Source organism: Mycena indigotica, assembly GCF_014461135.1.
Source record: "Mycena indigotica strain 171206Taipei chromosome Unknown Mind.scaff0019, whole genome shotgun sequence".
NCBI lineage: Eukaryota > Fungi > Basidiomycota > Agaricomycetes > Agaricales > Mycenaceae > Mycena > Mycena indigotica.
Window position 1 is genome coordinate 225,367 of NW_023503018.1, and position 70,693 is coordinate 296,059.

Sequence of the window (70,693 nt, forward strand, 5' to 3'; positions counted from 1 at the left end):
CTGAAGACAGCCTGAGACTCAGCAACGGGGTGGTTTCTTCCCAGTGCGCCGCATCGTATGTAAGCACGATGTGGAGGCTGGTTATATATGGCGCAAAGCTTTGCTTCGAGGAGGCCGGCAGCGTGGTCGTAGGAGCCGGTCTCAATGCGGAGAGCCGAGAAGAGTTGCTTCTGCGCAGGGCATCGGAATGAAGTCGAGGTCAAAGAGCATGAGGAGAGTGTCTGCCTGTCCTCGTTGGAGATGTTGGCAAGAATAGGCTCATAAAGCTCTGGCGGAAGTCGGGTGGGCATGTCGCAGGCAAGAGCGGAAGCAGTCGAAATCGCGGATACAATAAAAATGGGGGTCAACGGGATTCAGGCGTCGGGCAACTAGTTACTTGAGAGTAGAAAAGGATGTTGCAATGCACGATTATGTAGTCCTGGTGGCGAGAAACAACGAGCAAAATGGCGACTGTCACAGCGACGATGCATCAGACTTTCCTTCTCTCTTACCGTCACCCCTATGTCCATCCATCTATTTCGGCCGTTGCAGTGCACAGCCCGCAGCATACCCATCTCGTTCCAACTCAAAATCGAAGCCAAAGGGACAACGGCTGACCGGGCGAAGACCGTGTTTGGCTGAGGAGGCAAAAGTGGGGCTGTTCGGCACGCCCTTCTCCGTTTTGCTGACCTGGCATCCAGAGAAACGATTACATGCGCCGCTGGGAGTTGAGTAGACGAGAGGCTGGATGAGTTAATTGGCAACGGAGCAATGTGCGTTTTCGCTCGCCTTCCTTTGTAGATGTGGCTAATTCAGAGAATAGCAATAAGTACCTAGAGCTTTACGCTCGGGCGGCCTTGCAGCAATGCCTTCTGCGTACAGCAACAACGAACTATCAGCAAATGGGGGACATTCGGTTCGCAGCAACGGGGCGGCGATGGAGTTTTGGGCGGTTCTCGAGAGGGCAGCGGGAGACAAACGGATGTGGATACAGGTGCGCGAAAGTCACTTTCGTTACGCAAGGTTGGTACTGACATTCTCCCTCGCAGGTTCTTTGTCGACTTGATTTCAGGGTCGCAATACCGCGACATTCTCATTCTCCAGCAACACTTTCTGTCAGACGGTCTCTGGACCCGTCATTCTTCCCGTATCTGGGAGACTGCCATCGTATCTGGAAGACCGCCATGCATACTAGTGTTCTCGAGTGCGTGCTTGACCACCCGCCTACTTCATCCATTGACAAAGTGCTAAAGTGTCCTCCCTGCCATAAATGGCACATCCACCCATGATTTATCTCCGCAACCGCACAAAGAAGATGCGTTGCTCGTTGTGAAGCAGCCCGCCGGCCTTCGACCGCGAAATTCCGCGCTTCGGCTAAGCGTCGTCGCTGGTCAGTCGACACAGACGTCCCCTTGCCCTCTATCTGGTCAAGGGAATCGCGATGACCGACCGGAATACGACTACCCATCTCATCTCTGCGCGACAAGCACGGTGGAAGGTACGGTCCACTTTTCTCTACATCTTCCATGTCTGAAGCGCCGTTTAGCCACATGAACAACAATATCCCCTCCCAAGCAACATATACATACTTCCCTGCTTCGTTCTCAGCTTCTGCGCTCTTCTGTCGACGTCTGCACCATCCGCCCAAGCGAATCAAAATTTTTGTCCGCATATGGAAAGTCACGTGCACATCCACTCGCCCGAAAAACGTCCACATATCTTACTCAACGCGGCAGCTAGCGCTCTGCGGAGTGTATCTCGTTGTGCCTCATACCTGTCCCCTCGTATCTATTTCTTCATTCGCCACCATTCGACGGGGAAGGCCGCCATAGAACGTGTTTTCTCCGACCGCCATATGGGAGGCATGGGCGACTTTTCTTTGTTGAAGGGCTACATACGCGTCAGCGGAGGCGATTTGGGGCGGTGCTTAAGGGATGGGGGAGCTTGGGAGACCGTTTGAAGCGGCCGTTGCGAGGCGTTTGGTGAAGGACACCTTAGGCATATGCCGACTGCCGAGTTGCCCATGCGAGTTGGATGACTCGGAGCTCCCAAGCAAGATAACGATATCTCTCAGGTCTTCACAAATGAAGGTTCGGCTTCTCCACTTCCGTCGTTCCTTTTCCAACGACTCTCCTTGACAGTTGCCCCCTTGTTTGCGCGGAGAAATTGTCTCTTGGATCGTCATTCCACTTCTGGATGAACACATAAACTACGATATATATCTACCTACTGCAGAATTCGAATGTAGTGCTCTTTCGTGGTTTCCAGTAGTTTGCAAAGAATCTATTATGTTACAATTGTGGAATGTATGTACGCCCCAGTTGACGTCTGCAAGCGCGGTTGGAGGTAGAGAACATAACATGGCAAAGGGCAAGACAAGAACAATAACGCGCGCCGCCGAGTACAGTGAAATTGTCGCTGTCTGTCAGCGAGGAACCACGAGAATATGCTGGAGGACTTGAGAACGCGGTAGTCGGTGAAGCGCGCACACCAGAATGTGGGGATCATGCTAGCGTGGCGACCTCAAACGCGGTTAGCAGAAGATGTTGCGCCCGTCGTGCTATAAAATTGGCGATGAACCACAGTCCTGGGCATCGTGCAATGCTCTTGGAGAATGTATTGCCGTTGCTGCGAATCGCGATCTTTGATACATACTAGTATCATCCATCCGAATCCTACTAGTATGCTCCCCATGCCGGTGAGTCCGCGATGCCAATGGCATCGTTGGCAAGTCACTGCAGCACCTTCGAATCGTCGATTTGCACCGTATGGCGAGTGATCATGAGCAAGAGGCGGGCATGCTCGCCGATTGCGCTGTGGAGACCACAATCAAGGTGGATATACTGAGCCGAGAGCCGAAGAATGGGCGGAACGGCGCAAGTCGTCACAGGTAGGTAGAGGTACGGTAAGCCGGTTATGTGCGAAGTGTGGACCGAGTGCGTGCGGAGGCGCGGTCGTAGGGTGTGTTTCGGTTGATGGGAGGAATAGAACGGCGGATCAGTTGTCTGGCGCAACACCTTGCATGCAGGAGGGCGTAGGTGCTAGTATGAAGCAAGTACGGCGAAGTTTGGGAGCAGGAAGCGTACTAATAGGCCGTGTGATTTGCAAAGGACACACGCATTGCCAGTCGTATCTACAGCCACATGTGCTTGTGGTAGCGCATGGCACTGAGAGGCCCGCATGTTTGTACGACTTCGATACACAAGTACCTCAATCCTGACAGAACATGTTAATGCAGATTTACAACAGCAGCTGGGTTGAGTCAACGCGCCAAGTTTTTGTATCTCTCGGCTTCGCGGAAGGACTCGCGCGAGGGTCGGAGGCAAGGCGGAAGAGAGGAACGCTTGTTGGGTTGTCGTGGAGGGCAGAGTGCTGGCAAATCTTGGGCAAATCCTACCCATTCTGTACTTTTTCAGCCATAGTACCGCCGGCGCATGAGCATTACTGCAAGACCAGGATCTTCCACCAGCCCGGGCTGCCGTTGGGGCAGCTGAGGACGTTGCACTGCTGCGCTGACTGACAGTGGCGCGAGAGAGGCTCAAGGGCAGAAACGGAGGTGCTGGGCGGATGGTTGGTGTGACGAACGAAGAGAGCAGCAGGATACCTTCTCAAGGTATCATGATCAGGGCAAGCTCCCTCCGCCGCGTTTTGGTGCCCGCAGGATTCTGTCGGAGTCGGTGAGCTTCGATGAGCCAAGCAGGGTACTTATGCCGACAGTGATGCGGGCGTGTGCATACCACAGCCGAAGAGTAGTAGTCTACCATGTTCCCGCTTGAGTAACATTGGCTGGCGAAAGGCGGGAGAGGAGTCGCAGCCGTCGTCGTCGCAGAAGACAGAGATCGGCCCGAGCATGTGATCTCACCGATCTTCTTCTCCACTTCCACCACGATGGCTATGGCCGACTCCATCGCTTGCGACGCCTGAAACATCGCCTAGGGATCTGCGCGCGACATGCAGCGCCAAACGTAGTGTGCTATTAGGGGAGGCAGGGGAATGGGAGGTTGGGATCGCTGGTGGGAGTAGGATGGGAGCGCTGGTGGGAGTAGGAGGTGCGTCTGCTGTCTCCATCTTCTCGTCAACTAGGTCTTTAAGCTGACATACATGCCCAGTACCTCCGCACTACATTCCGGAAGCGTATTCGCCCGCGCCTAGCTCCCCGCTACATTTCCAAGTAGCACCATGATTGTCGTCGGCGTGGCCACTGTGCGGAGTTACATTAGGCGTGGAGACGACGGCGTTGCGAGCCCGCTGCTGCCAGAGCGGCCATTTTCGACAGGCTACGGGCTCGCGCTCATATGTGCTCGGGAACTTGTGTGAGTCGTTGCTCTACCTTCCTGTCGACAACGTGGTCTTTACATGCTCCAAAGTCCCACTGGCCCTTTTCTTGCTCCTTCGTCATCTCTGTCGCCACTTCCAGGCTCCTTGCGAATTCCTAACGCAATTGGATGAGCCAAACCCACCCATCCTGGCCCGCGCAGCAACTCTACAAAGAAGCACGACCCGACAGCCACTACTACATTGGCTTTCGCGCTGTCATATCTGCATACAGCAGGACCTCCTCGGCATGCAAGTAATGCTCACCTTCAAAGTTGGCGACCTTCCCAACTCATCTGCTAGTTTGTGGACGCTTCCTGCTTTCCATCGACTACTTCCGCCCTCGAATGTGTCGTGCTTTCCTCTGCTTGTGGCGGCACGTCAACCTTCCAAGACCACATATCCCGCACAATAGCGCTCCGCCCAGCGTATCGAGCGTGGTACATCTCCACCCTCTTACACCACTATCTCCTTGTGTCGATTCGAGAGGAGGAAGGCCGCCGCTTTCATTGTCAGGAGCAAATAGCATGTCTTACTGCACAACTCTTCATCTGTCGCTCCGACATCATCTTCGCAGACTGCCCTTGCAGTCTTGGGGCTCGTATCCGACCGATGTCGACTGACTTCGACAGTGGGCAATTTGGGTCCAGCTTGTGGACCATTGTAGCTTTTTTAACTGCGCCCACACACCTTCACTATAACTCCCTGCTCCCCTCTTATCCCTCCCCCGTCCTCCCCGCCCACGCCTGCACCCTCCCCATGCAATCGGCGTCGACTTCCCAAAATGGCAAGTCACGTGCTCGCCCGCGATAGAAAGACGGCGACATATCTCGCACGACGCGGCAGCTGGCGCTCTATCGAGTATATCTCGTTGTGCACCATACTCTTCCCCTTCTACCTAATTCTTTTTTCCCCACCATTCCAGGGGGAAGGTTGCTGTCAAGCACCTTTTGTCTTGCGGCGGCATAGGCGGCGATTCTTCGTCGAAGGGCGACATACGCGTTGGCGGAGGTGATTCGGAGTGATGGTCAAGGGATGGGTGGAATTGAGAGGAAAATTTGAGCGGATTGGGGAGTGAGAAGCTCTTGCGGACTTTCAAGCGACTCGGATTTGGCCCAAGTTGTCCGCGATGATGCGCGCGTTCTGCCACGGTCAGCCAGGTGCAAAGCAACAACGAGAATGTGAAGCAATTGGGGCACGACATCGTCCGTCATGGAGGGGGGGAGGGAAGGAGGAGGACGCGACCATCATGCGAAAAATTGGAGAGGAAGGCGATTATGCCATCAGCACTGAAAAATCTCACTTTAGACCCGGAGGTCGACTCTGAAGATGGTTTCGGCATTCGAGGCCAAAATACGCGGCTCGGCAGCAAGTATTTCTTGTTGAACGGTTGTATTGGGACAGGATTCATCGGTACCGGACCATCAGGACCCCGACGTATTATTAAGTAAATGAAGCAGTGGGTCGTCTTTGGTTTGAAGACTCCTGTGCTTACCGCTTGTCAGACATATATGCAACCTCCAAGCTCGACACGCGCTCCTTGTCCAAGGTCAGCTTCACAATATTACCATTGTGTCGAACGCTTACCTTGTTACAGCCTTGTTCCCGTGTTGTTCCTTCCTCATACGGCCGTCATCGGCATCGTTCCTGGCCCCTTCGCCAAACTCAAGCTGGGCTGCTGGAGGAGGAGTTGAGTCCATGCGATGCATCCGCGAACGCGTCAACTTACTTTGCATAGGCCTTGATCCAACCGATTTCATTCGCAAACCTTCAAGGTAAGTTAGTACTCGTTTTGGCCCTTGATATGTACTTACCGGCCGACAGAGCTCATTTGTCCGCGCCTTCTTGCAGATTTGAATCGTCAAATCCACAGATTCATGTGCGTTCCTTCCCCGTTCAAGTTTCCCTCCTCACGGTCATTTGCAGCATGGTCGTTGAGCATGGTCGTTGAGTCGTTGTCCTGGGCGGCTATTGGAAAACTGGATCACTATTCAGCAAACGGTGCTGGTGACAGACATATAGAATCTCACTATTCTCGCCTGCTGACCGTCCCTACACAGTCGCGCTCGACAACGTCCATAACAACAGTTAGCAGGAGAAGTGCTATGGCGGATGACAAACGTACACTCTCCTCCCCTCCATCCGCATGCTAACCTCCATTTTCAGCATTTTGACGCTGGCAATTCCAAAATGGTGCGTTTTCTCCTCCTCGTTCTCTCGGCATCCGCGCTGACACACTTGTTATTTCCAGTGTCGATCTGGCCACTTTCGAGGGCTGCTGGGGTGGGAGAGGTCGTTCGGGACCCATAGTCGCAGGTCGGCAAGCAGCTGGACACGGTAGTCAGCAGTCGAGCATCCGTAGACAAATTTCAGCGCCTTGCCGTTGAGCGATGGCCCAGCAAGCAAGCGCGGTCCATCGCAGTGTCGTTGGCGGCCGCGCATTCGGCGCGTCTTGAGCCGGCCGCGCTCGTGCGTCCCGGGGCAGCGGGCAGGTCCGAGTGGGGGAAGCGACCGGGAGACGGGGAAGGCGGGAGACGGGTTGGTAAGCGACACGTGCCTCGGGTCACGCACCCGGCCAGCCGGTCGTCACTTACCGACACCCGCGAGCCGCTGCACGCCGTCGTTGGCGCTGCCGCGGGTCTTGTCTGTGGCCACGTGCCCTATGGGCCAACGCTGTTGCTGTCGGCGTGACCGCTGACGCATGGCATGCCCATCGTACTTGTTTCAAGTTTACTGTTTCAAGTTTACTGATTCAAGTTTACAGCTAGCCGTTCCTGCTAGCGCGTGTAAGGCAAGTGCTCAGCTGTAGTACTCATGTCCCGCGCTAACCTTCTGCTCTATCAGCTCCTTGTTGTGGCCAGCAGCTCGAAACCACAGGAAAGCATCAGGCTCATGGGCACAAGTAACGTGTCACGGGCACGTGTTTATGACTCGACATGAAAAGGGGGCAGCCCTTCTTGACCTCGACCACGACAATGGCGGAAGCGCACCTCTCGGCGCTGCGCGACGCGATGAAGCAGTCTACGCCGTGGACATGCGGTGTGCTTGACGTCCGACGCGAGGACTTGGCGCTATTCTACAAGCACGCTGGCACTGAACGGTGGGCGTTGTGCGTTGCAGCTGCTCCAACGTTGACCGTTTTTTGAAGCCTGGCGATGCTCAACTTTGGAGAGGCAACGGAGGCGCAGCTGCAGGACCTCGCTGCCGCGTGTCAGCCCGCGACATTTGGGCGGGGGACGGAAGACGTGCTTGACGAGGGCTACCGCAAGGCAGGGAAACTCGACTGCGGCGACTTTGCGGCATCGCTTGACATTGGAACGCTTAATATTCTCGAGGAAATTACTCCCGACTTGTTGGATGGACGCGGGGACGCGGTTATCACGGCGGAGCTGTATAAGCTAAATGTGTATAGTGAGTTCAATCCTCGAAAAGTTCTGCCTTTTATTGAATGTCCTCCGGGCCCTGGATCTTTCTTCAAGTCTCATAAAGACACGCCCCGCAGAAAAAGCATGGTCGGCTCGCTCGTCATTGTTCTCCCCACAGAGCATCGGGGCGGACAACTGAACTTGTCACACGGCAAAAACTCGTTCACTTTTGACTCTGCGGTCCGACTCTCCGGTCAAGGCGGCTCAATCGCATACGTCGCCTTCTTTAGCGATGTCACGCATGCTGTTGAGCCCGTTGTCTCCGGCCACCGGGTCACACTCACCTACAATCTGCTCATTTCGCCAAAATCGTCCTCGCTGCATCTGAACACAAAACAGCCGCTGTCTGAGGTCGAAGTCGCCTGCCAGAGTGCATTGGCTGCGCTGCTTGCCGACCCCGCTTTCCTGCCCGACGGCGGTCTTCTGGGCTTTGGGCTCGAGCACGAGTACCCTGTCCCGCGCACGATTTCCGACCCCACCACCCTCGGCCATGTGCTCTATATGCTCAAGGGGGCGGATGCGCGGATGCAGCGTGCGGCAGCCCGGGCCGGGCTCAAGACGACGCTCAAGCTCGTGTATATCACGCCAGGCGACATGGACTACGATAGTGGCAAGGGCGTGCGCATGGCGCTCGACAGCGTGCTCGATTTGCGGAGGGTCTGGTTGGCGGAGGACAGCGAGGTCGATGACGAGCTGAGACGCGTGGGGCAGCCGATCGTGCGCACAACCGCGGCGGGGCGCCAGGCGTGGACTAAGCTGTACGATGACGAGCAGCTGGTGTCGGTGTGTTGGGTGACGGAACCGCAGGGAGAGAGGAATAGGGCCGAGTCGGCGTATATTGCAATGGGGAATGAGCCCGTGTTGGACCATGTGTATGGGCGGGCGGTACTTTTGGTGGAGATACCGCGTGCAGAGCATCCGCAGCGGGCATAGACTCGGTCGGACCAGATATTAGTTGCTATGTTAGCGCAATTGCGTTTATAATGATCCATTTTGTACGGTGTTAGTGAATCAGATCAGGATGCAGGATTAAAATACCTAGACATTTACATCCTGTTTTTAATACCTGGGGCATTTAAAAACCAATTTCAAAACAGGGATGTATTAAATTGCCTAAAAAGGCAATTTTGGGCTCTCAAACTACATCACCAATTACTGATATTGTATAACCCTCATTGGTACCTCTGAATATTTAAATTTGTATGTTTAGTTAGTTTTCATGTCATCCTCTCATAGATAACATACTGTAGTATTTTACTCAATTCGAATGCCAAAAATGGTGTGACATCTGATACGAAAATCGGAAATGTCATAAATTACCTTTTTGGGACAGGAATTTGAGCAAAATGGTGTGACATGCGGAAAAATTTCGAATTTTATAGCCTGTGTGACGCGTGACATACGAACTGAGTAAAATACTACAGTATTTTCCCCTTTTGAAAGTCTGCACACTGACTTTTCCCACACCCTTGTCAACAGGTATTTTTCTCAGCATCCTTTTATGCTAGTGGTTAATAAGTCGTCCAATATGTCAATCTTCTTCAGCCATTATCATTACCAGGTAACAATTAGCCTTATCACTATATGCAAGAATACTATGAGGATAAGAATAGAAGGAATACTAGTTACTTAATATACAAGCTGGTTTTCTATAAGGTTCATAAGTTTGGGGCTGACATATAAGTTGCTATGATAATATATTATGCTAGAGCCATAATAATATAATAATACTATTAAATAATATGATAATATCGTAATGTAATATAGTCTGGAATAATAATAGTAATATGGTATGATAATAGATAATATAATAATGGCCAGCACTACTTACTACTAGGAATAGTATATGGTGGTTACTTTGAGTAAAATAAAGAAATCTGGCCACTTTGCTCCACCCCTTCCAGCCACTCCAATCTCCGGGCCTTCAACTTATTAAACACTAGGGCTTGTTTTATCATCCAGGTTATCTTGAGCAGAGTGGACAATCATCTCCAAAGTAGACCTAGACCTGACTATTGTTTTGTTTGTGCAACTACACTTCTCCAAAAAAGGCAATCCCTACTGGTAATAAATGCGACACCAATCTTACAATGCATTTTTTTTTGAATGGAAATATTTTATAAAGGTAGTGCATATAATTATGTACTATTCTTGTCAGTTACAGCCAAATCCGTCGAGAAATGCTTACGCAACGCCCTATGGTACTGTTCAAACAGTTAATCAAGTTGTCTGCAATATAGGAGGCTTGCGCTCGATTAAAAAAAAAGGCTCGCAAAATTGAATGTCAAAGGCAACAGTCGCAAGGGGCAAAAGGCTGGCTGCTGGCAAATTTCAAGATTTGGTCCAAAATGCTTGCGAGACAGTAAATGTCTTGCGATTTATTTTTTTTGCTTAAAGTAACCGCCATAGGAATAGTGCCTGCTCTCTCTAACCTGAAATTCTAGAATCTAGACTCTAAAGGATTATGCATCAAAGACATCATCCCAGACTTGCACCTGTACATAATCTCTCCATGTCCTTACCCTACGCCCTAGACAATTTCCAAGCTGAACGGCGTCTTCAGTGTAGTCTAAAAAGACACATCAGCATATTCGGCGTTTGCACAAGAAGAAAAGCCTACACCCAAACTCTCCAATGGCAGCGAATAGCTCGTCGAAGGCCACGGCCAGATGAACTGGCATACCAGCGGCGGTCATCCCAGCTACAAAGGCCGCGGATGTGATTTGATTGAAGACAACCTTCTTGCCTGTCGCTGAGAAACACCAAAGGTGAGGAAACCAAACGGAAAGGAAGCTAGTTATCTCCACTCACCCTCAGAAAGCTGTCGGACCTGGTCCTCGCTGCTCAGCATCTCTGCAAACACCGCCCACGTCTGCCTATCAGGGAAGACGGTCGCTTCGATTGCCCTGCGCACAAAGAGCCCATAGTCATGGTGGACATCGATGAGCGGTATTGGCGCCGACGGTGCGATGGGGAGGCTCACTGCCCAGACATCTGCCGCGACCTTCCTCGGGCGCATTATGGTGCGCATATTGCTCGCATAGCCTCCTGCTTGCAGGACAACGAAGGGGACGCCTGATGCCCTGCCGTATTCCGACACGCGGACCTTGCTTTCGAAATGGCAGACTTGTGTGTACTTGCCGCGCGACAGAGACTCGGATGCCATGCTGGGAAGCCCTGACCAGACGATGCCCTTAACTCCGGCAGCGTTCGCCACGTCAATCATGAGTTTACCTTCTGCTGTTTCTGTCAACAGTTGTCCACCTGTACACGGGGTTTTTTTTAAAAAAGCCTTCTCATTACCAGTGTTAATGTTTTTAAAAAATGCCTCTAATTTATGCCCCTGCTAAAAGGCGGGTTTTACATAGGGAAATGAGAGATCAAAAAAAGGTTTAAAAGGTTGAAAAGCCTTGTCAGGGGGGGCAGTGTGGTAGCTATAAGGCCCCAGACCTGATGTGTGGAAAATTCCTTAAGTATGGGGAAAATACTGAGTAGGGGAAAGGCTAAAAAAGACGAAAAAAATTGTTGATGCCAAGGTGCCAAGAAAGATACGGAGTTTGACAGCGTGGATTTTCTTAAAATGAGGGGAAGACTTGTAAATCACTGATGTTTTTTAAAAATGTTAATATTCTAATTACAAGAGATGTTTTTAAAAAAAACCCCGTATACGCCTGAGTTGTCTGCAGCATTGAAGGGATTATGACTCACCCGACCTGGATCGAAATGCTCCGCCCAATTGGTGAGCAACTAGTAGGACATGTGAGTACACTTTACCAGAGGAAAAAAAAACATAAGTACTTACAAAGGCATAGTCGGCGCCTTCGAAGGCCGCGAAGACCGCCTCCTTGTCGTCAGCTGTCAAAGACAGGCCGATAACTTCGACACCATGCCTGGACAGCGCCATCGAAGAGGGTTTGGCAGTGTCGCGAGTAAATGTGCGAATGCGGTATGACTTGTCGGATTCCGAAAGGGCAAGCACAACGCTGCCGCCTTGAGCCCCGGTCCCACCCACGACCACAACAAGTGGCGAGTTGGTGTCTTTCACGATGGTCATTGGCGGAAAGGTAAGCTGAGCGATAACACATACCCGTCTTCTTATATTTCGGCGTTCATCGCCCCGTAACAGCGCATGTAAGGGCAACCCTGGAGACTCCGACGAAAGCCTAGCAGGGGAGGATCCAAAGCGTGAATAAAAGCTACGGGAAATACACGGAGGGACCGACCTAGCAGGGGAGGATCCAAAGAGAAGAAACTCTAAGGGTCCGCCTGCTAGGGCGCCAACTATATACTGGTCGTCCGTAACTGCCGACGTAGAGCGCAGAAGGCCTGAGCGGCGTCGCAGGCTCTGTCCCAAGGTGATCGTTGGGAGGGTCTTGACGGATCGGTGATTGTGCGGGCGAAGGAGGCCGTGGACGATGGTCGGGGTGGGTCGGAGCGTCCGAGGGGGCGCCGGTCGGATGCGCCTCGGATGCGTTCGGAGGGTCCGAAGGAGGCCGAGCGGGGTTCCCCTGACATCACCCCCCCTTTGAATGCGGCGTCCCGACGCATAATACGAGAAGGGCAGCGAGTCGAAGGTTGCTGAGGCGATGTGCCGTGGTTTACCCGGGTATCTCCGATAGAAGTCCGCAATCTTGTCTGGCGCAAAGACACGGTCGAACCGAACCCACGAGTCGTGTGAAGCATCGTAGCCTTTCCACCTGACGAAATAGTTAAGACGCTTATACCTTATCCTGGCATCCAAGATTTCCTCGACTTCCCATTCGGGAACTCCGTCCTCTAGTTCGGGGCGGTTCGTCGTAGCCGGGTCGTCCGTCGAAGGGGTCGTCCTGAGCGGGCTCGAGCTTAACAACGGGGAAGACGGGGTGGAGCTTGGAGTAACGCGGGGGGAGGTCTAGCTTGTAGGCACCTTTGCTAACCTCTGCGAGCACCTTGAACGGTCCGAGGCGCTTGTGGGAGAACTTCTCGGAGGGCCGAGTTGTTCTGATGTCAGAGGCATCTAACCAAACCTTATCACCAACTTGAATCTTCGGAGCGTCCGAACGTTTCCGATCGTAGTACCGTTTATACTCGTCTTTGGCTTTAACGAGTGCGGCCTTTGCCTCGGAGACGCCGTTAGCTACCCGATCGAAACTCGTTTACCGACTCCAACTCTGAGCGGGCGCCTGGCTCGAAACCCATTCGGGAAGCCGGCCAGTGTCCGTCATAAAGGGTACCTGTTGAGTGGAGGAGTGAACGTGGTTGTTATAGGCGAACTCAGCGGCAGGGATAAGCTCGTCCCAGTCGTCTTGTTGGTAGTTGGTGAAGATCCGGATGTACTGCTCGAGCTCTTGGTTAACGCGCTCGGTTTGTCCGTCGGTTTGCGGGTGGTAAGCCGTGGAGGTAGCCGGTTTGACGCCAATTAAGCGCCAGAGTTCGCGTGAAGTCAGCGATGAACTGCGAGCCACGGTCCGAAATGTACTTCTCGGGGTTCCGTGGTGCCTCCAGACGTTCCGATAGTACAAGCGGGCAGCTCCGACCGCGTCTATTGTCGTATGGCACTCAGTGAAGTGGGGCGCTTTCCGAGGGCGTCGACCACTACCATAACCCGTCATACCCATGGGCCTCGGGCAGCTCGACAATGAAGTCTACAGTGACAGTGTGCCAACGTTCGGGCGGGACTTCGGTCGGATGGAGCCTCTCCGTGCGGAAGCCTTCGGAGGGCTCGTGCGGCAGCATAAGTCGCAGGTCGCGACGTAGCGTCCGATATGGCGAGACATCTGCGGCCACCAGTAGTTGCGCGAAACCAACTCTAAGGTCTTGAACCGCCCGGCGTGTCCGGCGACTCGCGTATCGTGGCAGAGCTCGATGATGCGCCTCCTTAGGTCCTTGTCTTTAGGGACTACAACCTTGCCGCGGAAGTACAGGAGGTCGCCGGAGACGGCCCACTCGTCCGAACGTGATGAGCGGGGGCCCCGAACTTGACCTCGGACCTTCAAGAGTTGCCGGGCCGCAAGCGCGACGGGCTCCTCTAGGTCAGGCTCACCGGATAGCGCTTCCTTGATGTCGCGGACAAGTTCGGAGCCAGGCCCAGAGACGGTGACGGCCTCAAGCGCGAACGTGGAACAGTTCGGGGCGTAAGAGGGTGACATCCGAGTTGTCGTCGGAGATACCGTGGTCGGGCCGGCGAGAGAGAGCATCGGGACGGCCCATCTGGCGACCTGGGGACGTGGTGCAGCGTAAAGTCAAACCTGGAAAGGTACAACGACCATCGGGCTTGCCGACGGTTAAGGTGCTGTGCCTTTCGGAAATACTCCAAATTCTTATGGTCAGTCCAGATCTCGACCGGATGCGCGGCGCCCTCGAGGAAATGCCGATACTCCTCGAGTGCGCGGATGATCGCGAGCATCTCCTTGTCGTGAATCTCGTAGTTGCGCTGGACATCATTTAAGCTTTTTGGAATAGAACGCTACAGGGTGCCACTTCCCGTCCGGGGCGGATTGTTGTGAAAGAACCGCCCCGTCGCATAATCTGAGCTGTCTGCTTCAAGTCGGAAAGGCCGGGAGTCGTCCGGGATCGCTAAGACGGGCTCTGAGACGACCGCGTCTTTGATAGCTTGAAAGGCGGCGGCTTCGGCGTCTCCCCAGGTCCATTTCTGGTCTTTCTTGGTGAGCGAAGAGGGGTTGCGCTAGGGCCGAGAAATCCCGAATGAACCTGCGGTAGAAATTAGCAAACCCCAGGAACTGCTGGACGTCCTTCTTGTTCTCGGGCGGAGGCCATGCGGAGACTCCGGCAACCTTAACGGGATCCATTTCGACGTGGTTGTGAGAGATGATAACCCCCAGGTACTCGATTGACGATTTCTCAAGTCGCACTTCTCCTTGCGAAGGTACAGCTTGTGCATTCGAGTCGCCGAAGGACTTCGCGGACGATCTCGCGGTGCTTACGGAGGTCCGAATGCGCGATAAGGATATCGTCGAGGTAGATCATGACGTCTCCTGAGAGAATGAGATCCTGGAAAATGTCATTCATCATCGTTTGGAAAGTCGGGGGAGTTCGTCAGGCCAAAATACATCACCAAAGGTTCGAACAACCCTCGGTTGGTCCGAAAGGCCGCCTTCCACTCGTCTCCTTCTTTAATCCGGACGTTATTAAAGCCCCAGCGAACGTCGAGTTTGGTGAAGTAACGGGCGCCCTTAAGCCTGTTGATAAGGTCATTAATCAACGGGGAGGGGTACCGGTTCTTAATCGTCATTGCGTTGAGGGCGCGGTAGTCCTGGACAAACCGAAGTCCTCCGTCCTTTTTCTTAACGAAGAAGACGGGGGAAGCCATCGGAGATTTCGAAGGGCGGATACGGCCTGTGGCAAGTCCCTCCTCGATGAACTCGTCAAGTTCGCGCTGTTCAAGGGGGAGATCGGATACACCTTGCAATTAGCGGGCTTCGCGTCGGGGACGAGTTCGATAGCGTGGTCCCAAGCCCTCCGCTCTGGTAACGTGTCGAAGGACTCCTTGTCAAAGACGTCTTGGAACTCCTTGGCCCAGTCCGGAATCTCCAGGGGGGGGGCCGAGTTACGGGCAAAGGCCTCTGCAAGGCGTTGGGACACGGTGCTCCCAGGCGAATCTCCTCGATTGGGCGAAAGGAGGTGTAGAAGATGCGGTCGCCGTCTTCAAGATGCTCGTCGTCGTCAAGGTCTGGTGAGCGCTCCGGAGGGTCGAAGGAGCTCCGAGTTCGTCGTCGGCATCGTCTGGGCCAGCGATATCGATAGCGCAAACGGTGGGGAAGGCGCCCGCAAGTAAGCGCGATTTAAGGAGTCGGAGGCGGCGAACCTCAGCGCTCGGTCCGTTCCTCGTCGCGGCAGGTGGAGCAGCTTCGGGGCAGCGGCTCATTTTCACCTCCTTTGTTTCCCAGTTGATCTCGGGGTTATGCTTTTTGAGCCAGGAGTACCCGAGTATCAAGTCCTGTTTCCGAGGTGGGTTACAGCCAGCTGAACGCGTTGGAGTGTCCGTTGTATCGTAGGACCAGGTCCGCGATTTGGCGAATAGACCCAGCATCATTGGGGGTGCCGTCGACATTGTAGACCGGTATGGGTACTGAGAGATTTCGGACTGGCACGTTGTTTCGGTTGACGTATTCTGTGTCGATAAAGTCCGAAGTGGCTCCGCAGTCGACCAGACCCGAGAGGGAGAGCTTGAGCGCGTTCGCAGTGGACTCAAGTTCAAGGGGGAGGTGCAGCGAGTTAACGCCAGGAGCGGCAGAGATGGTATAACTGCCAGGTAGCTTTTTCTCCCAGGCAAGTCGGCGTATCCGGACGGGGGGCTTCGGAGGGGGCAGGGGGTGCGTCTTTCGTTTCAGGCTCGTTGTAAGGCAAGGGAGTTGATTCATCATACAAACAAGTGAAACGATTTATGGACGCGAACGAGGGCACACCAGTCACTCGTCGCGGGGGACAAAATCCTCTGCCGGAGCCTCCGAATGCGCTTCTGCTAAGGCTGCGGTGTCGGACAACCGCGCAAGTAGCTCTCCTAGCATCTCATCGCCAAGTTGCTGGATCACCTCGTCGAGGATGTCCATATGGCGAACATCGGCGGGGAGCGGACAGTCCCGAGCCAAGTGATTGGGGTCGCCGCATCTGAAGCAGGCTCGACGAGGGGCGCCCGAGCCCTAGTACGATCCAACTCCATAGGGACGGGAGCCGGAGGTACCGGGACGGGGCGCGGGCCGCGGGTGGCGCAGGTGCGGCCACCGGGCGGATGGGGAACGGAGTTGCCGAACGAGTGATGGGGAAGGCGCCGCGCGGAGCTCCCGGCGGTCCGGGGTAGCCGTTCCCTTAATGAGCTTCGCTCGCACCAGGGCTTCATATTGTCGGAAAGCCCGAGTGCGCCAGCCTAGATAGTCACGGAGGTCTGGGGGGTCGTTCAAGAGGTGATGCCGTTGTTGATCAAGGGGTCAAGTCCGTGGCGGTACTTGGTTACCTTAACCAACGCGTCTTGAAGCCAGCGAGGTCCATCAAGTCCTCGAAGTCGTCGGTATATCCGTAGACATCCCGCGTTCCCATGTGATAACCCGCTTTCCAACTTAGCGAGCGCGAGGTCCTGTTCGTTCTCCTCGACGAACCGAAGGCGAAACTCGGAGAGGAACTGGCTCCACCGAGGGAAGGGGAAGGGGTTTTTGCTCCCATGACGCTCTGCCCATTGCTGAGCAGGTCCCTCCGCCATATAGGACATGGCGTAGCGGACGGCCTTTTCTTCGCTCGGCTCTCCGTTAACTACGAAGGCCTCCGGGGCAAGCCGAGCGTAGGTTTTGACCAGCGTATAGGAAGGGCGCGGCCGCGTTTGCGATCTCCGTTAAACGCAAACGGGGGGTTTGGTCGTAAGACCAGTTTTGAGGCGACAGTAATGTCACCAAATAACGCATCCGCGTCGGGGCATTCGGAGATGCCAGGCGGTTCGGGAGCTGCCGGAGGTGGTGCGGCAGCGGAAGCCTGGGAAGCAAGGTGGGTGAGGAGATTGGTGAGGTTGTCTAGTTTCGCCTCAAGTGCGTCCATGCGCGCGTCAGCGTCCGGAGCAGCTCCGGTAGACATAGCGGGCGTAAAGACGACAAGAGCAGAGGAGGAGGGGTCAAGTGGCAGGGGCGGTGACGAGGGGGGTACGGACTCGTACTCCGAGCCTGAGTCAGCACCAAACCTGGCAATCTTGACCGGTTAATCCCGTAGAGAGTTTCTTCTGCTGTAAGGGCAACCCTGGAGACTCCGACGAAAGCCTAGCAGGGGAGGATCCAAAGCGTGAATAAAAGCTACGGGAAATACACGGAGGGACCGACCTAGCAGGGGAGGATCCAAAGAGAAGAAACTCTAAGGGTCCGCCTGCTAGGGCGCCAACTATATACTGGTCGTCCGTAACTGCCGACGAGGCGCAGAAGGCCTGAGCGGCGTCGCAGGCTCTGTCCCAAGGTGATCGTTGGGAGGGTCTTGACGGATCGGTGATTGTGCGGGCGAAGGAGGCCGTGGGACGATGGTCGGGGTGGGTCGGAGCGTCCGAGGGGGCGCCGGTCGGATGCGCCTCGGATGCGTTCGGAGGGTCCGAAGGAGGCCGAAGCGGGGGTTCCCCTGACAGCGCAATGGAGCTTCCACATGAGGAGCGCGAGCCCAAACTGATAGTTGTCGAAGACGATTGTCGTGGGGTTTATATCGGATATGGTGATGGAATCCTCTCCGGCGCCGCAGGTTGTGGCCTCCGAGTCGTTCGGAGGGCACGGGCCAAAAAGGGTGGGGGTATCCCGTTATTAAGCGGAGGCCTAATGAATGCTAATAGAAATCCGGCGCAAAGTGACGGGTCCGGTATGCAGACGGAGGGTTGAGTTTGCACGGTACTGATCCAATAGCGAGGGAGAATGAAGTCGTATTGCGCGACCAAGGTGTGTCTATTCATCCGGAGCTCGGTCACCCCTAGGGAATGGCACGGGTATACCCACGGGTATCCGAGGGCCTGCCCGCACCCGTACCCGCACAGCCACAGTACTCATACCCGCGGGTACGGGTATGGATTTACCCATGGTTTGGGCAGGCAAGGAGGAAGAGACATCTTGGTTATTGTCCGGAAGGTGGGATAAAAATGCTGCGCGAGAGCAGAGTCGAACGCAGAGCATCTTGGACACCACAAGGGAGCAAGGCCAGCTGAGTCATCAAGCCACGGGTAAGGCCGCCGCTGACCCGTACCCGTACCCGCGCGGGTAAAACCCGCGTACCCGCGCGGGTATGGCCTACCCGTGCCATTGCCTAGTCACCCCTGTCTTCATTGCCGAAGTCGTCCTCGCAGCAACCGGACTCGAGTTGTGCCGTGGTCCGTGGACTGGTTGGGAAAAAGCGGCAGAGAAGAGAAAGTATGATCACAACATTGACGACAAGTTGGCATAGCGATAATCTAGCGGTTCGGGATTGAGAAGAGCACACCAAAGATAGACCAGTGCAGCACATACCAATGGGATACGCACACTTTAAAAATAGCCCAGCAAAGTCACCGAGGGATTGTCGTCAATTCAGTGAGAACGCTCCATCTGGTTCTTCGTTTTGCCATGAGGGTTGTGCGGGAAACGATAGGAACAATATATGCCCGTGGGTGCAGGCTGCTGCAGCAGCAGGCCGCACTTTGTCAGGGAGAACCACATCGTTGGTTTCACGCAAGAGGAAGAGCCCAAGACGACGGATTTGAAACAAGATATTTGACTCGGATAACGTCGACTGGGAAGAAGAGCGTGGAGTATTTGAACAAGACATAGAGATGAGCTGACGGCGGAGCATTAGGTGAGGGATATTGGTTGTGTAGGCTTAAGACCAGGTTAGTGGGCTTAAGCTTGCATATCAGAAAAGACAGAAACATAGACACACCGCCGGTAGAGCGGCCCTCCAGGTTCTTTCTCTTCTCCCTCGGTTGAGCGTTGCTGATTCAGAGGCGATTGAGCCTGAGGGTGTGGGAGAGAAGGCCGGAGAAGGCAAATGATTCTTCGACCATTGCGTGAGGAGGTTACTCGGAATATTGATTCGAGAAACTAACCAAAATACAAGCATTCCACTCTGAATCTATTGTTCTTCAGGGTAGGCCTGATGTGCGAGCTGTAAGCATCGTTGGTGGTTGCCACTGATTGGTTGATGGTCAGCAAAAGAAATGATACGGGTGCCAATTCCCGATCACACCGTGCTTTGCTGACTTCTACTCTGACCATGACGAGTCAACAACTCAGCCCACTTATCGCTACCTGCGGACATCTCTCAAACATGTTCCGGTTGTCCGTCTCCTAACAACTCCCATCGGGCATTACGCAGAGGGCAGGGAGTGACGCGTCATCATCGACTTCAGCCTCGATTTGAAAGCGACTATTATCCCCCACGCGGCCCGGACGACGCATTTCACATTACCTACGAGGAAGGTGGAAAGCGCGGGCGCCACCAGCGGCGCCGTCGACGCGTGTACTCGTGGTTAGTATTCTGACGTTTTGCTTATAAAAAGCCAGCTTACTGAGCCTACAGAGCCACCGATATCCTGACCATGACCATCACCAAGGACCCTGCTGCCCCTCTTGTCGCCGTTGTCGGCGCTACTGGGACCCAAGGCGGCAGCGTCGTCCTCGCCCTCACTGAATCCGAGCGACCATATCGAATCCGCGCATTCACCCGCAATGTCTCGAAACCCGCAGCGAAAGCATTGGCGGAGAAGGGCCTCGAGGTGGTCGCGGTGACGTTGTCGGTGGAGAATAGAGGAGCCGTATTCAAGGCGTTTGAAGGGGCGGACTATGCTTTCGTGTGTGCTGCTTTTTCTTCCTCGGATTCGTCCTTATGTGCTTGTAGCTTGTCACCAACTGGGCGGAACACGGAGACCCACCACGAGTGAGTCGTTACAGTCCTGGATTCATTGCCTCAACTCTCTCTCAAGGAAACCGTCGAAGGCAAGCTCATGATCGACGCTGCAAAAGCCGCCGGTGTCAAGGGCATCGTCTGGTCCGGGCTGCCCAGCATCGACGCTCTGTCTGGCAGCAAATACAAGAACGTGGGCCACTTCGAAAGCAAAGCACGCGTCTCCGACTACGGCCGCGCTTCTGGGGTCCCTTTTGTCGACATCCAGGCGGGCGGGTACGCGAGCAACATGCGCACCTTCATGCGGCCAGTCAAAGTCTCCGAGGACACTTGGGCCGTCAACGTTTCAACCTTCCCCTGCCCCCGACGACGCGGATGCCCATTATTGACGCTGAGCAAGACTACGGCTTGTTTGTCCGCAAGGCCCTGGAGCTACCCGTCTTTCCCGACAAGCAGACGTGGGCGACGTTTGGCGAGCTTATTGGCTTTGCAGACCAGACAAAGCAGCTTTCAGAGGGTGATCTTTTCGCAAGGTGGCTCTGTCTCGCTGGCTGATCCTTCCCAAGTAACTGGCAAGAACGTCGTCTTCAACCAGATACCATCTGCAGTCTTTGGCGAAGGAGTCAAGAGTGCTGGTACTCCGCCACATATTGCGCTGGCAATCGAAGAGGTCTTCACATCCGTCGGGGAGTTCGGATGTAAGATGGAATTTGTTGTTTTTTTCGCATCGTTTACTCTGGACAGACTTCTCGGAAGGCACTGTGGTCTCGCAGGAGGGGCTCGCTCGCCAACCGCAGACGTGGAAGCAGTACGTGGAGGCTCAAGATTGGAGCGATGTGCTCGTTTGAGTGTTCTGTGCAAATGCACTTATTAGCTACCGTCGGCTTTCCAGCTACACACAATAGATATAAGCTTCTCATGCAATACTTGATGTACCAGTAGAAATGAAAGCACAACTTGTCACCTTAATTCCGAGTCAGGGTTAGTCATTTGCGAAGCTCGGAAAAGCGACTAGACACCTTGCCACAACTGAACAGGGCAAAAAACTGAATATGTTTCTTGCCTAGGTTATTGTGTCTCTATAATCGTCATGTCCGCAGACCATTCTCTGCTTTATCTTGGACGTCGTCATACATCATACTTATATGAATTTTGGTAGTTGGATACCTGCAATCATGTGAGTACACGCTCCCCGATAGTACTCTCACCTATTTCTCAGTGCGCTGGCTTCGCCGGCGGCCGCTGCCCTCAATGCTCCCGCTTTCGCGACTTGACCTCTCTGGATTTGCCAGTGGTTAGTCCGACATTATTTTCTGCTGGAAGACATTCGCACTCACCACTCCGAGTCGCTAGAAAGACAGAGGTAAACCGTCGTCCTTGCATGTGTTATGGCTCTTGCTGCCCGCGTCGTTGATGCTGACTCGTTTCAGCACAATTAACAGTCGGGTTTGGGCTTGGAGAGCCTGCGTTGGCGACTCGGAATCCCGAGGCTCAGGCTGTCTCAGGCTTGCGTGAGGTGTGCCGACTTGTCGCTGGTCTTGACGATGCCAACGAACGGCAGAGTTAGTAATACTATAGACGTCCGACAAGCGACTTACTCGATGGTGGGTCTCAAAGGTGCTGTCGCCGCAAACAGACTCGTTGTCGCCAAGGTGCGTTTCCTGTTGTTTTGCTGCGTTTGACGAGATGATAAGCCGCGAGCAACGGCAGGAGTGAAAGGATACGCACAGACTTGATTCGTGACGGACTGGAGCCCATGAACGAGCTCTTCTGTTTTATGTACAGCCCTGCCGTGCCCGAGTTCCATCAACTTTTGGGGACAGAGTCAGTCGGACTTTCGAAAAGAGTGCTGAGCGTACCACCATGTTTATTGGGAGAGTCTGCATGATTTTGTTGGCACGGGCGGCGGATTGATTTTGTTGGCACGGGCGGCGGATTGAGGGTCGTTGGGTCGTAGTCTGGCCAGCGGGTGCGAGTTGGGAGGCCAGCAGACTTGAATAATGACATAGTGGTTGATGAGAGAACGTCGCAGCAAGGTGTTGTGTTGCCGCCTTCATTTGAAAGTGAGTGCCTGCCTCCCCGGGTTCTTGGACCTCCAGTTCGCGGCAATGCATCTTTCGTCTTCGCGAGGCGGAATGGAAAGGGAGTGTTTGTGAATCGCTTCAAAGGGGAGAGACGCGTGACGATGCTTAGATCAGCACACCGAGCTTGTCTTCCTCCTCCATCTTTCGAGTTCTTCACGTCGTCATCTAGTCCGAAGTAAGAGCCTGGGACGTTTCACTAGCGCATGACTGAACCGTTGCTCCTCAGGCTCCCGACTTCTTTGGAGGACTCGAAAAAAGGACTCGAAAAAATTGGCGAACTCGGCACCAGCCACACGGAGATGCACATATTATGCTCTACGGTGGAGTTGCAACACGACAACATGGATCGCCATAAGCTGTAGAGTGCTGTTTAACCCGGGGGAAGGGATTGCGTGATCGTGAAGACGAATCTGCTTTCGAGAACATATGGTCCATGGTTGTGCGTCTAGCAACTTCCACTGCTGTTGGCACCCCATACTGACCCGCGTCTAGCTGGAGGCTCTGCGGCCCGACCCGTCTTAGCGCGAACGGCGATAAAGAATACCACCAGCCTCGTGCTCCGTCTGGGCCATTGTGTCGGCTCGTCACCGCTCGTGAAGGGAAAGCGAAGGCACTGGCGGTCTGGGATATGAAGGCAACTGGTGGTTTGAGAGATGGCTCCAGCGCGCTGCTGACTGTTCTCATTCTTCCACTCCCACAACCACATCCGACTTGACGATGCTGAGGTCGGCTTCTGCTGCCCCCTCCCTCGAGTCCTTTCTTCGTCGTGAGTGGCTATTCCGTACTGTTGTCGTTTTTCCGACCACACTTTTAGTGGACAAATGCGTACCCTCACCCGCAAAATGCATATGACAACGTGTCAGGGAGGCTGTCTAAGGAAAACCCACAACTACCCACGGCCAACCCGCCTCGCGCGCTGTCGCCATCATTCTCCCGCTCCTTTCGCCAACGAAGTCCCACTGCCAACTTCACACATTCACAAGGATGCCCCTCCCCCGCCACAATCCCCTCTCGAGGTCATTGGCTTTTACCTCGTCCACCATCATCTTCCCAGAATCCCACGCCGACAAGAAAAATGGAGATTCGATCTATCAACGAGACTGGGGAGATGACCATCCAATATGTCGAGTTCCAGGACGAATTTGCTGAACGCGACATCGACATCGACTCGCTCGTTCCACGGACAGTGCTGGACGATGTTTTCGGTCTTGACTACTCATACGTCAATTACTCGCATGTCAACAAGAGGTGGCAACTATGGCGTCTGCCATGTTCTCACTCGTGTTGTAAAGAAGGGGGAGAAAGTCGGTGTTGTTTATGACCCCGAGGACCGGCAGATCTACACGCTAGTCGTTTTCATACCCGTAACAACAACGACAACTCGCTCCCATTCCTTCGCGTCTTCTCTCATCTGCCTACTTTTTGCCTTCGACTTTACCTAATTCCCCTCCAAAAAAACAAGAACCCTCGATAGACAGAAAGCCTCGTCCTACCCCCACAGTCTCGATATCTTTTTACTGTACTTGTAGGATATTTTTCAGACCGACTCGGACCTCTTTAGCGCTGGCAGTACATATATTGTAGCTAGAAGTACTGGATCGCGGTTGCATGAACCGAACCCGCGCTGGCTATACGATACAGAATATTATCTCGATGGATTCTGCTTGTTCGTTGACGCAGTTCGACGCGTTTTCCTTCCCTGAGTGACAAGTCCCGTGAGTGTGACTCCACGTTTCCCCTCACCGCCAACTACACAAGCAACACTGACTCGCCCTGGCCTACAACATGCCTCGAACTCTCCTAATAGTGCGGCTGTATATGATCGATACGTAAGCCTGGCGCTTGCTGCCTCAAGGCCGCGCAGAGTGGCCCCACAAGGCCTCCACAGCCTTGTCATGACTAATGGCTTCTACAGACTTGCTTCCTCCCGTCATGCCAGTCCGACCAGCATTGGACATCCTTCCCCGCGAGCTCTGGGAGACACTATTCGACCTCCTCTCAGAAGACCTGCTCTTGAAACTGGCCCGAGTGTGTCGGTTCTTCAATGCACGTTGCCTCGATAGGTTTCTTTATGGGTCGCTCAGCTATATAGGCACGGCAACGCGGGTCTCTATCGACTCCTGTGGCCTTCTTGCCCTCCCGCTCTGCGTTCTCTGGCAAGAGTTCCCCATCGAGGTCCTCATCTGCGAGGAGCTCGACGCCTCGGACTTGCCCAATCTGCTGTCATGTTTAGACCGCGTCATCCTCCGCTCGCCCAAACTGCACACCCTCTATCTTAACTTCAACACCGACCTACTCGCGGACTCTTCTCCTTATAACCCCCATAAGCTCATCCTGCCTTATGAAACCCGCGCGCTTGTCCTTCCCCGCCTCTGTCAAACACTTTCGCTCTTCTCCCATCGCAACAACAGCGACCATAAGCAGGATGCAGTCTTTGCGTTCACCGAACGAGCGATGTTCTCTTGCTCCGCGGGTGATTTGGCGGACTGGGAGCTCCACAAGTGGCGGTTTAATCATCACGATGATGCTCATCAGGCTCATCGTGGTTCGCGTCGTCGTGGGGCAAAAAAGGGCCAGCCCGAGGTCGAAGAGGGCAAAGAACCACCCTGGAACGCGGTCACGAGCACGCGTTTGTTTGACGGTCGGACGGAGGCGCTTCCGGTCCTCCGCAGTCTGCTTTCTGCCAACGCACGTCTCATCAAGTCATCGCATACCAAGGGTGGGGGCTGGAAGAGCAGCCTCGTGGTACTCAACCAAAGGAAGGATGAACCTCCCGATTACGATCCTGGGCGGTTTTTTGAGCTCTTCAATAACTTTGAGCTCTCCCGGAGCATGATACACATTGCGTCCGAAGAATGTCTCAAGGCTGTGATGAATCATGCCCGTATTCGCTGGGCCGAAACGCTGTCTCTCGATCCAAGTATTGGCCTTGGGGTGGGGCAATTGCGCCGCTTTCTCGCAAACCATCACCGCCTGAAGTGCATTCGAGTCAGACATGGTTACAGCAGGAGCCCCAAGCGCCAACAGCAGCCCCCGATCCTTGACGCGCCCCTCCGTCATCCTTCGCTAGAAAGGTTGAAGTTGCGGGGCATTCCGGCCTTCCCTGACATCCACTGCAGCTCGCTGATCAAAGGGCTTATCAATAGCCCAAACCTGGCTCTCGTCACCCTCTCCCTGTACAAGTCGGTCTCCAAAAAATGGATGGGCTCCCACACAGACAACATCATCAGCGCATTGAGCGGCATTGCGCGCCGACACCGGTGGCTCCCTTCCATCACACTCGAGCTCACCATTGATTGGTCATATGGGTTCTTCACCCGGATTTGTCGCTGGGCAGACGACCCCCGCGCGCTTGACATTGCTGCAAAGCTACACAGTGTAGAGAGAATGCGCGTGGAGGTGAGCTCCGTCGGGGCCGGTCGCAGGCTGTTGCGGTGGTGTAGCCTTCTGCCACGCCTCCAGTCCTTTGTGTTTAAGCTGGATGTGTACGAGCTCTGGGAAGCGCCTGAACACAAGCGAAGAGAGGCGAACGAGGCGTTCCGGGCCGAGGCAATGGCAGCCTTCCAGCCACGGGTGCTCACAATCTCGTACGAGACGAAGCGATTCTCGTTCTAGCTTGCCGCTCAGTTGGTGTCACTTGCTTTATCCGAAATTTCCCTCGTTTGGCTGTCTAGATATGAGAGGACTCGGACTACGGTACTTAGCGAAATTATTTCAAACTATCAGTGGAGGTTATCTTAGGATTTTCAAGTTACAGTACTTTTACATGACTGACCTTTTCTTTGCACAACGTGATTAAAGATTTTTCCAGGGAATGAGATTCCCGGGCCGGGTATCAGCCCAGTGTCTATCATCATTGCACCCGGGGCGCAACCCCTTTGGTGGAGGGTACACGAGAATGGTGGGAGTGGGACTCGCGCCAGTCCCACTCCCATCCAATCTGTGGGACCCGAACATCTCAGTGGGACTTGTAGATGATTGTGGTTGACATCAAATCAGCGATCAGACTTAGCCGGCGTCGCGCAGCGAGCCTCCGCGGCGAGCGGCAGCCCGCGGCAGCGTGGGGTCCGGGGCGAAGCCCTGGTCGGGGTCCGGGGTGGAAAACCCCGGCCGTCGCGGCCGGCGCCGCAATCTACTCATCGAAAGCCTCGAACTCCTTCAAAAAAACCCGAGAAATTAAGGAAAAAATTGTTATACCTCCGCGCAACGGGCCACGCGGCGAGCGAAGCCCCCGGCAGGGTGGGTCCAGGGCAACGCCCTGGTCGGGGTCCGCGGTGGACAACCCCGGTCAAATGCACTGTTTTGAAACAATCACTCGAGTCCCACCACATCTCACTTTGATGGGCTGAGTCCCACCAAACTCGTCTAGCCGACGTCAAGCTGCACCGGGAGTGGGACTGGCACGAGTCCCACTCCCACCATTCTCGTATATACTCCCTTTGGTGTCCTTTCCCTCTGCGTGACCAGTCCCGTGAGTGTGACTCCACGCATCTGACTCGACTCCTTGTCTCTCTACCGCGATGACGACTTCACTTGCTCAGGCGCACCTCTCTGTCCTGCGCACCGCGCTGCAACAACCATGCCCACCGTGGACGTCTGGCATCGTCAATGTCCGCCGTGAAGATTTGACGCTGTTCTATGGGGACGAACGGTGCGTCTTTCCTTCCCCCATTCGTCATTCATGTTTCCACTAGACCGGCCAAACTGAACTTCGCGGACGCAACGGAGGAGCAGCTGCAGGGCCTGGCTGGTGCATGTCAACCAGCAACGTTCGGGCTGGGGACGGAGGACGTGCTTGACGAGGGGTACCGCAAGGCGGGGAAGCTCGACTGCAGTGACTTTGCTGCGGCGCTCGATATCGGGAGCCTGGAGATTCTGGATGCGGTTGTGCCGGACTTGTGGGAGGGTGCAGCCATAAGAGCGGAGTTGTACAAGCTGAATGTCTATGGTGAGTCGAGGCCATCCAAGTAGCTGGGGTTAAACGGTCCAAGGCCCTGGCTCGTTTTTCAAATCACACAAGGACACACCCCGCAGCGGAAATATGGTGGGCTCGCTCGTTCTTGTCCTCCCCACGCAGCACCAAGGCGGGCAACTCAGCCTCTCCCACGGCCCGCATTCCTCCGCATTCGACTCTGCGACACTCCTTGCTGGTAAACACAGCTCAATCGCATACGTCGCTCTCTTCAGCGATGTTACCCATGCGGTGGAACCCGTCGTCTCCGGCTTCCGGGTCACGCTCACATACAATCTGTTTGTTTCCGGGTCGAAATCCTTGCCCCCAAGGCAGCCATCCGAGGCTGAAGTCGTCTGCCAGCGTGCATTGACAGCACTGCTTGCTGACGCTGCTTTCCTGCCTCGAGGCGGTCTCCTTGGTTTTGGGCTCGAGCACGAGTACCCCGTTCCACGCACTGTCTCGGATCCAAATACCCTTTCCCAAGTCCGTCGTGTGCTCAAAGGGGCCGATGCACGTATTGAGCGGGCGGCATCCCGCGCCGGGCTGAAGACAGAGCTTAAGCTGGCGTATACCACCAAAGGCGACGAGTACTACGACAGCGGCAAAGGCGTGCGGATTGCGCTGGACAGTGTTGTCGACCTCCGCGACATCGACTCTGCTGGGAGTGGGGAAATTGACGAAGTGATCAGGCGGGCAGGACAGGCGGTAGTGCGTACGACCGCAGGAGGGAAGCAGGCGTGGACAAAGCTGTACGAGGAGGAGCAGCTGGTGTCGGTGTGTTGGGTCACGGAGCCAGAAGAGGAGAAGAATAGGGCCGAGTCTGCATATATTGCCATGGGGAACGAGCCAGTGCTGGAGTATGCCTATGGGCGGGCAGTGCTTTTGGTAGAGATACCACGTGTGGAAGGGCGAGTGTAGATTAAATGAGGAGACCGAGTTATATCAATAATTGCGTTATAATCGTGTCATATGAGATGGATTTTTATCTCTCTCTGAACAGTTCTTTAAGTCGGAGAAATGACAGTGGAATTTTGTCCTACTTAGTCTCAGGCTAGCACTTGGAAGAAAGTGCTTAATGCCCATTGCGACATACTTGATATAGAATTATGTGCTTGAAGAGATTTTTAGTCTGCGCAGTAGCATCGGCCAAGCCTACAGGATACAGACACTAACTTATGAGCACATCGCCCCAATCTTGAGCCTCCACATATTGCTTCTGGAAACTGGGTGGTCTAGCCCAGAAACACTGAGGAACACACAGAAACACAACAGAATCCTGCTATATTCTGGAACAACAATGGAGGACAGAGGTGAGTGACTGAAGAGGCAGTGCTAATGTGACGGAGGAATGTAGGTAAGGCTCCCAGGCTTACACCCTCCCCCACTTAGAACAAGACCCAATCCATGAGGAGAGATAGTACCAAAAAGGGAGAAGAACCAACAAGTTGCAAGACCGAGAAGTCCGCCCTGAGCAGACGACAGGATATAGGGCCGATACAGGGAACCCCCCTGTAAGAACCGTACACCGAGCGGCATAGTCCAGAACGCCCCAATGGAAACATGCGAGTAGACCCGAATGAAGAAGGCGATTAAAGTGGGAATAAGATAAGGAAATCAGGCTGAAATCTTGCTAGTCATCACGAGTTGCGAGGTCGTCATCGGAATTCGAGTCATCATCGTCATTGGAGTCGAAAACATTGTCGATAGGGAAACGAGGCCTGATACCAGCCACACGACGAGATGCTCCCGGATAGATGCCCGGTGTTACCAAACAGCGCTCCCATTCACTATCGGAGTCCACATCCAAACCACTCCGTATCACAGCAGCTGCAACGGGGACACGGGCAACATAAGCCGGAATACCAAGTGCCGAGTTCCCCTTGCATTCACATTTGCGATGTGGAATCCAATCCTTGTCGGTAGGCGTCAACGGCAGTTGAAGCACCCGCCCACGGGCCACAGCGCTGATACGATCACGGTCGGCTTGGGTGAGCGGTGGGACAGATAACGAGAGAGTAGCCGGAGCAGGAGCAGAGGGAGCGGTGGAACGGGCAGGGACAGAAAAGGGAGGAGCTGCGCGGAGTCAAATCGAGCCATTGAGGATGGCCGCATCCCAGAGGCCAGTCATGAGGCTGACGAGCGCGTTGTAGCGAATGGAATGGAGGTTGAAGCCTGGTGAAATCTTGGTATTCGTGCAAAGAATCGGGTGCGAGAAGGCAAGGACATGATATTTGACGACAGTGTCGGAGAGCTTCCACTCGGGGCCAGCTGCGTTCAAAACCCGGTTGGCACGCTCGAAGCATTCGATAAAACCTTTGAATGTATCCTCCCCCTGCTTGATGCTATAGACTTCAAGCATCGCATCCATCCGCCAAGTTGGTGCCACAAACTTGTCGCGCAAGGCATTCGTGAAGTCGTCCCAAGACTTCAGACGCTGCAAGTCTTCGCGGTTGGTGTCCCACCATTCCGCAAGCGATTCCTCCTCCAACTGTTTGCCAGCCAGCGTGATCAGCGTAGCCGCTGTGAGCTTGAGATCGGGGTTCCAGACAGCCCATGTGGCGTGTTCGTCTTGGCAGCGGCCAACCCAGCTGCGAACCGAGAGTGGAGTCGGCTTCTCCGTGAACGCGGGGAACGTGAGTTTCGTCATTCGTGGCACACGTGTCGATGATTTGGGCAGGGCGGGGACGGCGGTAGGGAAGAGATGTGGGGGAAGACGGTGGTGGGGACCAAAATCGGTAGACGGCGAGGGCAAGAGAGGCTCGGTAGGCGAGCCAGAGCGCGCGCGAGACGGCGAGCAAGACGGCGAGCAAGACGGCGACGGCGAGCGAGAGAGCCGGGGCGAGCGCGGTGAGTGAGACGCGTCAGCCGAGCGAGAGCGGGCCAGAGATGGCGAACGCAGGGCGGAGACCTCGTCAAGTGGTGAGGTATCAGGGATCGGCACTTCTGCCACGTCACTCAGTGGGCCGGAGCGGTGACGCTGTCGTTGGGCAGTGGGACGTGACGACGAGGCAGGCACCGACCCAGCGGTCGATCTTCGCGGGTTGGGGGCCAGCGGGGGCAAGCGGGGGGCGACCGGGGCTCAGCTAGAGCAGCGTTGAGGCGAGGGAGGCGAGAGGAAGAGCGGGAAGGCCGCTACGTGGCAAGAGGGAGGTGGGAACACGTGTGACAGGACGTGGGAATCCGCCCGCGAGGCTTCGCGCGCAATCGCCGCGACGACGCGTCGCTTAACTCGCCAAGCGCGGGATCGGCCGAAGAAGCTTGGCGAGGCCGTCGGGAGACCGGGAAAGCCGCCGGGTGTGTCGGGGGAGGTGCAGGAAGGCCGGGGAGGCGCCGAATGGACCAGGAAAGCTCGCAGGGGACGTAGTTTTTCGACTTTAAGCCAAGGAAACAGGTAGTGGTTGTGAAAAAAGTGGAAACTGGGTGGTCTAGCCCAGAAACACTGAGGAACACACAGAAACACAACAGAATCCTGCTATATTCTGGAACAACAATGGAGGACAGAGGTGAGTGACTGAAGAGGCAGTGCTAATGTGACGGAGGAATGTAGGTAAGGCTCCCAGGCTTACAGCTTCCACATACGCGGGTGGTGAGCGAGCCCCTGCTGGAAGAGCCCAGTGCCTTCTGAAAAGTCTATCGAGCAAGAAGTGAGTATTCATCAAAGCGGAAAGGAAGGAGGATCTTACGTCCAAGCTCCCCAACAGATGTGAAGACCTCTTCAATGGCCAGCGCAATATGTGGCGGAGTACCAGCGCTCTGGACCGCGGACAGTATCTGGTTGAAGACAACATTCTTGCCAGTCGCTGGAGAATGATCAGCCATCGAGACAGAACCACCTGGCGAAAACATCACCCTCTGGAAGCTGTCTCGTCTGGTCTTCAAAGCTAATAAGCTCGCCAAACGTCGCCCATGTCTGCTTGTCGGGAAAGACGGGGAGCTAGCTCCAGTGCCTTGCGGGGTCAGCACAAGGTACAACGAGAACAGCTGACGCACCACAAGCGAACCCAGACTCTCCCAAGCCCGCCAAACTCCACCGCCCAACGTCCTAGCCTTGGTGCCAAACGCCTTCCGCAGCCGTCAGCTTGCTGTCAAACGTGGTCAGCACGATGCAGAACGGCAGGTAGGTAGGACACACCACCCTCCGTCATTGCCCAATGCCAAGCTAGACGGCAATGCGCCAATGGGCAAGAACGGCAGCCCTGTGTGACGCACTTCTGCATTACGCGGCTCGGCAGCACCACCATGCATAGCGGGGCGAAGAGCAAAGGCAGGCGGCCGTTCAGCTGCAAAACCAAGTCAGTTCGACACAACACAACGCTCAACACAACTCACATTGGCATTCGGCACGGTCTCCGCGACACTGCTTGCCGGCAAGAACAGTGCAATTGCAGACGTTGCTGGGGCATTCGGCGCTGACAGTGGACACGACTAGCCTGTAAACGACAGTGAGTAAGACCAGTAAACAGGAGAACCCGTCAGCACGCACGCCGACTCAACGCCTCAGCGCAAGACAGGCCACGCAGGCTGCGACAGCAACGGCGGCGAGCGCGCAAGGTGAAGTGTGAGTAAGCAGCGACCGGCCGGGCGGGCCACCCGGCGGCACGTGTCGCTTATCCAACTCTCCCACCTCCACCTCCGTTCGCTTCCCCGCCCCGCCCGCTCGCTGCCCTGGGCCACATGACTGTCTCCCGCTTCGAAACGCGCCGACTTTGCTGCCGCAAACGGCCCCGCAACCGGCCGCGCTCGCTTGCCGGGCCCGGGCTACTGCTCGTGGCGGCTCAAGAGTCAACGGCAAGGCACCGAAATCTGTCTAGGACTCTACAGGGGGCTAGAATGCTGACTGACGATGTTCCCCGTCATCGTCGCCTCTCAAAGTTGCCAAATCGACACTGTGCACAACGAGTGTGTCAGCGCTGATGCCGAGAACGAGGAGAACACGCAGCGTTTTGGAATTGCGAGCGTAGAAATGCTGAAAACAGAGGTTAGCATGCATATGGAGGGGAGGAGAGTGTACGTTTGTCCGCCTATAGCGCTTCTCTTGCTAACTGGTGCTGTAGACGTTGTCGAGCGTGATGGCGCTGTGTACGGTCAGCAGGGGAGAATGGTGAGATTCTATATCTCACCCACTCCGTTTGCTGAATAGTGGTCCAGTTTTAACGCCTGGCTCAACAGCCGAGCAGGACTTGAAGACCATCCAGTCAACAACGATCAGGATTCAGGAGGGAAAATGTATGGGGAAGGGACGCACATGAACGAATGGGGTGGTGGATGAGGAAGCACAAACAAGCGGGCCCGGTTGGCTAGTAAGTACAAGTCAAGGGCTAAAACGAGTACTAACTTAGCCTGAAGGTCGGCGAATGATATCGGAGGCGATCCGGGACACGAAGACCTACTACAAAGTAAGCAGACGTGCTCGAATGAACTGGCTGGACCTAACTCGTCTTCTAGCTTGGGTTTGATGAAGGGACCGGGGACGATGCCGATGACGGTCGTATGGGGGAGAACCAACGCGGGAACGGTGCTGTAACAAGGTAAGCGTTCAACAGAACGCCGGCAAGCAAGTGAAGCTGACCTTGGAGCAAGAGCGCAGAAGGCGCGTGTCGAGCTTGAGCACTGTCGGCCAGTAAGTCAAACGCCAAAAACGACTACGACGTTACCTTGAAGGTTTCCCGTTTACGAATGCCATCGAATTCGAGTGGAGGACGAAGGCCGATGCAAGGTAAGCAAACACGTTCTGGATGAACAGATTAGACTTACCTTCTCTATCCTGGGGTCGGCAAATGACCAGGTGACAATCGTGACGGTGATGACGGTTGTATCAATGAGAAGCCTCACTGTGCTATAACGAGGTAAGCATCCAACACGACAGCGAGGATGTGAAGCTCACCTGTGAGCAAGAGCACGGAAGGCTCGAGCTTGGAGGTTGCGGGTATGTGGTCGCCGGTCGGTCGGGGGTAGGAAAGGTCCACCTGTGTGTCCCAGTCCCCACTGTGAGTTATCAGGTCCATTGCGCCGCATGGGACCCGATAAGTTCACGGTGTTTTTATTGTTTCCCATAATAATGAATAATTCCTGGATATAAGGATGAATAATGTTGAGTTCCAACACTTGTTTTTCGTCTCTAAGTCCATTCTAGCATGAATAATGATGAATAATTTGAGAGGTATAAGACTCGGACTTGACAACGAACACTGGGATGTGACGTCACAAAGGTTTTCTTAGAAATTCTAATGTGGATATATCATGCTATGAATAATGATGAATAATTGAACCCCCTGGTGACTTGTGGTCAGTTCAGCGCCTGAGTCACGCTGTTACATAGTGTCACATAGTGTGACAAATGTCCAAAAAAGGAAATTTTCGCCATTTGACAGGCGAATCATCAGAGAATGTCACAGATCGTCACAAAACCAAAGTTGTATGTTTTATCTATACGAACAACTTTCATTAAGCAACCTATAGTGCTGGTTGAATGGTTATGCCAGCATAAGCCAATCACTAGCTGATGTTTAACTAATAAGATGATATCTTAATAACTAGACAGGCTACACAGCTGATTGAAGTACTACTGAGGATACCTGAATGGTAGGGTTTATATTTTCATCAATTTAATCTTATTTGTGTATTCACACTATCAAATGATTATCCATCAGATATTCTGATCTAGCCATATCTCCACCAGTTCTTCATGGATTTAGATGATTGTTTTACTAGTAGGCAGGTAGTCATACTGTCTTGAAATGATCTGATGTGAATATGATTTCATATCTTTTGATCATAGTGTTATACCACTTTTCTGTAGCTATTCTGCTTCAAATTTGATGAAGCACAATGATGACTTGATATCTGGGTGAGGAATGTATGAATAATCTTAGTATAAGTCATGTTATAGACTAATAAATGTTTATCATGGCTCTGAGAAACCCATCTATTTTTAGACATCCTATATGTTTGTATAAATGCCATGTATCCTATTATGCCAATCTCCCAATAACTCACTCAAAGATGAGGGACCCTCATGGATTAAAAATAGGAAGTATACATAGGGGTCCTCTGATGACATGATGACCCTCACACCATTTTATATACATGTAATATGCTGTTATTCTCTAATATCCCCCTGAACCGACTTCTACATCATATTGGCCATACAGCTATGATCTGGTAGTTGACTATGGATCAAATATGGAAAGGTTTGGCAAATGAGGTGTATACACCTACCTGCATACTTGGATTGATCTCTGTATATCCTTGGAGGATGAATTGGGGTGAACATTCCAAGACATGCGCATGCAGTACTGGTTTACATGAATAGTGAGGTCTATGGACTTAGTGTTGGACATTGAGGTGGGTGTATGAGGATATTTGGATGTCTACTAGGATCCTGGAACATAATCAGTCATGGTTCTGCCATGTGTCACTAAAGGTAGCTGAAGAGAGGGTAGGTACCCATAAAGCAAAAGAGAGTGTCTTCGCTATTACAACTGGTCAGAAAATAATTTCAAGTATGATCCAAGACTTGAATGTAGGATGGTATAGACCTTCAAATAAGCCTGTCCAGCACTTGAATCAACCTCATAGCTAATCTGGATCTCTCACAGTACCATTATCAGTGTTATCTATCCCAAAGATGATGAGCTCACCATGGCATGACCTTTGTGGGTCTGAGAAATCTGAGTATATCTGTTAGTAGGGGTATGGTCTACCTCCTAGAAACTGGTGCCCCTACCCCTCTAGCATATCTCTATCCTGGGTTATATAGCACCTAAGGTCTCTAGAATTGACCAGCCCCAACACTTGCCCTATGGTAGAAAATGGGTGAGATTATAGGAGACTATTATATCTCATTATATCAACTTGGATCATGAGATTCCATGCATTTAGCCTCAGGATATCAGCAAAATACTACTCAACTTAGTATTCAATCATGCTTGGGAGTCAATTAATTGATGTGACCATGCTAGATCAGATGGCTAGATGGATAAAACCATGGTAGGATGATATACCTTTCAAATGAGTACTCTCCCAGCTTTATCTGCCCTGACTAGCCAGAGATCCATGGTTATCTTTCAGGGTTGATGGAGATCAAATACTACTGATGTGTGGATACATTGCATTACTAGTATCATATTCACTCAGGATCTGAAACTGAAATACCAGAGCCCTGGTATGGAGTATCTGAACATATAAGTCACCTACCACACATTAGTTTAAGTACCAGATAATCCCTTTGTGATGACTGAGAACTAGATACAGTCATCATATGGCATGATAGCGATCAAATAGCATAGTAAATTGATGGTACTGCTCAAAGGCTTCCTGGCAGTACTTAAATTATGTATTTACCTTAAGTAGTTATAGAGATAGAGGCTCATCAGTTGTGGATCAGTTAGTGATTGGGCAGCACTGGCACAACTATTCAACCAGCACTATAGGTTGCTTAATGAAAGTTGTTCGTATAGATAAAACATACAACTTTGGCTTTGTGACGATCTGTGACATTCTCTGATGATTTGCCTGTCAAATGGCGAAAATTTCCTTTTTTGGACATTTGTCACACTATGTGACACTATGTAACAGCGTGACTCAGGCGCTGAACTGACCATAAGTCACCAGGGGGTTCAATTATTCATCATTATTCATAGCATGATATATCCACATTACAATTTCTAAGAAAACCTTTGTGATGTCACATACCAGTGTTAGTTGTCAAGTCCGAGTCTTATACCTCTCAAATTATTCATCATTATTCATACTAGAATGGACTTAGACAAAAAACAAGTGTTGGAACTCAACATTATTCATCCTTATATCCAGGAATTATTCATTATTATGGGAAACAATAAAAACACCGTGAACTTATCGGGTCCCATGCGGCGCAATGGACCTGATAACTCACAGTGGGGACTGGGACACACAGGTGGAAAGGTCGTGGGAGAAGAACAACCCTGACGAGCTGTAAGCACAACGACTCGGATCTGCAAAAGAAATAACACACTGACCAATCCTGTAGGCAGTGTCGCCGACCTCCTGCCTCAGCAGCAGGGGCAGGGCCAACGACGGCGGCTCAGGGTCTGGGAGTGGAAGCGATCGCAGTGTCGCTTAGGAACCACTCCCGCCTCCCATCTCCGCACGCTTCCTTGACCCGTGCGTCTGCACAGCGCGGCCCCGGGTCACACAAGCGCGTCCCACGTCCAGACTCGCCGACTGCGTGGCCGCAAACGGCACCGCAACAGACAGCGCTTGCCAACCCAACGGCATGGCGGCGAATCTATCTACACTGGCCTGTAATGCTAACTACTCCTCCCAGCCGTTTGCCGACCTGCTCTGACGCCTGCCGAACTACTTTGCCCGCCCCCGACTTCTTCTAAAGCCGCCAAATCGACACTACAACCAAAATGCTGTCAGCGCCCGGTCTCGCCAACGAGCAGAACACATACCGGTGGAGGCCATTCTACGAGTACTTGATATAATGGTCTGCCAGTAGTGTGTCCAAAGCAGAACTTGGATGCACGCCCGTCAGATCGTTGATAAGCCGCAGTCTGGGACAGACCAGGAAACGACTATTTTTGTCGATTTTGTTGCTCAGCGCACGTCTCAGAGTTGACATGAGTCCCGAATGGTCAACTAGGGAATAACCTGCACAAGAACCAGTCAAACTCCAGTCAAAATCTACCAAGTCGCTCTCAGTGATTCCAAAATCTTGACTAGGAAAAGTTCGCAGAGCCCGTTCTACGCTAGAATCTATCCAATTCTATGCAAAATACCCAAAGGGAGTGTATTCTAAAAAGGCATATTCGGTTTGGCGCTCAGTGGAGACTCGAGATCGACTTCTCCTAGATAAGGGACACCCCCTATCTCTGTTGGCATCGACGACTGACATCATTGGAACGTGGTTTCGGATCATGCTGGAGGATCGAGAGTGCCAAGGGACGGTTAAACGGCAAAAACCTACTCAATTGATTGGGGCCTGGACCTGTGATCAACGGCGACTCTAAAACACTGTCGAGGAACAGATCATCTGAACATTGGAAATGCGCCAGGAGAGTTGGGACAACCACCGCTGAGGCCATATGCACAAGATACGAGTTATGGGTGTCAATCGAAAGCTGGGAAGCAGAGCTATCCACTTATCCTACTCAAGATCGAGGGATTCTTCACAAGACAAACTAGATGGTCGCGAACACGGAAGATTTACACAGGTCATTGACTCCAATACACGCGATACCAGTCATCTGGACCTGGATTTTCGACTCTGGGCCGTATGGCGAAACGATACCTATACAATTATGCACATGGACTACTTTTCTTACTCGAGATTTTCCCTGATTCTATCAATTTCTGTTTAGTATTTATATCTCTGTTTTGTATTTGGCAGGTTCACGGATTGCCCTGCTCTACTAGGTGCATCTGGGGATCTAGCTCGTCAATCTATCTTGCTAGCTCTTTCGAAATAGTATTATCGCGTCGGAAGGATTATTGGTTGAGGGTTTCGGTTGCTGAATACAAGAGTTCCGGTTGCTGTTTATTGGGTTTCGGTGGCTGGTCGAGAGTTTAAGGCAGTTAGTTCCTGACTCGAGACAACTCAGAGGGTTTAAGGCAGTTAGTCCTGATCCAACGAGTATAAACTCTCCGGGCATCGTATTGGCGCTTCTCTATTGCTGAGTTTCGTCGATAGTACGCTTTGGGGCACGACAAATCAACGTTTTTCGCAAGAAACTCGTATCTACCCTACAACCTTACACATCTGTGCCAAGGCTCTGTTCACAGGGGCCTGTACTCGCACAAGGAGTTGACGATTTTTGGGTTTTTGTGACTTTTCCTACTCGACATTATACATCTTTCTCTCTACGACAAGTGGAGTTTGGGTTGTTTTTGTTGGTTTGGTTAGTTAGAGAGCTCATTTGCTGTCCCCACTCCGCACTCATCATCTGGAGCCCACCGCGAGGGGTGATTGAGTATTGCTGAAACTTGGTTTCGTGCAATTTGTGACAAGCAAGAAGAAAAGCAAGCGCCCACACGCTTGGATCGAACGTCAAAATACCACCAAAAGGGAAACAGCGAGATCTAACTGATTCCCAACCGAACGATTTTCCGAATCTACTACGCGGAGTTGGAGAACTGAGACCGACACCGTTATTCGTACCAAAACTATCTGCGAACGCGAAACCGAGGACTACCCGTAACTCGCAAGGCGATCGAAATCGGACAATCCCGACAAAATCGACAAAAACTCAAGCATCTTCGTCGAAAAGACCGACTCAAGCATCAACACAAAAGCGCGTTCAATCGAAATCTACAACAAAGCGCAAAACCAACACACAATCAGCGACTGTCGAAGAAGAACGACAATCTCCGACACCATCTTCGCCTCTAACCGACTTATCTGAGAGCGAAATCAACACGAATCGGCTTAACGAACCTCCGATTCAACAAAACAACGAAAACATGGACGACGGACCTGGCGGAAATGGTGGAAACGGAGGCGGCGCGGGTGGCGCAGGAGGAAATGGAGGTGGTGGAGGTAGAAACGCTCAAGGAGGAGCAGCGGTGCGGTTTAAGGTGCCTGAAACATGGGATTCTGGTCGTCCTAGCTTCGATGGAAAGACTCCTGCCAAGTTGGAGAAGTTCCTAGAGGAGTGCGAGCGAATCATCGTGCAGGGAGGCATCGACAACGACGCGGAAAAGAAGGAGACGGTGCTGAGGTATCTCGATACTAAGCATGTGAAGGAAGCGTGGCGGAATCTGACAGCTTTTGCTGGAGGAGACTTCGATGGGTGGAAGGCGGAGATACTGAAGATGTATCCGGAGTTGGAGGAGGTCAACGAAGGGTCGAGGAGACGCTTGAAGGAAATTTGCACCGAGGCACGGGGTGCTAGTCGTGAAGATCTGGGTCTAGTGATTCGATTTTGTGCATTCTTTTTGGCAGAATCCGAAAAACTGCTCAGACCACCATCGCAAATCACCAACAAAGAGTTGGTATCGTCGATTCTTGGTACGCTCAGCGACGATTTTGCTTCGGCAGTCGAAGTTGTGCTAAATCCACCGAATGTGGCGAATATCTTGGGTGGAAATGCGAATGCGGGAAACCAAAACGCAGGAAACACTCGAAGAGGCGATAAGTGGAACTACAAGGACGTCTTGAAGGTGGTGGAGTGGTTGGCGAACAATTGGTCTGGGCGAGAGGCGGATGCGATGATGAGGAACGACTCGAAATCCTCGATTTCATTCGCGAACTCGAAAAACGGAAGCTCTGCAAGCGATGTTAGAGTGAAAAACGAGTTTCGTGATCAAATGGAGAGTTTCGCCTTAGAGATAAACGCGTTGAAGGACGTTATGGCTGTCAGGGATAAGCAACTCATCGAAACAATGAAGCAGTTCCATCAGGCTACCGAAAATAAGTCCAAAGAGCATGCGCACCCTCAATCGGGACCGCCGCAACGCCAGCTCCTATAGTCAGATCTATGCATAAGATATGGGTGGTGTCCAGGGAATATTATGCATAAGATATGTGTCCAGCTATTTGTAATATATAACAGCCCTTGAATTTATTATTATTAGACTACCTGAGAGGGTTATCAGTGATGAAGTGATGGCATCTAGATATATACCTTGATGTGGAACCATTTTTGATTGGCATCAGTGATTCTGATGGCTATATAGAGATCCATCAATTTCATCCCAATTAGGATGATAATCTCTTTTCCCTATCACACAGTCCCCCTAACTACATACCGGGTCATCGGCCTGAAGAAATAGGACTTAAGGATATTATATATGATATTACATAAGTGATATCTGTCAATCCTGTTGTGTAATATCAGTTTTGATCTCCTGTCACAATTCCTGTCACAAGTCTCACTTAGAGGTCTCTGGTGGAACACCCATATCTTATGGATAGCTTTCTGTGGACCTCACCAGCATTTTATGCATAGATCTAGCCATAGAGGGTGGCAACGCGAATATCAACAAGGAGGAAGTCGTGGATATGGAGGACAACAGAGTGGAGGAGACCAATGTCATTTCTGTGAAGAAACTGGGCATATGGTGCGAGATTGCCCGAAGAAAAGGACGTTGTTGGACCAGGGGAAGATCGTTATGGAGAATGGAGGCTTGCGTCTACCGGGAGGTCAATATATTCCGAAGTATCCTGAGAATGTCTCAAGATATCAACGAATCCTCGACTGGTATGGCAAAGGTGGAGGGAATATTGTGTCAGGAAATGCGCAGACGAACCTTCAATCGTCGTTTTACAATGAATATACTCCCAATGAGCAGTATAATTTGCTGTATGACACGAATGAGGATGAAATCCGTTCATTGAGGGCGCAAATGGCTGCGTTGACTAGACAGTTTCAAGTAAACAATGTCGCAGTTAATGAACCAGCACGATTCTCGAACCAGCCGGGGGCGGTTCAATCGTTTCCACAAATCCTACAACGAGATTCAGCGTCACAGCAAGGGATAGGAGGAAGACAGTCTCAGAGAATGGGGGAGATGGGGCAAAAGAGTGAAGCGTACCCTGCGTACCTTCAAGGGCCTGCTCAACCAGGCTTGCCCCCAGTCGATCCGAACTTTCAACAGTTCATGACGATGTACAATATGGTTCAGGCCATGCAGAACCAATCTGGATCCAGTTCGCAGTCCGCGAATCAGTCGATGGAGTCCCAATTTGCGAATACGCGGTCGGGAAAAGACTTTAACGCTGGGGAAGGACGAAATTTTTAGATAGTTCGAGGAAGGAGACAGGGAGCTGGCGAAAGAAAGCTCCTGAGGCAACGAAATCTCCTGAGAACCGATCGAAAGTTGCGAATAAGGAAAAGGAATCATCGAAGAAGAAGGAAGATCGAAGGAAGAGGGATGATCCTGTCGAGTCTTCGAGTGAGGAGGAAGAATCTGAGCCGGAGGTGCTGGAGAAAGAGGATGTGCCGAAGAAGAAACGCAGAGCTCGATTCAGAGGAGAAGATTCTGAGGACGAAAAGTTGGAATATGCTGCCAGGATGGTACCCAATTCGGAATCGCCCAAGCGCGAGACGAACAAGAAGCGAGATGTAGAAGAGAGGGCGTATAAGTTGGCGACGAAGTTCGACGACCCGCATATAATTAAGCGAATTGTGGAAAAGACAGAGAATACAGTCGTTGCACGATGTTACTGTGGGCGACTTGATCTCTCTTTCTCCAGAATATGCGAAAGCAATGCGAAAATCGACGAATCGGACTCGGCAACCTATAAAGCCAGTCTTGTTACATGGGAAATTGGATGAAGGATCGGAATATCCGTTCATGGAAGATGAGAACGTTGAAGTTCGACTCCAAAATGACGCGGTAGACATCGACGAATTGCCAATGGTGGACTCGTTCTACATTTCTACTGAAGAGGATAAGCAATACGGAATACAGGAAGGCTCATACGTAAGTACCGACCCATATCTCCAGTATGTGGCATCTCTCCCACCGGGAGAACCGCCCAAGCAAGTCTTCTCAGGGAAAGATTCGGCGTCGTTGAGGGTTGTGTGGCCGTTAATCGCTGCGCGAGAGCGTGTGGAGTGTGTTATTGACAGTGGATCGCAAATTGTGTCGATGGCATTGTCAGTAGCGGAAAGATTGGGGATTCCTTGGGATCCTGACTTGCAAATCTACATGCAAAGTGCGAATGGGCAACTGAAGAAGTCTGCTGGGTTAGCGCGCGAAACGTATGCTTTTTGTTTGGAGACATACCTGTCTATCTGCAAGTGCATATTATCGACCAAGTAGCTTATGAAGTTCTGCTCGGACGACCATTCGATCTCGTAACGGAATCCAAGTTAGAAAACTTCGGAAATGGGAACCAAATGCTCACTATTCACGATCCTAACCGAGAGCGAAGGTGTGTGATACCGACTCAGGCAAGGGGAACTTATTCTGTGGTGTCGAACTCGAAACGGGTCGAAGAACCTGGGAAAGATCCGCCCGCGCAGAAGGAGAATCGAGAGCATAGGGCCAAAGTCGAGGTGGAATCGGATTTTCAGAACTCGTCGAGGAACTAGTGGGAGACTGGGGAGGCGAAGAGCTGTGTGTGTGGATGGGAATTGATGAAAAGGGCGAGTTGCGAGTGGAGGGATACATCGAACCTGAGGATGGGTGTCGATTTGAGGATGAAGAACTGCAATTGGCGTACCTAACAGCCAGTAGAGAGTCGAAATCCATGTCCAAGGACCGAAAGGCAAAGGAGTTGCTCGAGGAGTTTGTCCAGCAGCGAGTCGACAACTCTTCGCAGAGTAGGAAAAGTAGGCGAGTGGTAAAATTCGAGTCTGAATTGGGTGTCCGTCAAGGGCCGGATGAGGAAGTTAGAGCAGCGGTAGAAGCATCTTATCTGGGGAACGTACATCAGCATGAATCGTCGATTCCGTGTCTGAAATGCGCCGACCTTGGATTCGATCGAGAGAGAAATGGTTCGTCTGTGGAAGTTGGAGTCGAGATTATGGATACGTTCGCTGGAAAGAAGTATAAACCGGTTGCGTTGAAAACGAGGCCAGTTTATGGTGAGCTTCCAGAGAAATATCGCATAAAGAGGGAAATCATCGGGGATCCTTTGGCTGAAATGCCTAAGTTATCACCAAATCCGAGTGAATTCGTACCTACCGAGAGGTATACGCAAGAGAGGATGGAAATCATCAATAAAGTTCACAACACTGGGTTCTTGAGGAGCGAGGAAATGAAGGTTATTCATAATTTCATGATGCTTCATTGGCCTGCGTTCGCTTGGAATGACGAGGAGCGAGGAACTTTGCGACATGATTTCTTTCCACCTGTTGAAATACCGACAGTTGAGCACAAAGTATGGATAGAGAAGAGTATTCCGATCCCGAGAGGTCAACTAGAGGAATTCTGTAAAGTGATTAAGAAGAAGATCGACGCGGGCGTGTACGAACCGTCGAATGCTTCATATCGCTCGAAGTTCTTTGGTGTTCTCAAGAAGGATGGCAAGAGTATTCGACTCGTTCATGCTTTGGAGCCGTTAAACGCGGTTACGATTGCGCATTCAGGAATCCCACCTGCGACGGAAGAATTGGCAGACCACTTTTCGGGTCGAGCGTGTGGAGGAGTTTTGGATTTGTACTCGGGATATGATCATAGAGACCTTGCGGAGACCTCGAGGGACTACACAACGTTTCAGTCGCCCTTCGGAGCATTGAGATTAGTGAAACTTCCTCAAGGATGGACGAATTCCGTACCGATTTTCCATGACGATGTAAATTTCGTCTTGAGAGAAGAGGTTCCCCATGTCTCGATGCCATATATCGATGATGTACCTATTCGAGGACCAGCAACGCGATATGAGGATGAGAACGGAGAAGAGGAAACGATACCTGAGAATAAGGGGACTCGTAGATTCTTCTGGGAGCACATGCAGAACGTGAATCGAGTAGTTCAGAGATTGAAATACTCAGGTTTGACGGTTTCTGGCATGAAGGCGGTGTTGTGTGCGGATGAATTCGTGGTTGTAGGCCATACGTGCTCGTACGAAGGAAGAAGGCCGTCGACGGATCGAGTGGGAGTCATTACACGATGGCCTCTTTTGAAGAATGTCTCTGAGATAAGACAATTCTTAGGAGTCTTGACGTATATCAAGCACTTCATTCAAGATTTCCATATTATGAGCAAGCCGATGACAGATATGCTGAAGAAAGGAGTGGAATTCGAGTGGGGAGAGCTTCAAGAGGCTTCTATGGCGTTGATCAAGAAGGCAGTGGCGGAGTGTCCAGCGATTCGACCGTTGAATTACTCAGAAGGATGGACAACAGTGATTCAGATCGATAGTTCGTACAAGGGAATCGGAATCGTGATCTACCAGTATCATGAGAACAGTCCCAAGAAACGATACTACTCAAGATTTTCATCAATACCACTCGATGAGAGACAGGCGAACTTTTCTCAGGCAAAGCGAGAGCTGTTTGGTATAAAGCGAGGCTTGGAACACATGCAATATTGGATTTTGGGGTGTAGGAACCTGGTACTTGAGACGGATGCGTCGTACATTAAGGGAATGCTGGATAATCCTGGCATGGGCCCGAATGCAACGATAAATCGGTGGATAGAGCAGATTCTGATGTTCCATTTCGAGTTCAAACATGTCATTGGCAAGACCTTTACACCAGATGGACTCTCGAGACGAGACAAAGTACCGGGAGATGAAGAGTACGAGAATACCGATGATGGACCCGAGTTGGTGAAGCCAGGAGTGCATAAGGATTGGGATTATTCGATTCCTCAGCCGAAGGAGTATGATGATTTCAAGTCGGAAATTGACACGAGAGGTGGATTCTACTTCGGAGTGTTGGATCTCGATGAGAATGACACAATGGAGAACGAAGCCTGGAAGGAACATGGTCAACTTTGCTTGGATACCTATGTGGAATCAATGGATGAGGCGGAAATCATCAGGGACACTTATCGCAGAGAGGGAATTGAGATGCCACAGTACATTTCATCGTTCGTGCGTGAGCCTGAGAAACTCCTACCGAATTCAGCGTTCAAATGGGATGCTAAGAAGAGGGAACCATATCCCGAAGAGCATCGGACGACAGAAGGAGTACGCGCGGATGAAAAGCTCGAGTTGGTTGAGAAGTGGCTTCGAAATACCAAGAAGAGACCGACTGGATTCACGGACAGGGCCTTCGAAGCGTTGATAAAATACGCTCGGAAGTTCTTTCTGAGTGAGAAAGGAAGGCTTTTCCGTCGAGATAAGGATGGGATGCACAAAATCGTTGTTAAGAAGGAGCATAGGATGTACGCGATGCGTTCTGCGCACGATAGTTTGGGTCATCAAGGAGTGTATGCAACGAAATCCTTGATTGAAGTCAGATTATGGTGGCCTCAGATGGATCGAGACGTATCTTGGTATGTGAAAACGTGCCATATGTGTCAAGTTCGTCAGAGTACGATGATTCGGATACCGCCTATACCTACGAAAACTCCGAGTTTGTTCCAGAAAATCCATACCGATGTGATGGTCATGGGAGCGACTTCAAACGGACACAAGTTGGTCATTGCAGCGAGGGATTCATTGAGTAGATGGCTGGAAGCTAAGGGCTTGAGATCAGACACGGCGTTGGCGATTGGGATGTTCTTACTCGAGAATATCATCTGTCGCTGGGGTTGTCCTGCTGAATTGGTGACGGATAATGCGCCCCAGTTTCTCGCGGCTCTCGAATGGCTTGGAAACAAGTATGGCATTACCGGAATCAAGATTTCACCCTATAATTCGAAGGCAAATGGACCTGTGGAGAGTGGACATCGAGATGTTCGACAGTCGATTGTGAAAGCGTGCGCTGGTAACCCTAACAAATGGTTTTATTTCTTGCCTCAAGTTACTTGGGCGGACAGAATCACCATTCGGAGAGGATTAGGTTGCTCACCCTATTACGCCGCGACTGGTTGTCATCCGATTTTGCCATTCGACATTGTGGAATCGACATGGCTGGTCGAATACCCAGGGAAAATCATCAGTACCGCTGAGTTGGTTGGATATCGAGCGAGAGCATTGGTGAAACATCGAAGTCATGTTCAGGAGATGAGAGATCGAGTCTCAAAGGAGAAGTTAGAAGCTGTTCGACGATATGAGCCATCCACGCTGCTACTATCAAAGATTATGACTTCAATCCTGGGGATATCGTCTTGATTCGCAACACTCGCATCGAGAAAAGTCTGGACAAGAAGGCAAAACTTCGTTATCTTGGACCAATGGTGATTGTTAGACGGACAATGGGTGGATCTTATCTAGTATGCGAGCTAAATGGAGCTATGGTACCAGGAAAGATTGGCGCATTCCGAGTAATACCCTATGAAGCCAGAGAGAAGATTTCTTTCTCAAAAGACATCGAAAAGATGATCGACATGTCAAAAGAGGAACTGGATGAGCTCGCAGAAGGCCGAGAGGATGTGGAAGGAACGGATTTGCAGTTTGGAGACATGGATCTTGACGACGAAGAGTCAGAATCTGAGAGCGAAAAGTCAGATGACGACGCTTAAGGATGAGGATTGCTTCGAATCGAAAAAGGAAAAGTGTCACAACGCAGGAATACATTCGTTCGAGGTGTGAATACATAGTACAGTTCAAGTAATGACCGGAACAGCTGATCTGGAAAGCCTTGGAAACGAGTGTGGGGGTATATAGTACTATGGGAGAAGGAATTTCGATGGAGCAGTAAGGGATTTACTTGCGGCCATGGGAAGGACCGTTGGGGGTAGCGAGACGAGCATTTCCGCGGATGATGGCCAAGTACTGGGACGGATCGCTGACAAGGAAAAGTCAGAAATCGAGCACTATGACGAGACTGAGAGGGACGGACGGAAGTTTGCTATCAACCTTCATGTTGCGGTCCTTCGCGAGGTCGAAGAGTGTTTGGTAGCGACAAGCGACTACTTCGTACGAGTCACGGGCATATGCCATACGCTGGACAGCGATGAGCACTTGCTGCTGAGCGAGTTCGAGGCAGGCGGTCAGCTGCTTATTGGTGATTCGGACTTCGGTTCCTTGTGCGAATTGATCGAGAAGTTCTTGGATGGTCTTGTACTCGAGATCAGCAGGAGCGGAATCGTCAATCGGATACGGATTGGTCAAAATCTGGGAAATTCAAGTCAGAAATTTCGAAATCTTGTCAAGGAAAAGTTACAATTCCGGCTACGGCAGCCGCGGATATCTGCGAAGATGCGAATCAGCGATAGAAGGAACATCGGATAGAGTTTACAGACAGTTGGGAGGTCCTTGGGGTCTTTCTTCTTGAAAGATAAAGAAGAGATCGGCGCAGGGGTCTTGGTGGACTCGTCTATGAGCTCGGGAGAACTGGCCTTGTTGCGCTTCTTCTTAGAGGGACTCCTGTCGGTATCGCCAGAGCCTTCCTAGATAAGAACGCACCGAGTCAGGGAGATTGACGATGATAACGTTCGACTCAGAGTCGAAGAAGAGAGAACGAACCTCTTCTTCTTCATCTTCGAGTTCAGGGGAACGCTGTCGCTAGAGTAAATCAACGTTCGAAGGGATATTCGACAAGGATAATACCTTGTGAGACTGGTTAACGGTCGAAGAACGAGTGTTCTGGAGTGATGATGAGTTGCGGAGGAAATCTTCGACGGAGAAAAGTGAAACCGGAGTGTTCTTGGACGAAGATGTCTGTCACTGATAAGATAGTGTCGCTTCCGCATTCGGAAATGATATTACCTTTTTGGTATCAGGGGCCTTTTTCTTGGTATCCTCCGCCTTGTTGCGATGAGCCGCAAATGTGCGTGCGGAAGCGTCGATATGCTGCATATGGGCGATACAAGTGTTGGTGTCGCGAAGATGTTGATCGACTTTGGCCGTCCACTTGCCATCGTTGCGAATATTGTTCTGAATCGCGTGGAGTTTTTGAAGCGCATGGGGAAGGTCTTGATAGATAAGCTGGCTTGCAGCCAAACGATCGCGGACCTCTTCCTCCTTGAGCTGGGGAAGCTACATTCGAGGATGAGTGCCATTATTCCGACTAGGAGAAAGTGATGACGCACCAAATACCGATACAACAGATGAATTTTGCGAACATTCTCGACGTTGGTACGAATGCGCAAGTCAGAAACGGGTGGTTATGAACTCGTGAACGTCGGCTTCGAGCTTCTGGAACTCCTTCCTCAGGTTCACGAGGGGCATACATCGAGTCTGCCATTTTGTAATCAACTGGAGAAGTCTGGAGATTCAGCGCGTCAGGAATATGACCATTCTGTGGAGGGACAGATCGTACTGGTCGAGATTGGAAAGGAGCGAATGTCTTTGGATAGAGATGCGAGAGAAACTGGAATGGGTTGTCGAACCACGACATCTTTTATAGGCGATGGCTTATTGCTGGGACAGCAAGATCTTAAAAATAGGGGAGATGGGCTCAACGTGGTGCACGTTAAGGCACAACATAGAGAACATGGAGCGCAGCATGGTTGTGGACCGCAAAGCATGGTTCTCTCGAGAGAGCGAAACACTTTGGCGATCTGGATCATGTTTCCACCCTCAAAGATATGCTGTTACTGACGATAATGCCACTTTCTTATGAAATACAAGCATGGAGAAGGATATACCCGGACCACGGCCTCATGCAGGACTGCCAAGGTAGCCTGATCGCAGTTTCTGGAAACGAGATCTTCGGTATCCACCAAATCTTCGAGTAGGAAAAGTGCCGAAACAGAGGAAATCAAGGAACAACACGCCCTTTGTGATTCAAAACGCTACTGTAACGACAGGAATGATTGTAAACGACGGTAACGACAGACGAGAAGTTGGATTAGGGGTTTGCAATGCTGAGATTGTCAGGCGACATGATCAGTAGGGCAAGGGCGGAAAGTGTGAGCCTGCGTGGAAGGGCAGGTGGAGCAAGCTGGAGCGTCAGGAATACCCATTGGGATGGAATGGATCACCGGGGAATGATCTCCATGCTCAGGGATCGTTTCCAGTGCGGGCATATCAGTGAGAGAGGATGCAGAGGACACGGGAGAGTCGATTGGGACGTTCATGATCGTGGTGTGGCCATATTCGTTCATGAAATCGTTATCTTGGGTAAAACCAAAGAGCAATGCCTGAGGGAATCGGTCAGATGGATGAGAATGGACGATTCGCAGAGGAAAATGACCTGGGAGTGAGCAGATTCGAGTCGAGCGAGTAGCTCTGACGCGGAATTGTACTCGTTCTTGAGGGATTCGACCTTTTTACGAACCTGCTCATGACGAATCTCGGCCTTGTCTTCGAGTTGGATGCGGGAGTAATGAGCAAGCTTCTGTAAGGGCAACCCTGGAGACTCCGACGAAAGCCTAGCAGGGGAGGATCCAAAGCGTGAATAAGACTACAGGAAATACACGGAGGGACCGACCTAGCAGGGAAGGATCCAAAGAGAAGAAACTCTAAGGGTCTGCCTGCTAGGGCGCCAACTATATACTGGTCGTCCGTAACTGCCGACATAGAGCGCAGAAGGCCTGAGCGGCGTCGCAGGCTCTGTCCCAAGGTGATCGTTGGGAGGTCTTGACGGATCGGTGATTGTGCGGGCGAAGGAGGCCGTGGACGATGGTCGGGGTGGGTCGGAGCGTCCGAGGGGGCGCCGGTCGGATGCGCCTCGGATGCGTTCGGAGGGCCCGAAGGAGGCCGAAGCGGGGGTTCCCCTGACATCACCCCCCCCTTTGAATGCGGCGTCCCGACGCATAGTTCGGAAGGGCAAGGAGTCGAAGGTCGCTGAGGCGATGTGCCGTGGTTTACCTGGGAATTTTGTCTGGCGCGAAGACACGGTCGAACCGAACCCACGAGTCGTGCGAAGCATCGTAGCCTTTCCACCTGACGAAGTAGTTAAGACGCTTATACCTTATCCTGGCATCCAAGATTTCCTCGACTTCCCATTCGGGGACGCCGTCCTCTAGTTCGGGGGGCGGTTCGTCGTAGCCGGGTCGTCCATTGAAGGGGTCGTCCTGAGCGAGTTCGAGTTTAACAACGGGGAAGACGGGGTGGAGCTTGGAGTAACGCGGGGGGAGGTCGAGCTTGTAGGCACCTTTGCTAACCTCTGCGAGCACCTTGAACGGTCCGAGGCGCTTGTGGGAGAACTTCTCGGAGGGCCGAGTTGTTCTGATGTCAGAGGCATCTAACCAAACCTTATCACCAACTTGAATATTCGGAGCGTCCGATCGTCTCCGATCGTAGTACCGTTTATACTCGTCTTTGGCTTTGACGAGCGCGGCCTTCGCCGGAGACGCCGTTCGCTATCCGATCGCGAAACTCGTTCACTGACTCCAACTCTGAGCGGGTGCCCGGCTCGAAACCCATTCGGGGGAGCCGGCCAGTGTCCGTCATAAAGGGTACCTGTTGAGTGGAGGAGTGAACGTGGTTGTTATAGGCGAACTCAGCGGCAGGGATAAGCTCGTCCCAGTCGTCTTGTTGGTAGTTGGTGAAGATTCGGATGTACTGCTCGAGCTCTTGGTTAACGCGTTCGGTTTGTCCGTCGGTCTGCGGGTGGTAAGCCGTAGAGGTAGCCGGCTTGATGCCAATTAAGCGCCAGAGTTCGCGCGTAAAGTCAGCGATGAACTGCGAACCGCGGTCCGAAATGTACTTCTCGGGGTTCCGTGGTGTCTCCAGACGTTCCGATAGTACAAGCGGGCAGCTCCGACCGCGTCTATTGTCGTATGGCATTCGGTGAAGTGAGCGCGTTTCCCGAGGGCGTCAACCACTACCATAACCGCGTCATACCCATGGGCCTCGGGGAGCTCGACGATGAAGTCCACAGTGACGGTGTGCCAGCGCTCGGGGGACTTCGGTTGGATGTAGCTCCCCGTGCGGAAGCCTTCGGAGGGCCTTCGTACGACAGCATAAGTCGCAGGTCGCGACGTAGCGTCCGATATGGCGGGACATCTGTGGCCACCAGTAGTTGCGCGAAACCAACTCCAGGGTCTTGAACCGCCCGGCATGTCCGGCGACATGCGTGTCGTGGCAGAGCTCTATAATGCGCCTCCTCAGGTCTTTGTCTTTGGGGACTACGACCTTGCCGCGGAAGTACAGGAGGTCGCCTGAGACGGCCCACTCGTCCGAACGCGATGAGCGGGGCCCCGAGCTTGACCTCGGACCTTCAAGAGTTGCCAAGCCGCAAGTGCGACGGGTTCCTCTAGGTCAGGCTCACCGGATAGCGCTTCCTTGATGTCGCGGACAAGTTCGGAGCCAGGCCCAGAGACAGTGACGGCCTCAAGCGCGAACGTGGAACAGTTCGGGGCGTAAGAGGGTGACATCCGAGTTGTCGTCGGAGATACCGTGGTCAGGCCGGGCGGGAGAGAGCATCGGGACGGCCCATCTGGCGACCTAGGACGTGGTGCAGCGTAAAGTCAAACCTGGAAAGGTACAACGACCATCGGGCTTGCCGACGATTAAGGTGTTGCGCCTTTCGGAAGTATTCCAAGTTCTTATGGTCAGTCCAGATCTCAACCGGATGCGCGGCGCCCTCGAGGAAATGCCGATACTCCTCGAGTGCGCGGATGATCGCGAGCATCTCCTTGTCGTGAATCTCGTAGTTGCGCTGGACATCATTTAAGCTTTTGGAATAGAACGCTACAGGGTGCCACTTCCCGTCCGGGGCGGATTGTTGTGAAAGAACTGCCCCCGTCGCATAATCTGAGCTGTCTGCTTCAACTCGGAAAGGCCGAGAGTCGTCCGGGATCGCTAAGACAGGTTCTGATACGACCGCGTCCTTGATGGCTTGAAAGGCGGCGGCGGCGGCGTCTCCCCAGGTCCATTTCTGGTCTTTCTTGGTGAGCGCAAAGAGAGGTTGCGCTAGGGCCGAGAAATCCCGAATGAACCTGCGGTAGAAATTAGCAAACCCCAGGAACTGCTGAACGTCCTTCTTGTTTTCGGGCGGAGGCCATGCGGAGACTCCGGCGACCTTAACGGGGTCCATTTCGACATGGTTGTGCGAGATAATGACCCCCAAGTACTCGATTGACGATTTCTCGAAGTCGCACTTTTCCTTGCGAAGGTACAACTTGTGCATTCGGAGCCGCCGAAGGACCTCCCGGACGATCTCGCGGTGCTTGCGGAGGTCCGAATGTGCAATAAGGATGTCGTCGAGGTAGATCATAATGTCGCCTGAAAGAATGAGATCCTGGAAAATGTCATTCATCATCGTTTGGAACGTCGCGGGGGAGTTTGTCAGGCCGAAATACATCACCAAAGGTTCGAACAACCCTCGGTTAGTCCGAAAGGCCGCCTTCCACTCGTCTCCTTCTTTAATCCGGACGTTATTAAAACCCCAGCGAACGTCGAGTTTGGTGAAGTAACGAGCGCCCTTGAGCCTGTTGATAAGGTCGTTAATCAACGGAAGGGGGTACCGGTTCTTAATCGTCATTGCGTCATGGTAGCCGTGGTAGCAAGGACATATAGCACAGTAGCATGTGGTAGTGTTTGATAGCATCACTCCGTTAGCTTGGTAGCTGTTGATAGACAGAACACGATGGTTTGAACTACAGATGATCAATATATTATGTGTATGGCTCATAAACAAAGCAAGATCACAAAAACTACAGAGACAACTCAAGCAAACTACTGCTTTGAATAAGTATTGGCCTGAGTCTGAAATTTCCGCTAAGTCCCCAAATCAAATGATGTCATTGCTTGGCATGATGCCGCAGTTGGCTGATTGATGGTTGCTGTGCTCTTAAAGATGGCACGATTTTTTGTCACCCTCTTGTCTCTTCCCTCTTCTTCCACCAACCCCCCTCTGGTGCGTGGCTCAGAGTTCCGTCACTTGCTACCGCTAAGCTTATGCCACAGGCTGCTGTTCTTCAGCACCTCCTCGGGCTCCTACTGAGCACATGGAGCGGGGTCAAAATTGGTACGCAGAGTCATCTTTTTGTGTCGAGAGCCACTCACCGAGTCCCAGCACAGCCAACCCGCTGTTTTCCTTTAGCGGGGGTGTCTCCTCTCACCCAGGAGAACATAGTCTTGCCCATAACTCGGCTCCCCCTCCGCCGAATCGTACGATACTTGGTACGCGTCGTGTCCCACCTTGTTGCAACCTGCTCACCGACTTTCAGCCGAATCGACCGGCCCAGTCCGATGAAACTGCCATGTCTTCCCCCCGACCCTTCGCTCACCTGTCGCTAGCGCTGCCCGGCACATCACTGCGCCTTCGCCACGTCATCGTGCTTCCAAGCCGCGGGGAACGTCTGGCTGCTCGCTCTTGACGCCCAGCCTTCTGGATAAAGCTAAGTACAGCATATCTCATCCCTGAACCCGGTCCTCTTTCTCTCTTCTTCATCCCTTCTTATTCCCTACGTCTTATGTATTTAGCTTATCCTATGTATTGAGTAGTAGCAATGGAATTGTTTTGCATCTTTTATGTGTGCAAGTTGAATTGAAATGCAAGTATTGCTGTGCAATAACCTACTACCACTCACTACTGAGGTGTCACTGAACTGCTACTAACTGCTACCACATGTTGGCAGGTTGCTACCAAGCGCCCGAGATCACGGGACTTGTCTACCGTGCTACCACGGCTATCAAATCTACTTAGCGCATGATTGCAAAGTTGTCTGTTCCTGATGAATGGAATGAATAATTCCAATACTTTAGTATCTGAGTACTTCATGTAAAGGCTTCTGAGTTGAGTATAGGGTATAAGTCAATTGTATACCACAAGTTATTCATTTATAAATTATATGTCATTAATAAATAAGCTTATGACTATACAAAACACAGCCATTTAACTTCAAGTCAGTTTATTACTAAACTCTATTGTTCCTGCATGCACAGTCAAATGCACAGTATTTACTATTCACAGTCATGCACAGTCAGTGCACTGTCATGCAGAGTTAATGCATAGTCAGAAACAATTATGGTGAGATATTCCAAGTCAGGTGTTAAAATGAATCACAAAGAGACTTATTGTTGTGAATTGCAGAGTCAATAACACTTTGATCACAGCACGTTCAATGCATTTCGGAACATTGATGTGATCAATGATGTGATCAAAGTGATACAAACAATAAATAAGCACTTTCCCCAAAAGGAAATATTTAAGTATATTAAGGCTCCAATATAAATAGATTCTATCACAGCAGTGTAACCTGAGATCAAGGTCCTGGTAGGGCAGGGGAGGATCCAAAGAGAAGAAACTCCAAGGGTCCGCCTGCTAGGTAGCTGACTATATATAATGCTTGCCTGTAGCTGCGGCTGTCAGGCACAGAAGGTCTGGGCAGCGTCACAGCCGTCGGGAGGGCATTGACAGATCAGTGTTTGTGTGGCGAGATGCAGGGCAGGACTGTAATCGAGACCGGAATTGGACCGGAATCAGAATCGTCTCTGAGGGGCAGAAAGGGAGGTTCCCCTGACAGGGGACCTGATCCTCCAGTGTTCAGTGTTTGAACATGTTTAAGCAAAAGCTACTGTACTATTTAGATCAAGTGTCCGCGTTACGCGTTACAATGACCAAAAAACTCATCGTTAAAGATTGCCTTAAATCAAAACAAAATTTTTTGGGTCCAAAAAATCAAAAAGTCGCGGACACTTGATCTAAATAGTACAGTACTGGAAGCTGATAACTCTGGACCTGAACACATGTTCAGCTTGGTTTGGTTCACACTGGTAGCAAGTGCGATAGCAGTTGGCTAAGGGGGGTCCAACGGGAGTTTGAAAGCAAATTTTTTTCCTTTGTTTGAAACAAAGAAATCTTTGTCTTTCTTTCCGCTCCTGTTGGGGCTCCCATTAGCAAACTGCCTTTGGGTTTGCACCCAGTGTCAGGTTCAAACCAGAAAGTTGAACTGGAAGCTGCCATCGCTACTCACATAGTTTTTTTAAAACAATTTTAAATATTTATGCTAGGCAGTTGTTTATCTATTCCTGCCCATGTTCATACTGGGGAATGTCAAACCCTGGGTTTAAGAAACCTGTTTCTTCACCTTTTAAAGCTTTTATTCTGGCCCTGGTTGATAAGATAAGACAAGGAGGAGATAAGATGGACAATAAGATATTGATTGGATCATCAGATATTGATGCTGACGTTGATTGACATCTTTATTGATTGGAAAAAAGAGTTGAAAAAGGTCAAGTGGATAGAAATAAATCTATGGGGGAAAACAGCTGCCCAGATTGTGGCAAAAAAGAGCTTGCCTGTAGGGTGGAAAATGAAACTTTTTTGGTCACAAGGAGCCTTTTTGTGTTATAATATTGATTGCTGTTTTTTTCTGACAAGATTGCTATTCTATTTATTGGGTCTTTTTGATTCTTTTTTTCCAACAAATAAAGGTCTCCCTTTTTTGGCCAATTATTACCCTCATTAAAAATTTTAAAAATCCTCCAGTTCTCTTCTGAATCCTCAGGGTGAGTTGATCTCGCCGTCGCGTGCACGGCGAGACGGCACGGATGACGTGGGCGGGGTGGCGTCAGCGTCGGTGGCAGCCAGTTTTGCTGCGCCAAGCACTGGCCGTTGTCGGACCGCGCAAGATGGATGCGAGGCAAGGCCACTCATCCTGCTGGGTCCTGGCAACGCGCCGTTGCTCAGGCGAAGCCCGGTCGCCGGAACGCGCAGGCAGCACGCGATTGCAGCTAAGCATGGGCCCGTCATGCGCAAAGGCCGGGCCGAGGGGATCGAGATCCGATCTACGGGTTATGCAATTTATAAGGCATACGTACACGTCAAGCGTCTCTTGTCCTCATACCACCACCACCACCATGGCCACGCAGACGCTCCCCCCCCGCCAATGCCACACCCCATCCGCCTGCCGTCGTACAAGGAGCTCGCGCTCGCTGCCGACATTAGTGCTGGCCAAATATAATTATATTATTTTATGGGCATAATATATTATAATCATATCATATTCAGAGCTCCAACCCAATAATATATTTGTAGTATAATATAATCATATTCAGCTGTGAAATATGAATATGTTATGAATATATTCAACTATAATCTAGTATGCATATCTCTTGATATGTTTCACATATTTGCTGCTAGAAAAAGGAATCAAAAACATAAAATACATGCTGGATTGTCAGTGCAACTTCCTTTTGGGCCTCCCTGGGTTACATAGGACTCTCAAAATACAATCAGGGGCATTGTCACTAGTCTTAGGTTAGCCAGTAGATACTTGATCAGAGGTCCTACACTATGTTTAATAGGTCAACCCAAAGTGATCACTCCTGACATTTGTTCCTACTAAGGGTAATGTATGAATCACCATATATAATAGATAATATGTGACATTTATCAGAAGTAGGGCTAACTCAGACTAATATTAGTACTATGACTGAGTACATAGACTGAGAAAATAGCTGTAATCATCTACCTTACTATAGTTGAATATTCTGCGACTATAATATAGTATAGTCATAATATAATATAATATATTCAAACATAATCATATTCAAGTGATCCACAAAGTGCATAATATATTCATAATATTCTGAATATATTCAATATTTAATCAAGCATAATATAATTCTGGCCAGCACTAGCCGACATCGACAGCCCCTTCGCGCGCCCGTTCCAGCCCGCGCCCAAACCGACAAGGGGCGTCGTGTTGCCGGCACTCAAAGTTCGTACGTTGCTTGACTTTTCTCGCGGCCCTCTGCTGACGACGACAGCCAACGCGGCCATTGCGGAGAGAAAACGGCCCTGGTGCGGTGCCACGACCGCTTTCTCTGCTGCACCGCCGCCCGACAAGGAGTGGACCTCGCCCTCTGCGTATTCTGCCATCCTCCGCGTCGAGCGTGACGTCTCGCCCTTCGCCAGTCATCCCGCAGCAGCAACTGCCGCTCCCGCAGTACGAGCCGCTCAACAGCGAACCCCATCGCTTCAGCCACGCCACGCGCCCCGGCTTCGGGCCGCCAGGCCGCACGAAGAAGCAGGCGCTCTCGTGCTTCTTTTGTCGCGAGCGCAAGATCGCGTGTGGGCGGCCGGAGGACGGGAGTGTGGATGGTCGGTGCAAGTGCGTTTCTGTCTTTTGCCTTTACGCTCTGGCGCTGAAGCATGAACCAGTCAGTGCGCCAGACGCAAGATTGCGTGTACATACCCCACGGTTTCTCACCGGGGCCAGCATTCGCGCCTGAAGAGCGCCGCGCGCAGCGGAAACTGCACTCATAAAGGTGCCGGCCCGGAGGCCGAGTCGATGTCGCTCTCGTTGTCACCCGAGCGCACCGTGGGCGCGAGCCCGTTGTCGGCCTCTTCGCGCGAGGCGAATACTTTGCTATGAATTCCTTTGCGCAAGCGGGACGGATCCGCAGGGCAAGTTGATGGGCGGTCCGGGTTGTGCTGGTTGTTGGGATGCCTGCCTTATTGCGCAGGTGGGGAGGGACGGGCCGGTCCGAGTCGGCGCTGTTTGGGCGGCGGATGGAGGCGATGAAGGCCGTTACAAGAGGGCAAGATGAGTGGCAGACGACGGAGATCGCATGTAGGTCGTATTTTGGAGTTCGCGCCAAGTTCGCGCAAATCAACGCAGGATACCGAATTTAACTGGCAGCGCTTCCGGCCCATCGGTGCGAGTCGCGCGCGACCGCTTGATTGAAGACGCAGATACTTGGTCCGGCTGGTGATCGCAACCGGGCCCACGCGAGCGCTAGCGCGGGTGCTGGCGGACCGCAATTTGGTCGGCGATCGCTGTGCTTGTGGGACGAAAACGCCGTTGTGGATCCGGTTTCAAAAGGCTTCAACTCGAGCGGGGACTGCCACAGAGGCCGGGTGGTGTGGCGCGTCCCCGACGGCGCTGCGGCAGGACAGACGGATGGGATCCCGATCTGCCAGAGCGCGATCGGGACGGCTGGGAGTTGAACGCGTGGAAGGGAAAGGTGGGCGGGAGTTGCCGGGGTATTCACCAGGTCGCGTGCGTGCGGGCAGATATATTTCGCCGCCCACCGCCGCCCACCAGCCGCCCACCGCCGCGTCACCTAGCCCCATCGCCGCCCACCTTTGTCACGCTGCCGCAGCAGTCACACGAGTGGGTGGGCGGCGGGGTGGGCGGCGAAGTACATGATCTGACGTAATCATGTACTTCGCCGCCCCACCGTCGTCGAGCAACTCACTGGGGTTGGCGCCAACATGTCATGCCTTACGGTTTTGCAGCGAGGAATGACGAATGTGCGATGGAGACTCTCAGGCCCATAGCTAGTAGTGCATCCGATGAGTCCGGGGCCGCGGCGGCTGTGTGGCGCGCCGCCCAGGGGTGGGCGGCGAAGTGCTCAATTTTAATGTTTTGAGATTTTAGCTGGATTGCATACTCTTGGGTACTCTGTATAGCATAGTGAAGACCCCAATGCACAATTTGTAGTCATTGTGCTGCTGTTTCAATTCTAAGTAATGATAAATTTTTAGGGATTGTTGAATTGACATGTTACATGGTGTGTATAACCACATATATTATAGGATTAAGCTGTTCAGCAACTATATCGACCTTTCGAGGGCATGGGATGCCCAACGATCACAGTTAGATACAGCTCCCAATATTAATCGAGGATGGCGAGGAACTCGCGCTCGATGCGCCCCACGTCCCGCTTGCCGAAGACGCTGGTGCACAGCGCCCAGTGGACGTCCTTGAGTGTCGAGTCATTGCTGTACTTCGATGCGACGATGAGCGCCCCGAGGAAGACGCCCTTTAGCGCCCACTCTTCTAGGGCAATGGACAGATGGGCCCGGCGCGGGCGATGTAGACGAGCGACGAGGACCGCCCAGGTGAGCACGTTGTTGGCAAACAAGGCGATGTAGCACGACGGACCGCAGTCTGCGGCCCCTCGGTGTTGCAGTACGGCCCATGGCGAAGTCAATCGTCTCGACAACCGAGTCAATAAGGTACTCAAGACAAAGTGAGTCGAAAGGACAAAAGGCAAGATGCGACGCGACGCACCGACGACCGGCGTTGTATTTAGCCAGCACTAGAACTTGTCAGGCATGAGCTCCATGAGCGCGGCCGAGTTCGTGGCGGGATGAAGACGTCGATCCCTACTGGCAGGCCGTCAGCACACCAACAAGCAGCGAAGCGGGACGAGCGGGAGGGCGATGTCGCTGTCATTAAAGTAGTGGTGCACTCGTTTGCGCCGCGCACCGCCGCTCACCTGAAAAGCATGCTCGCCGAGCCGCTCACTGGGCCGCGCACCATCCGCCGCAGCCGATCCTGGCGAGAGCCACATGGTCAGCACGCTGAGCATAGTGTTTTAGTGTTCTATCAGGTTGCTAGATGAGCGCGGTGTTGTGGTGAAAAAGGCGTGGTGCGGTGGTATAGTGCTGCTGGCAAGGTGCCGCCATAGTCTGTCTTCGATAAGAGAAGGAAAGACGGTGGGACGTGCGCGAGCGGCGCGGGCGGATCATAATGCTCGCGGCCCAGGGATGTCGCGCGAGAGTCGCTGAAATCGAGCCGGTGACAACCAAGCTGCCGCGGCGGTGGGTGCGCGGTGGTGGGGGTCGAGTTAAAACACAGCTTGAAGTCCAAGGCAAACAGCTCAAGTTGCCAGAGTTGTGTCGGAACAGTACAAGCTGACGCCGCTCACTATCAGAAGACGGTGGTATATCCATGGCTAGTGGCTTATGTGCGTGCTGTACACCGGTGACAGGGTGACGAGGGATGTAGGGACGTTACCTTGGGGAACGGCCGTGGCGCGAAGACAAGATTTTGGGCCGCCCATCCAGCCGCGTACCAATGTGCGGCGACGGGCGGCCATGGCAACGTTGTCAGCATAACCGACATTCTTGAAGTTACGGGCGGGCGATGACTGGGGATGGTGGTGGAGCGAAGGCAAGATGCAGAGATCTCAATCACTGATCATCTGTCAGTGTCGACGCCCCCGGCGAACGTTGATGGAGACGACGACGACGGCGCGGGCAACGCAACATGCGTTCAAGACCCGGAGAAGTGGCCAGCGCCAAGGCGACGGACTTGTGGTGACGAGGAGTGAGGTCGATGGAAGAGAGCTGCCGCTTACTGGGGGTGGGCGGCCATGTTAATCGCCGCCCTCCTCCCTTGGCTGAGAGCCGCCCTCTGTCACACGAGAGCCGCGCTCAGTTGTGCGAGAGCCGCCCACAGCCGCGGCGGCACTGCCACGAGCCGCCCACCACAAAAAGAGGGCGGCGAAATTAAGGCAAAAAGCCGCCCACCGCCGCGTCGAGCCGCCCACCCCAAAAAGTCCAAGGCCGTTGCTCAACAACGAGGCCACCGTTCGAGCCGCTCAGCAGCACGTTCGAAAGGTCTCGTCGGGGGCTATCGAACGCCTCAAGAATGTCGTTATTAAGTGAAGTATTGATATAGATATCGTCTACTCAATTTTCACAGAGCCGCCCACCAGCCGCTTCCGAGCCGCCCACCCCAAAAGCGGCGAAATCTTTTTGCCCCGTGCGTGCGATGGATGAGGCGCGGACTCGGGGCGACGCCGTTGGGCAGGCTTGGCCAGGACGAGCATTGAGGGTTGGGCACAAGTTGGGCACCGTTTGAGAATCGGTATCGAATCTAAACTTGCTGTGCGACTTGTGTGCGACTGACAACTTGACAGTTGGGACTGGCAGCCGTACCCAACCTGGGGTTTCGATGCATCAATGGCTGTCACCAGAGACATGGAATGATGAATGAAGGCATCTAGCTCTGACCTGGCTTTTATGCATCAATGTGTCTCTGCCTCCGTCGGTGAGTCCAATCACATCAGCATGTCATGATAGCGTGACGTGCTGGTTGCCGCTTCACTGACGACGTCCATCACAGCAATCAATGCTTCTTGTCGTCATCCTCGACAGTGAGCAGAGGCATTCTCAAATAATTCCCAAGAAATCTGAAAATATTAGGGTACGTCGGGCCAATGGCGCTGATGAACGAATGCCACTTATTTTTTCAAAACATGTGCTCAAAACCGTGTCTTCTGGCATTTTTTCGACTTGTAGCATAGCTAAAGCAACCCACAGGCAACCATCCAGCAGGCGAATTGATGCTGAATTGGACATACAAGACGTCCTCAATTATATGGGTGGGACCTCCGACTTTCGCAGCAATCGGGCAGCTGGATTCCAGCCAGTATATCCAGCAGTCTCCCGGGTTCTGCTCCAAAATGGCGCCGGGCTGCCCTCGGTGCTCCCACCTGTAAGCCCCTGCATACTCGTCAGCGGGCGCTTCAGGCTGCTCGGAGAGAAGCTGCAGCTCCGTTTCCCTTCCTGGGGCTCAGGCTTCCATAACCCGCCGTTATATATATCCAACCCCCCCGGCTCGGGCGCCCGCTGCTCAGCGTCCGTGGCCCAGCGGATCAACTGCCGGTCTATCCTCCTCACCCGCATACCCCACAGCCAATTGCGTGCCACCCCAGCGTTTCTGCGCACCTTCGGGGACCATCCGGCGTGCTCCGGCGAGCTGCCGGCGTGCTCCCGGGCCCTCCGCCTTGCGTCTTGCCTCAATGTAGACCTGTACCGTCCTGTGGCTCGCCCCCCCGCTCGTCCCAGCCTCTCAATCTTGTCCACCACTCATATACCTGCTACACACTTGCCGCCAGGCCGGAACGCCGGTCGCCTGGCAAATCAGCGAGAGGGTCGCGCAGAGCCAGCCGCTGGCCCATTCCGCCTGGGAATTTTAAGGAGGGGAGCGGCACACGTCCCGTTGTATCCCTGGAAATCCCAGGCGAAACGGGCAAGGATTCAGCCTCGTGGCCCCGGGCCTCGCCGACACCTGCCCTGGCAGTTTCCGTTGCGCGCAGGGGCAACCCCTGGCTCGTTTCCCTCGGGAGCTCGAGCGCTATGTCAACGCTACCTGCGCACGAAGTTTCAGCCAGAAAGATCGAGAAATGGGCCCGGCGCTCACTGATTTCGTGGAGAACGCCGTCAACGGTGAGGACGGCCGTTGTGGCCCGCTGCAGAGCGCCGGGAGGCGCCGAGTAGGTTGGTTTACGTCCCCAGAGGTTGTGCAGACGTGGCCGGAGCACGATTAGTGGTAATTGGCAATAATACCATAAAGTTCTAGGATAGTAGTTGAAATTTAGTATATGTACACACCTATACTTCCGCAATATACAAGTTTTAACAAAACTGTAAGATTTTTCTTCAGAAACTTGTACATAGGCGGGGGCTGACTACGAGACACTGATAGTATAAATATCCTCACACATTTGGGTCACTAGAAGTCATTATTGGCGGTTTGTCGTGCCCCGATATTCTGGTCCCACAATCGATCGACGTCATATACACGCCGATCAACCCCAAGCAGAATAGCCGTTGGCACATTGACAAGCGGCTATGCCCCCGCATCCCGCCCCGCACGTCCGCCCGCATCCCACCCTGCGTCCCACCCCGACCCATGCAATATTGTGCCTAATCAGCTACTGATAAACTGTTAGCCACGAAGAATCATGGTTGGGAGCACACAGCCGAAACAGGCGGCATGAGCGACACGGGGCAAATCGTATGAGCGCCGAGCGGGAGGCGGGAAGCAAAGAGCAAGGCGGCGGCGGGCAAGGCGGCGGGCCGCGGGAAGCCTGAGTGCTGAGCCTAGCCGGGCAAAGTGCCAAGCGATCGGGCTGGCGGTCCGATGTGTCACACATAGATGGTCACCAGGGCCACAAGTAATGACGTACGCCTAGTGTAGGGGCGGGAAGCGGGGGCGGGCAGGCGGTAAGGCGGCGGCGTGCGGCTGCAAGAAGACAGCGTGGGGGGCTGCCCCGCTTGCCTGAGAGACTTGTCATGATGCATCTCAGCCGGTCTCTGGTAGAGAGCTTGATTCATCATGGCATGTCTCTCTTGACAACCATTTGATGCATGGGATCCCCAGGTACGCCTGGGCAGCCTCAGGCTGCGATGGACGGAGTTCGAAAGACGCCGTCTGGGGGTACGTGTTCCGTGCTTCTGGCAGAGGCCAATCGGGCGCAGGAGTGCTTAACGCATATCAGCGCACTGTGCTATACTCATCAGATACTCGGCCCGGCTTCCCGATTTCTGAAGGTGCGACTGGGAGGTGACCTCCCAGTCAGTTGGCCGACCCCGCCCGCGCCCGCGTCGGGCTTGTGCACGGTTGCGCTGGGGGATCCTCAGGCTGGGTATTTGCTTTCGGGCAGATATATTTCGCCGCCCACCGCCGCCCACCAGCCGCCCACCGCCGCGTCACCTAGCCCCATCGCCGCCCACCTGTGTCACGCTGCCGCGGCAGTCACACCAGTGGGTGGGCGGCGGGGTGGGCGGCGAAGTGCATGATCTGACGTAATCATGCACTTCGCCGCCCACCGTCGTCGAGCAACGTCGCTGGAAAGTGGCACGAAGGTATGCAACTTGCTCTCTTGCGGCGCAAAATCATAGATAGGCCCTGCTAACATCCATACTGACTGCCAGCATTGTCTCCGGTGCCTTCAGGGCCGCAGTGGCGAGGTCACCACCGCGCCACAGGGGGTGGGCGGCGAAGTGTGTAATTTTTAAGATTTGAGATTATGGTTGAGATTAACGGCTCTTGGTGTCCTATATACAGTCCCGAAGACCCCACCGTCAAATTTGTAGTCGTTCTGCTGTTATTTCCATTCTAAGTAATGATAACATTTTTGAGGGATTGTTTACTCTTGGTATGTAGCCCCGGAGTTGATATAACTGGTGTGTAATATAGCTATATAGGACTCATACTGAAGCACTATGCTTGATCAAGGACAGGAATTCAACAAGTTAATGCGCTAGCTGCCCTTCAAGACAAAGCTTTCACTACCTCTCACTGTCACCATAAAACCCCCAAACTGCGCTACAAATGGATGCCTGTGAGCAGGCAGAGCACCCAATGACACCATAGTGTAATACTGCACTTTTGCATGGCCCCTAGCTTCCTGCGGCGCCACTGTACCAAGCCGCGCAAGGGTGGGCGGCGATTTTTTCAAAAAAAATAATCTAGGATTTTGAGAGGGATAAATAGCCTTTTATATCTCCTACACAACAGCGAAGACCTTACTCTAACAGTAGTACTCTTCGTTTCACAGTGGTGTTAGGTCATCGACACTGCCAATTTGGCAAGCAGAGCAACTGCCAGTGCTCAACGCGCACCGTCGCACACTGCCGCACACCGCTCACCAAGCAGCAGGGGTTAGCGGCTGCAACGAAGTTATAAGGAGAAGAGGAATAGGGTATGTAAGTACCTGCACCAGTCTTCTCTAGTCGTCAGAAGGGTTACCGTGCATCAAACCTCGAACCGCGGTTGCTGGTGCTGTGGCAGTCAGCTTCGCCGAGCCGCTGATTGGACCGCGCACAGGTGATGAGCATAGAGCAGCATGGGGGCGGTCCACACCACAAGCAGGCTCAGCGCCGTCCGAACGGGCGGAGGAGCTAGTTTGTTGTCGAACTAACGCCGGTGAGGACGAGCTCGCTGCTAGTCGCGCTTGTTATAAGTGGGCGGCGTGGTGGGCGGCACACAATAGGCTAGTGCCGCAGTCACAGCAAGTCCAGTTAGTTGAGTTGAGCATAACGATGAGAGAAGGAGGTGACGCACCGCTTAGGCCGCTCACCGCCGCTCACCCTCAGGCTCTCCATCTAACATGTAGAATTCGAGTGGCGTCGGCGACTCGGAGTCCTGTGAGCCAGCAGGCAATTTCCAGATCCGGGTCTGCAGTGCGAGCAGACCACCACGGCGCAGCTAACCGAGGCCTGTTCGAGCCCTTGGTGATGTATTTCGGCCTGACAAACTCTCCCGCGACGTTCCAAACGATGATGAATGACATTTTTCAGGACCTCATCCTCTCCGGAGACGTCATGATCTACCTTGACGACATCTTGATCGCCCATTCCGACCTCCGGAAACACCGGCAGATTGTTCAGGAGGTCTTGCGGCGACTCCGGAGCACAAGTTGTACCTCCGAGCGGAGAAGTGCGACTTCGAAAAATCATCAATCGAGTACCTCGGAGTCATCATCTCCCACAACCACGTCGAAATGGACCCCGTCAAGGTCGCAGGCGTCTCCGCTTGGCCGACTCCGGAAAACAAGAAGGACATTCAGCAGTTCCTCGGGTTCGCTAACTTCTACTGCAGGTTCATTCGGGACTTCTCGACCCTTGCACGCCCTCTTTTCGTGCTCACCAAGAAGGACCAGCAATGGACTTGGGGCGACGCGGAGGCCTCCGCGTTCCAAGCGATCAAGGACGCGGTCACCTCGGAACCGGTCCTGGCGATTCCGGACGACACACGGCCTTTCCGACTCGAGGCGGACAGCTCTGATTATGCGACGGGGCGGTTCTTTCACAATCCGCCCCGGACGGGAAGTGGCACCCTGTAGCATTCTATTCCAAAAGCTTAAATGATGTCCAGCGCAACTACGAAATCCACGACAAGGAGATGCTCACGATCATCCGCGCACTCGAGGAATATAGACACTTCCTCGAGGGCGCCGCGCACCCTGTCGAGATTTGGACTGACCATAAGAATTTGGAGTACTTCAGGAAGACGCAACACCTCAACCGGAGACAGGCCCGGTGGTCTCTGTACCTCTCCCGGTTCGACTTCACGCTGCACCACAAACCTGGCCGCGATATGGGTCGGCCTGACGCCCTCTCCCGGAGACCCGACCACGGAGTCGATTCCGACAACTCCGACGTCGTCCTTCTGCGGCCTGAACTCTTCCACGTCCGCGCACTCGAGGGCGTTTCCGTTTCGGTCCCGGCTCTGAACTCCTCCGTGACATCCGTGATGCCCTCTCCGGTGAGCCTGACCTGGAGGAGCCCGTCGCACTAGCGGCCCGGCAACTTCTTAAGGTTCAAGGTCAAGCTCGAGGCCCCCGCTCCTCACGTTCTGACGAGTGGGCCGTCTCCGGCGGTCTTCTCCATTTCCGAGGAAAGATCGTCGTACCAAAAGACAAGGACCTCCGGAGACGCATCATCGAGCTCTGCCATGACACCCGAGTCGCCGGACACGCAGGTCGTTTCAAGACCCTGGAGTTGGTCTCCCGGAACTACTGGTGGCCTCAGATGTCTCGCCATATCGGCCGGTATGTTGCGACCTGTGACTTGTGCTGTCGCACCAAGGCACTCCGGAGACTGCCCCACGGAGAACTGCACCCCACGGAAACGCCTCCCGAACGCTGGCATACCGTCTCCGTCGACTTCATCGTAGAGCTTCCCGAAGCCCATGGGTACGACGCGATCATGGTCGTCGTTGACACCCTCGGAAAGCGCCCACTTCTCAGAGTGTCATACGACGGTCGATGCAGTAGGGGCAGCCCGCCTCTACTACCGGAATGTCTGGCGGCACCATGGGACTCCGGAGAAGTACGTCTCCGACCGCGGCTCGCAGTTCATCGCGGACTTCACCCGAGAACTTTGGCGTCTAATCGGCATCAAGCCCGCCACGTCCACCGCGTACCACCCGCAGACAGACGGTCAGACAGAGCGCGTCAACCAGGAGCTGGAGCAGTACTTGCGGATCTTCACCAACTACCAGCAGGACGACTGGGATGAGCTGATTCCGGCCGCGGAGTTTGCCTACAACAACCACGTTCACTCCTCCACGCAGCAGGTCCCCTTCATGACGGACACGGGACGGCTCCCGCGCATGGGCTTGAACCCGGAGTCCGTTCCGCCATGGAGTCAGTGAACGAGTTCCGCGACCGGATCGCCACTGGTGTTGCTGAAGCCAAGGCCGCGCTCACTAAGGCCAAAGAGGAGTACAAGCGCTACTACGACCGGAGACGGACTCCGTCTCCGGAGTTTAAGGTTGGCGACCGTGTTTGGCTGGATGCCTCTGACATCAGGACGACTCGCCCCTCGGAAAAGTTCTCCCATCGCCGCCTTGGGCCGTTCAAGATAGTCGCGGAGATCAGCAAAGGTGCCTACTAAGCTCGACCTCCCTCCGCGCTACTCGAAGCTCCACCCGGTCTTCCCCGTCGTCAAGCTCGAGCTCGCTCAGGACGACCCCTTCGACGGACGCCCCGGCTACGACCAGCCCCCTCCGGACCTCGAGGACGGAGTCCCGGAGTGGGAAGTAGAGGAAATCCTGGACGCAAGGGTGAGGTATAAGCGGCTGAACTACTTCGTCAGATGGAAAGGCTACACGACGCATCGCACGACCAATGGGTCCGCTTCGACCGCGTCTTCGCCCCGGAGAAAATTGCGGAGTTCTATCGTAAGTACCCTGGCAAGCCACGACACATCGCCTCCGCGACCTTCGACTCGATTCCGTTCCGGTCTATGCGTCGGGACGCCGCATTCAAAGGGGGGTGATGTCAGGGGAACCTCCCTTTCGGCCCCTCGGAGACGCCTCCGATTCCGGTCCGACTCGGTTCCGTCTCCGGTCCGGCCCTCCATCTCGCCCGCACAATCACCGATCCGTCAACGCCCTCCCGACGGTCGCCCTGGGACCTCGCCTGCGACGCCGCCCAAGCCTTCTGTGCCCGACAGCGGCAGCTACGGACAAGCAGTATATAGTCAGCTACCTAGCAGGCGGACCCTTAGAGTTTCTTCTCTTTGGATCCTCCCCTGCTAGGTCAGCTTCATTTGTATTCGCTTACCAATGTTCACGCTTTGGATCCTCCCCTGCTAGGACCTTGATCTCAGGCCTCCGGGGTTGCCCTTACATTGGCACAGGACTCCCGCTCTCCCTCTAGCTCCCACTCGCCTCTCCCGCACTTCGCGCCGTCTCAAGGCGGCCCTCAGACTCGCTCAGAACCTCCCAACGCGCACTAAACACGCCACTGGTCAGCACACGAGGCGAGAACAACCAACACCAATATCTGAGAACATCTGGGGCCAAAATATGCCCGCACGGGCGGTTATGGGGGTGGATTGCGTGAAGATCGACAAGCACCACACGCCGTACTTGCTGGTGAATTGTGTAGACTTGCGCGCCGATCCACCGGCTGGATCCAGGCCAGCGCCAGGCGCGACTCTGGCCAACTCCGGCCAAATCTTCACTGTTTCGCCCCCCCACCGCCCCCGGAGAGCGTCTCCCCCCGTCTGTGAAGCCTTGCAGGACGTATCCGTCATGGTCGTTCACGGATCGGGGAGCTCCAAGGAAGGTTTGCGGCCATGTCTCTGCCAACAGGAAGGCATCCGATACCTGGGCCCAAGAGCGAGAGCGAGTCGGTTGACGCCGCAAGGTGTTGACATTTTGGCTGCCTTTGCGCGGCGCTTGCGAGTTAGGCGGATAGCATTGCGAAGGACGGTAGTGGAGCAGAAGAGCTTCTTCTACCTGTTGACGTTGGTGGGGCCAGGTCGGCACCGCAAGGCTGCGCAGGTCAAGCTTGTTGGTGCGTGTAATTGCGGCGGATGTCGCGGGGTAGTGGCGGGTCCCGCGCCCAGGATAGCGGATAGCGGCGCATGCAGACCCAGTTAGTAGTGAGCAACTGTGAGCTTAGCCGACAGCGCGAGTGCTCTGCAGCGAGATGATAGATGGTGGTGGCGCGGAAGCAAGATGCGGTGATACGAATCACGCATCATGATCCACAGAGCTGTCATCGTGGCAGGCGACCGTAACCGTGGACGATGACGAAGGAAGGCTGTCGCCTGCCACGACGATCATGACGAGGAGGATGTTCGTTCAAGATGTCGAACACTGGAGAAATGATGGACTTGAGAGCCGCAACTGCCGCTTTCGGTACTGCAGCTACGGCCTACATCGCCGCTACCCAGGTTTGTCAGAGGGCCGCCACCTGTCACGCCAGAGCCGCTATCGTTTGTGCAAAAGCCGCGACCAGCCGCCTCACTACTGCTATCCAGTGCCGCTACCCAAAAGAATGCGGCAAAATGCACTGTCACTTCCGCCACCCGCCGATATGAGCCGCCACCCCAACATTTGTCAAGACCAGTGCTCACCAACGCGGGCATCGTTCGCGCCGCAACGTAGTGGGCTCGAGCTTACTCGACGAGATCTATCGAATGGTGTATACAGTGTGCTATTATGTACAATACTCGCGGAGATATTGTCTACAAAAAAACCGGGAGCGCCGCCTCCCGCCGATTTCGCGCCGCTACCTGGGTTTCGGCGAATTCTTTTGGCCCAGCTCGGGCCCAGCATGGATCTTGACACCACTAGCGCCGCCAGCGGTGTTGTTTTGATGGGTGTTGGCTCCAGCCATGTATCGTCGTTCTCTGGCTCGACCGCGAAGTACTTGACGGAGTCGGCCACAGCTAGCATTTTCAGCAGCGTCTCCGATGGGACATGAGTAGCGAATAAGCTGTCCAGCTCAAACCGCTTCAGTTTGCACTGGGGGTGGGAGTATTTGTGGAGCAGCATTTCGACAATATCGTTGTCCGCGCATGGGCGCCCCCATTTGTACTCTCCACAGTCCCAGATCTTGACCTCCTGCAGCTCCGTCAGCTGCGCAAGCACGGTTGCTGCCGCGGGAGCGCTCAGCCCGCCAGTTAGATTTTGTGGTAGACGAGGAGTTATACATTGTAAGGACAATGGAGTTTGTGTATGCGGCAAGACAAGGCGCCCTGCTCCAGAGCGCGATAATGGAGGAGTAGGTGCGCCAGCACCGAGGAAAGCTGAATTCGTCTTCGTTGGGCTCTGGGTCGTCGACATCTCCGATTATCAGCCGGGAGGCCAAGAAGAGGCACTGGAATAAGCGCTTTTGGCATACAGGGCGGAAGACAGATGCGGCAAGGCAGCAGGATTTTACCGTTCGCGGATTATTTTTAGGTATTTCAGCGACAATGGACTCGAGGAGCTCAGGAGGGAGACGCGTCATTATAATGGGAGAGGCTTGAGCAATATTGGCCAGCGAAAGGCGGGAGGGGAAGGTGTCGCAGGTGTCGTCGTCGCGGAAGACAGCGATCGGCCCGAGCACGTGCCCACACCGATCTTCCTCTCCACTTCCACCACGACAACCATGGCCGACTCCATCGCCTGCGATGACAGCCGCGGCTGGGGGTCTGCCCGCAACAGGCGGCGCCAAACGTAATACATCGTTGGAGGAGGCAGGCGGATGGGAGTTTGGGAGCGCTGGTGGGCGTGAAAGGTGCGTGTGTCTTTATTTTCCTCGTCAACGAGGTCTCCAAGCTGACAAACATACCCAGAACCTCCACACTGGCTTTTGGGAGCGTATTCGACTGCACCTGGCTCCCCGCATTCAGCGCCATAGTCGATATCGGCGTGGCTAACCCCACATATCGGTGTGGAGACGATGGCGAGGGAAGCCTGCTTCTGCCAGAGCGGAGAGTTTTGGACGATTCGTGCTCAGGAACCCATGTGCGTGTCTCTATCTGACTGTCGACACCCTGGTTTTGACCTTCTCCTCCAAAGTCCCGCTTCTCACCTGCCAATTTTCTTGTTCCTCGTCATATCTATCGCCACAGCCAAGCTTCTTGCGCACTCCAAACGCAAACAGATCCGCCAAACCCTCCCATTCTGGCTCACGCAACAACTCCGCAAAGAGGCACGACCTGACAAACACTACATCGACTTTCGGCGTTCGCGCTGTCCTGTCTGCAGGCAGCACCACCTCCCAGACACGCAAGTAATGCTCGCCGTTAAGGCTGGCGACCTTCTCAACGCCTCTGCTTGACCAGCCCGCCGTCGGATTCCGTGCTTTCCTTCAGCTTGTGCCGGCCTCACCCCTTCGAAAACCGCCTATATCGCCCAACGCAGCCGCTACCGCTCCGGCGAGCTCATCTAGTTGCGTTGTCCACCTCCACGCTTCTACACCGTCTTTTCCTTCTCTCAAATCGAGGAGGAAGGCCGCCGCCACACCAGCTTTCCTGCGCGGAAGGCGTTTCATTGTCGGGGAGCAAATAGCATATACTATTGCTGCGATATCATCCCCGCATCGGCGTACAAACGACTACGCTTGTGCTCATAGGCTGAATTTCCGAGCTTGTCTGTTGACCGACCTCGAGAGAGAACAGCTTTGCGTCAAGCTTGTGGACCATCGTAGCTTTTTCAACTGCGCCCACACACCTTAACTATGATTCTCTACTCCCCTCGTATCCATCCCACGCCATCCCCGCCCCTGCCTGCACCCTCCACATGCGATCGGCGTCGGCTTCCCAAAATGGCAAGTCACGTGCTCGCTCGCCGACCGAAAGGCTGCTTCATATCTCGCGCGACGCGGCAGATGGCGCTCCATCGAGTGTATCTCGCTGTGACCCATACCTGTCCCTTCCTACTCAATTCTTTTTGCCCCGCTATTTGAGGGGCAAGGTCGTTGTCGAGCGCGTTTTGTCTGGCAGCCGTATGGGAGGCAGGGGTGGCGA

At 53.2% G+C, this 70,693-nt stretch overlaps 6 protein-coding genes across 6 annotated transcripts; all 6 read left to right on the top strand.

Annotated features, from left to right (window-relative positions):
• Window positions 1–844: 844 nt before the first annotated feature.
• Window positions 845–1,533, top strand: MIND_01421200 (uncharacterized protein; the record flags this gene model as incomplete). Its single annotated transcript, XM_037370599.1, has 4 exons — window positions 845–973; window positions 1,029–1,183; window positions 1,233–1,477; window positions 1,526–1,533. 4 exons carry the CDS (start codon window positions 845–847, stop codon window positions 1,531–1,533), a joined length of 537 nt encoding a protein of 178 aa, XP_037212980.1.
• Window positions 1,534–7,268: 5,735 nt separating this feature from the next.
• Window positions 7,269–8,651, top strand: MIND_01421300 (Fe2OG dioxygenase domain-containing protein; the record flags this gene model as incomplete). The annotated part of the gene is made up of 2 exons (XM_037370600.1): window positions 7,269–7,402; window positions 7,442–8,651. 2 exons carry the CDS (start codon window positions 7,269–7,271, stop codon window positions 8,649–8,651), a joined length of 1,344 nt encoding a protein of 447 aa, XP_037212981.1.
• Window positions 8,652–19,737: 11,086 nt separating this feature from the next.
• MIND_01421500 (uncharacterized protein) lies at window positions 19,738–20,890 on the top strand (the record flags this gene model as incomplete). The annotated part of the gene is made up of 6 exons (XM_037370601.1): window positions 19,738–19,989; window positions 20,037–20,075; window positions 20,122–20,318; window positions 20,354–20,559; window positions 20,609–20,740; window positions 20,787–20,890. The coding sequence occupies 6 exons, from the start codon at window positions 19,738–19,740 to the stop codon at window positions 20,888–20,890; spliced, it is 930 nt and encodes a 309-aa protein (XP_037212982.1).
• A 3,165-nt stretch (window positions 20,891–24,055) lies between these two features.
• On the top strand, window positions 24,056–25,741 carry MIND_01421600 (uncharacterized protein; the record flags this gene model as incomplete). Its single annotated transcript, XM_037370602.1, has 1 exon — window positions 24,056–25,741. The coding sequence occupies exon 1, from the start codon at window positions 24,059–24,061 to the stop codon at window positions 25,739–25,741; it is 1,683 nt and encodes a 560-aa protein (XP_037212983.1). The 5' UTR covers window positions 24,056–24,058.
• Window positions 25,742–26,628: 887 nt separating this feature from the next.
• Window positions 26,629–27,998, top strand: MIND_01421700 (Fe2OG dioxygenase domain-containing protein; the record flags this gene model as incomplete). Its single annotated transcript, XM_037370603.1, has 3 exons — window positions 26,629–26,777; window positions 26,821–27,074; window positions 27,118–27,998. Exons 1-3 carry the CDS (start codon window positions 26,647–26,649, stop codon window positions 27,996–27,998), a joined length of 1,266 nt encoding a protein of 421 aa, XP_037212984.1. The 5' UTR covers window positions 26,629–26,646.
• A 41,354-nt stretch (window positions 27,999–69,352) lies between these two features.
• MIND_01421800 (uncharacterized protein) lies at window positions 69,353–70,005 on the top strand (the record flags this gene model as incomplete). Its single annotated transcript, XM_037370604.1, has 3 exons — window positions 69,353–69,459; window positions 69,518–69,689; window positions 69,744–70,005. The coding sequence occupies 3 exons, from the start codon at window positions 69,353–69,355 to the stop codon at window positions 69,885–69,887; spliced, it is 423 nt and encodes a 140-aa protein (XP_037212985.1). The 3' UTR covers window positions 69,888–70,005.
• Between the last annotated feature and the right edge of the window lie 688 nt (window positions 70,006–70,693).